Source organism: Pelecanus crispus, chromosome 5 (genome assembly GCF_030463565.1).
Source record: "Pelecanus crispus isolate bPelCri1 chromosome 5, bPelCri1.pri, whole genome shotgun sequence".
In the NCBI taxonomy this organism is placed as follows: domain Eukaryota; kingdom Metazoa; phylum Chordata; class Aves; order Pelecaniformes; family Pelecanidae; genus Pelecanus; species Pelecanus crispus.
The window spans coordinates 81,790,091-81,862,179 of NC_134647.1; the positions used below are offsets into that span (position 1 = coordinate 81,790,091).

The following is a 72,089-nucleotide window of genomic DNA, read 5'->3' on the forward strand; positions in this document are numbered from 1 at the left end:
ACCGCATGTTCTTTCTGCCAAACTTTGCAACAAGAGATACTGCTTTCCACTGTATTCCTTATCTTCTTCAGCTGAAGTGGTGTCTGAGCTGCCTGCACTGCAACATCCTACTGACGCCAGCACCTTGAGATTGCTATCCTGATTCTATTAGCCACTCGCGGATCAACAGGCTGCAGTGGAGTTACTAGGACGAGAGGAAGAGAGGCTTCCTGGCTCTGTCTGCTGCCACTCTCCTGAAAAGCTCAGTGCTAAAATACCGAAGGGGAAAGAGATAGAAGGACGGGATGGGATGGGATGGGACGGGACAGATGGGGCCACCAGCCATACCTTGGACAGCTCCTCAGCATCACTTCTGCCTGCAAAACTGCGACGGCGTCACGCTGGCAGCGATGACCTTGGTACGGGGAACATTCAGAGGGGCAAGGTAAGCCCAGGGCACAGAGCCGAGCAAAGAGAAGGGAGTCGTATTGCTCTTCAATTCAGGGCTTAGTCACCTGGTTTCTGCTTACTGTCTCAATCAACTCTTGCCCTAAGCAAGGCTGGTCGGCCGGCAGTACCCAGGAGACAGCGTGACAGGGAAAAGCAAAGAAGTGGAGCACTGTGGAGAAAAGGGCAGGGAGTTTGAAAATAGACATGGCGAAGGTAAAGAAAAGAGGGTGAGAAGATTAAAATGGAAGACTGGAAGAGCTGGATGAGAGAAAAGGATAAGGAAGGGAGGATGGGGGAGGAGGCAAGAAAAGTAAGAAACTATGTAGGAGGGAGCGAACGAGACATGAAGATAGCATAAAAGAAAGAAAAGGTGTGTAGAAAAAGGAGTGATAGAACTGGGACGGTGAAATGGCAAGGAGAATGGGAAATTATATGGAAGAGACATGAACAAGAGATGCACAAGCATCTGGAGAGCTTGAAATAAAAGGAGAACATGCAAAAATTTTAGCAAGAACATACAGAAATGTGTAGCCCATATTATGGCAAGTGATACCTGTTTCTGGAGCATCACGTCCTTCCTCAAATCTCCAAACCTTGCATCTATACCCCAAGACAAATCAATATTCACTGGCTGAGCCACCAATCCATTAACAGATTAATGGATACACTTTAACTCCTGGGAAGGTGTTAATACTTTCTATCCTCTTAAGAGTGGTCATAATCTTGACATCACAGTGATTAAAAATGTAGCATTTTAACCTATTTAATTAAGACGATAGGTGCAGTCATTGCTTTTAATTTTGCTTTTGCACCATAAATAAACTAGCTGATCACATCTAAGAGTCATAAACAATTTCCATCTGATATCCAAGATGGTGATATGGTTCATCTGCATATTCATCAAGTGGCATGCACGTAAATAAGAAAGTTTTGCTGATTATTTGCCCTACTTCTACTAGAGTGAAATTCATAACCATGAGGATCTTCTAACAGCAGGTCAGACTATCTGAACTTAATTCCAATGTGAATGAAAGGAAACATTCCCACACTCTTATTTAATTATTATCAATTAAGTGTAGAATTTTACATCAAAATGGTAAACTCTTCTGTTGCCAAAGTGGTGTATTAGATGCAGAAAAAATAGTAGAAATAAATTATTGCCATTAGAGAGATAGATGAGCCCATTCAAAGAACAGTAAAATTAAGTATTAGGCAGTAACAAAAATATCACCTCCTTCATATATTTTCCCTCTTTTTAGACATGTAATTTGTCATTGGTCACAGTTCCCTATTTATCATTAGAATTTGCATCCCGAAAGCATTCTGCCAGGGCAGGAAGGCAAATAATAGTAGTGAAAAACACATGAAAATTACATTCTAGCAAATAAGTGCTTATATTGATGCTCTGTTATCAAAGCCTCTTAAATCCCAAACAAATAAATCTCTCAATCAGCATAAATGGGCTCTTGGGAAAGACAAAGAAACCTATGCTGTTGTATGTTTGGATTAATTTGGAATTAAGAAAATATTTGTAAGGCTTTTGCTTCTTTCAAAATCCAACAGTTTGCTTTTTTAATTTGAGTAAGATTAAAGATATAAATAATTCTATTTCGGTGCAATTCAGGGGTACTGCTGAAAATTGGGCAGGATGACATCCATTCGTCTGCGGTGGGAAAAGAGATTTTAAACAATTTCTGGTACCTAATTAAGCTGCATATTAATTTGAGATTGTAGAATGTAAAACGCTGTGGGCTATTTAATATTTCAAAGAAGGAATGCCTTGCTTTTCATGGATTCAGGAGTGTTTGGATGAAAACTTCTTTAGCTCAGTACATTTTTACCGAAGCAAATCACTAAGAGCAACCTTAACCTGCAATGACCTGTTGCCTCCGGCAATGCACGGCTCCTTGCTCCACAGTTAACCGACAGCTGCCTTATCCAGTCGAAAGGTCTGTCTGTCCATGGAAGCCATTTTCTTATTTCCTTCCGCATTGCTCTAAAGGAGCGTCTCCCCTTTTGTAGATCTCACCACCGAATTCATGAAGCCGCTCCTCAGGTTGGAACTCCCTGGCCATGGCAGCTGAATTTTGCTGGGCTGCGCAGCACCTCCCCTCTCAAACCAATTCAGATGATCCTTGCTAAGCATCCGTCCTCCTTACACCGCTAATGCCACGCGTACGGTGAAGCGGGTGCATCCTGTACGTCTCTACGATAAAACCTCTTGAAATCAAGAGACATCGAGTCCAAATTCCAAAATTGCTTCTGGTATACAAGCCCTACTAAACAGAGTGAGAGTTCAGGTAGAAGGGAGAAGCCCACGTGGCGCAGGACGAAGCCTTCAGCAGGCCTGTCAGGGTAGAGGAGGCATTCATTCATTCATTCAAATTCATCAAAGGATTTGCCTCCGTTTTACTCCCACTGCTGGCAAGAAATGAAGTAATAGATGAATTTCCTGAAAATAAAGAGTTCTTATGGTTTTTAGGGGACATCACTTACTTGGCGGAATTGAGTCTCTTTTAGAAAATACCGCAGGACAAGATTCTAGTAACCGAAAGCATTCAGAAAAGCAACACCTCTCTTACACAACCGCTTCCTTCAGGTACCTGAAGGACCTTCAGCACTTTCCATCTGGTTGGGTTTAGTGACACACTGCAGAACGTTCCTGGATGTAGACACTGCTCTTGGTTGTCACTTGATTGTGTACATCTACGTTCATTTTAATTTCCATTCTAGACACAGAAGGAATAGAATTAAGGCTCCCTGCTTTCTTGTCTGTTCCCATTTGGACACAATTGTACCAAGGCTGACTGGAGAGCCTCTGCTGAGCCACCTTCATATGTCCAAGTCACAACAGATTTTTTTCTGAGATTTTGAGGTTGTAGAGACATTTTGAGCTATTCTACCAGTGAAGAAATCTTAAGTCAACGTGATTTAAGTTAGCATTAAGCTCTTCTCTAATCATTAGACCACAGACCTTGGAAAAGTTGATTTATTCAGAGTTGCTGGGGCATTAAAATAGCTAAGCCGCTAAACTTCAGCTTAATACCAAACAAACGAGGTGTAAGTTTCAATCCAATCTGAATGACTAAGTCATTGAAGAATCTATGGATAAAACATTAATTAAAAGGACTATAATACACAGAGATTGGGATCTTGGAAAAATGTGGAAAACTTCACAGTTTATGTCACTGAATTTTTAAAGCATGAATGGAATTTTTTACAGAATGATTAAAGTTATCAAAGTTGAATTATTTAAAACTATTGAGAGACTTGAGTTTGTCTGGAAAAAAACTATATAGATTTCTAAGTTCTGAGTAGGAATAATTTTCATCTTTGTACTCCGAGATCCTTGTTTCAATTAAACAAAATAAAAATCCTGCAAGCAAATCCATGCATCTAGTCAGGCTACAGGCAGAAGCCAACGTGCAGCGTTTGAGCTGCACAAACAATAAACATATGAATGTGGGTTTGTATTACATACTTGCACTTAGTTATTTAAAACTACACATGTACCACACTGCAATGAGGCAAGCAGGCCAGTAGATGCCTTATAATGCATTTAATTATGCACTGGGCAAATTTTATTCTCTTCCAGCTGAAATATGGGATGTGAAAGGCAACTGCTTTGGCCTGTGGTTTTCTTCATGCAAATATATAACATAGCAAATATTCCGGCAGTATGTATCTGTAACTATGTCTGCAATTATAAAGTATTGGCTTTCTATACAAATTAAATTGTTTATTGTCATTCCAGAAAGAATAAATCACAGAATCATAGAATCGTTTAGGTTGGAAAAGACCTTTAAGATCATCCAGTCCAACCATTAACCTAACACTACCAAGTCTACTCTAAGCCAATCAAGGGTAGACCAGACTGAACCATGTCCCCAAGTGCCACATCTACCCGTTTTTTGAACACTTCCAGGGATGGGGACTCCACCACCTCTCTGGGCAGCCTGTTCCAATGCTTGACCACCCTTTCCGTAAAGGAATTTTTCCTAATTTCCAACCTAAACCTCCCCTGAATCAAAACATCAACAGCATCTCAACTCTTCGACTTAGGCAAAGTTTCCAACTCCATGAAATGACGGCCTCATGCGATCAATGCAGCTGTTATATTCAGTATGCAGATCTACAAAATCAAAGACAAAGACTAACTCAAGTTATATGAGCGAAGCCTTTGTCCCTTATTTGGGGCTTTCTTACAGTTCTCTGATTATCCAGAAGCCATAAAGATGTCAGATCTCCCCCTGGAGACAGGTCAGTAGGCGAGGGATGCACTGCAGGGATGCAAGGCCAGCAGGAGAACTCTCCACCAGCTGGTCCACAAGGCAGAGGCCAGCAGAAGCTATGGTTACTAGAGCACTTCATGTATTTGCCGTTCCTGAATGCTTCCACAGGGCACTGTTGCAGGCAAAAAAGTTGAGGTACACTTGAGCTACTTCAGTTTATCTTAGGTAACACTCTGAGCCCTGCTTTCCCCAGATTTTATATGTAGCCATTTTCTTTCTACACCTCTGTCAAATTCAGGAACAAACCACCCAGGGAAATCATAGAATCATAGGATCATAGAATCGTTTAGGTTGGAAAAGACCTTTAAGATCATCCAGTCCAACCATTAACCTACACTACCAAGTCTACTCTAAGCCAATCAAGGGTAGACCAGACTAAACCGTGTCCCCAAGTGCCACCTCTGCCTGTTTTTTGAACGCTTCCAGGGATGGGGACTCCCCCACCTCTCTGGGCAGCCTGTTCCAATGCTTGACCACCCTTTCCGTAAAGAAATTTTTCCTAATTTCCAACCTAAACCTCCCCTGGCGCAGCTTAAGCCCATTTCCTCTTGTCCTATCACTAACTATGTGGGAGAAGAGCCCAACCCCCACCTCACTGCCCCCTCCTGTCAGGCAGCTGTAGAGAGCGATGAGGTCTCCCCTCATCCTCCTCTTCTCCAGGCTGAACACCCCCAGCTCCCTCAGCTGCTCCCCACCAGCCCTGTGCTCCAGACCCTTCCCCAGCTCCGTTGCCCTTCTCTGGACACGCTCCAGGTGCTAAATGGAAGAAAATGAAGCTAAAAGCATTCATTAAGTCATCAGATATGTCTAATTCCCTGCTCTTCCCTGTTTCTTTTTATCCAACCATTGGTGCTTACTGGAGCAGCTACACAGGACAAGAGCTTACTGCCACGCTACGCAGTGAGCTGCACGCAGCGCAAGCAGATACCCAGCCTCCGCTTCTGCCTGCCCTACCGCAAAATCATCTTATATTTTCCCCACGTTCTGCAAACATAACAAGCTGTTGCAGGACAATTATCTGGGGACTGAATCTGGGACCATCAGCAATAACTGCCTACTCCCAAATGCTATCTGAAAAATCTGCAGATTTTTGTGGGTATGTACCAGAAGACAGACTGAATTTAGATGCAGAGTTGACAACTTGGAAACTATATATCCTAATATGCATATGCTCCCAAGCATGTGTAGAAATATCTATTTATTAAAGCAGTCCATTTGCTTAAAGGAATTAACTATCAGTCATTGATATTTTTTATTTAACAAACCCAAGTTATTGAACGAGTACAATCATAGAAAATGCCACCCATTTACCTCTCAAGCACAGACTGTACAGGCATGCCTGCAAGCAGAATACGGCCCACATCACGCAAGTTACAAACAAGCACCTCCATCTTTTCTGCAGGTCACACCTAATAGTTACAATCCTTAAAACTCAGTGAAAAGTCATAAGGGCTTGAATGTGTTTAAGATGTTTCAATCAGGGGAAACGAAGAATTGCACCAAGACAAATCACCCCCTTACATGATGGATATCTTCTCATTATTACTGTCGCCATTACTCATGATAATTTCCCTTCAGTTATTAAGCTAATTCATTCCATCTGTGTTTCATTATTCTTGCCCTTAGTTTTTGGCACAGGAAGAAATGGACGCTTGGTCCAGTGGTTTAAGGCAAGACTCAGAAGATACCGGTTCAGCTCCCAGCTTCCCTTCAGGCAAATTGCCATGGCACAGCTTACAAAATTCGGTTGTGTAACTATGTTGAGGAAAGTGTGACTTTTTTAATGCAGGAGCTTTAAAGATAGTTGTATTTTATCCTGTGACAAAGTAAGCCCCTTATCTAGGATAATATATTCCTATTCTCCAAGTGGAAAGCCATAAAGAGAATTTTTCTGTCAATATCACTGAATCGATATTGAGCTCTTACTAGTCTAACTATGCCAGGTACGTCTAATCAAAGGCTACTCCAGCAAAGCTAAGGTCTTGTTAAGGTCTTAGTCTTTCACATTTCATTTCCTCGGTTATGAAATAGGGATACCTTAAGGATAAACATCTTAAATTATGAGGTGCTCATTTACTGTAATAAGCTAAATCAGTATTTTAGATGAATAATCATAATACTGAACATGAAATACCAGAGTTCTCTGCTTACCCAGATGGAACGCAAGCCCAGAGTCCTTGTCACTAAAGTCTTCCACTTCCAGTTGACTTCAGGAGGCTGAGAGTAATCACTGTGTTGCAGAGAATTTCAACCCTGCATTATTGTCAACTATTCAATATTTCCACTGAAGCCACACCTGAGGCAAGAATAAACAAACCGCATGTGTGTTATGAGCTCATGTGCTTCTCTGCAGGAGCATAATTCTACAAGGGCAAATTTATACGTAGGAGTAGAGAGCAAAGCTCGATATTGGCCTGCCCACCCTGGGAATGTTCGGATCAACAAAAGGACATTTTGACTCACTTTAAGGAAATCCCAAAGCCAAACTCATGGAGCCAAACTACTTCCTCTAGAACCTGTTTGACCATAACAATGCCACACAGCTGTTGTAGAGAAGAACTGGTTCAGAACCACTGCGTTTGAATTTGGATAATTTTGAATGCCTATCAACCCCTCCACTTTGTGTGTGGTTGCATAAGCAAAGTACTAGCTTTTTATTCAAACACTAATGGAAACTCATTCCTAACTGCCCAGTGATATTTTGCTAACCATACGCAGCTCCCTTTTTATGTAAGGCCTCATTTGTTGCTTTTTCCTGAAATATTTGAAATAATGGAATAATAGATAATTTGAATAATAGATAAAAGGAGGGAAAAAAGGTCAATTGTTTCAGAAACCAAAATATCAGCGAGCAATGATAATACAGGCAATCATAACTACACCTTAACAACACATTCCTTCCAGTTGCAAAGGCAGGAGCAGCTGTGTTAGAAAAATCAAAGTGGCAGAAAATACAGGCTTACAGTGTTTGGAACAACAAGTGCATGGGTGTAACACCTCTGTTCAGGATTTGCGCTCTGAACTTCAGCAATACGCTTCTGTCAGGCAGAAGTCCAGGAGTTTCTGCAAACAACGAACTTGTCACCTAGAAACAAATTATTTGGTACAGAAGCAAGATAATCTGTAAGTGGCTGCACCGGCCTGTATTCATCAGGATTGTATGGAAGCCGGCGCGCATCCGATTAACTGCGTGTGCAGCTATGGTCCGTAAGACTGCACCTACTGTGGACGGGCAGGACTGCTGATCTCCGTGTGCGTGGTAAATCCACGCTCCTGGGAAGCACTGCGGCTACCGCCCACGTGCAGGCAGGCGGTAAGATAAATGTCCAGTAGGTCCCATCGTACAACAAGAGAAGGATTGCAACTTGCAACCCCCCATGTCATTGGAAGAATTATCGAGTGCTATCGCTTTAACTATTTGCAGAGCTAAACGTCCATTTCTGCCGCTGCCATTTCATGTTTTGTGCTAGAAATTATCCAGAGCATCAGGGTATGTCCCTTCCAACCCAAAGCATTCTATGATTCTATGATTCTATGTCTAAGAAGCACGCCTATTTGGCATACCTCTGCTACGCAGGCACTATTGCTAGACATCAGTTTTTAACATCAAGTGCTAAATCCTCAGTTATTTTCCCTAATGATAATGCAAACTGTAGAGCTTTTATCAAGAAATAATTACTTAGTTACTGTTCCCTTTCTATGGTGAACACCTGTTGGCTGTTTGCATCTACATCCCCACTGTTATCGACCCTTTCCACATTTAATGTAGCAAAGGCTGATTTTAACAGCTTTCTAAGCACGATCACAAAGGGGTTGAAAGCCACCTGAGGGCTCTTACAGAACCGAGATGCAAAATGATTGTATAGCCTCTTACATTTTTGCCCAAGTGTTAATTTTATAAAGAACGTTCTCTTCGTGAATATTCAGCTAGTTTTTACAATCAAGCTATTCCTACTCAACTTATTCACAGATCAGTTTTTTCACTTTTAGTCTAATAAGATGATAGACCAGTTCTTGTTCTGTGCTTTTTCTGCATAACATTTATTGATAATGAGTTTTTCTGCTGCCTGATGATGTAGAATTTTTTCAAGGAAAATGTTATACAAATAATAAAATATGCATTTCATGGTTTTCCCTTTCCTGCTAGTTCAGTGAGAGAGTCCTCTGATGCCATACAGTATAAATAGTTAATGCCAATATATGTTGAGTGCTATTGTGGAATTGCAGTCATTTTAGCTGACATGCTTTCATTCAATTGCCACATTGCATCTAAGCCTTAAGACCTCCTAAGTACACAAAAAACATATTTATGTGGATACGTACGCATAAGGTAGGTTCTTCTGCCTCAGTTCTAATAAGTAACAGTGAAAATGAGTATTTAATGGTGGGGGACAGGAGTTTTCTTCAGTCCTGTGGCCACCTAATTTGTGCCCTTGACAACCAACAGCACTACGATTACAGATTTCAAAAATAATTGATGTTCTCATAGGGAAGTTAACATTGGGCTTCAATATTGCAAAAATAAAATATTTTTGTCTCTTGTGAATTTGGAACATCTAAGAACACTCTGAAAAATACATATTTGAGTATGTTAGACATTTTTCCTGCCACCTCCTATGAGTAAGTCACCATCTTGTGTTTTTACCATCCACTTGCTAAATTTCCTTCCCAGAGCCATGCATGCAGTTTGCCTTGTTCACAGAATTTGAAGCATACATTTTTCATTAAAATGCATTGAATAATATTGCGTTTATGCATATTACTTCAAGAAAAAAAAAATTTGAGAAGGAGGTTATTTAAGTCGGAAAAACATGACAGCAGAGTCTTGGAAATGGCAAAACTAAGTTCAGATGCAAATACGTGCAGTGGTTAGAAAGGGATGGATTCATCTCAACAGGCTGTTGTCGCAGTACTCCTCAAAATGTCAGACAGGCAGAGCAGCCCTTTCCTGACATGGTATATCATACAGACTGCAGGGCAAACAGGATTCCTGCCGGGACTTCTGCATTTCCATTTAGACAACTGGGTACTACTGTTAATTGCATGATTGCAGTTTCTCACTCGACCTCTGCCTCAGCGCATGCACAAGCGGCTGATGTTTAGTTAGCTGGTGATAAGTAATTTGCCCAGATTCAAGCAAAATCTCTGTGACAGGTCACCGCATAAAAATCCAGATTTGTGCCTTATTGATATCTACGCAGAGTTGCTTTAAAGAGCCGTTGACATCCCAGAAACACTCTGGGATTTTCACATTCTGACGTTTTCGTGCCTGCATGCCTGTAACTAAGATCTTAAATCCAGGTGTGTGCAGGTAACCAAGAATATGCCGTTATCAGCATCAAAACCAAAAGCACATCGAGCATAATACATAACAAACATAAACTCCTTTTCCCATATGCCACATCAGCCAGCCAGAAGGCAGCTTCCCTAAAAGCCACATAACCACCCAGCCCGGTGCTAAATCTGGCTTAAGGGGAAGCAGTTCGTACAAACCAGGGTCCGGCATCACGCTTCCGCAGTCACGTAGCTTGCAACCCAAAACTCGCCCAAGGCCAGAAAGCACAGGCACGTATGCCTGCAAAACGCTACGCAGGTGTGTTCATAGGTAGCATTGAAAGCCGCAGATTCAGAAAAACGATCCTAGCATGAGTCACGCACAACACGCAAAATTTATTTTCTAGACCAAACACTGCAGCGTAAAAGGCAGCAGGAAAGCCAGGAATCATTCAGAGTCGTCTGCTACTCTAAAGCTGTGACCTATATCTAGTAGCCAAAGAAAAGACATTAGAAGACAGAGCTTTACAGCAACAGGGGGTTGGGCTCGATGATCTCTCAAGGTCCCTTCCAACCCAAAGCATTCTATGATTCTATGATTCTAATTCTCAGGAGATTATTAGGCATAGTGGAGAAACAATTGCTTGATGCAATTACAACTTTGAGGCAGAATTTAGCTCTCCCATCTGCGCTGTGGATCTCTTTTGTATGTTTTGAACTTGTTCCACGACGGACATCCCAGTGCTGCCACATGCCATCTACCCAAGAGTGCTATGTGCTGCTCACAAGGGAGCTGCAGATGGGTCAAAGAGGAAAATTTTGCCCTGACATGAAAAAGTAAGGCAAAAATAATCTCGTGCTTGTGAAAAGCTGATGCAAATGTTAATAATTAAGGGGATGCCCTTGATATCATCCAGCTATCCAATTTTGCTATATCCTATCATTTTTCCCTTTCATCACATTTACCAGGTTTATATGCAGGGTACCTTGTTAGGATGCTTGAAAAGATATTGTCTTGTTGTCTGACATGGACTTTGTCCCGGGAGCTGCCGTTTGCTTTTCTCCAAGTAACAGACTATATTAAAGTAGTTGCACCGAAGATTCGAAAGCCTGTTCATGAAATATTTGCAAAAATTTATGTCTTATGACCACAACAATATTTTAAATAGATGACTGTAAAAGAAGCAATGTCCTCTCACTTGCGCAGGGCAGATTTACTTACAGAATAATCTGTGAATTCAATACACACAGCAAATTCCCCCAACCAGACATTTTCCTGAGGGAGTGGGGGAAAAAAAGAAGAGTATATACATATAGAGACACACACACACACTGCTGCATTTCTGAATTGTGATATGGCAAGCAAAGCAGAACAAAAATCATCTGTCAGTTCACACAGCAGAGCCCAGTTCCCATATGCCGCTCTTCCTCCAGAAGAGGATTACAGTTCCAATACGGTTAGTTCACGTCATCTATTCCATGCTCAGCGGGCAAAACAAAACCAAAACATCCACCTATATAATGTGAGTTAACCCTGATCCGTACGCACAGTCCCAGAAATGGCCTTTCTGCGGGGAAATCGTGAGGTGACGGGGGGAGAGCAGGTTTTCTTAGGCTACTCGGCAACGGTAGCTGCAAGTGCAGCTGCTGCTGCAGCCTCTGGCCAAACCTCGGCTTGCTGCAAACCCCCGGCGCCCTTGCCTGCCCAGTGGGTCTGCACACCCCCAGACCCGCCGGCTCTCAGCCAGTTCTAATTATTTCCCAAATTAATTCATCCTACTTTTGCAAGGGGGTTTATTCAGTGATATACCACAGGTGCCTGCTTACTGTTCCCGTGGAAGCAGTGGAACCACAGCCATCACCTGTGTCCGGCACTCACCAAAGCCTGGGAATAAAGGCAGACTTTGCGGCAGAGGGAGGAGAGCACCTGGATAACGAGAAGATGACTTTGCGGCAGAGGGAGGAGAGCACCTGGATAACGAGAAGATGACTTTGCGGCAGAGGGAGGAGAGCACCTGGATAACGAGAAGATGACCTGCAGCCACGTTTTGTACAGTGCGGCTTTGCCAACACCCTAGACTGTGCTGGAAAATAATTTCAGATCATGTTTCTAATAACTGGGGCAGCTGCTGGCTGCCTGAGAGGTGCAAAGAAAGGTGCTTGCTTCACCTAAAGAAGCTCCACTGATAATACTTCTTTAGGGGGAGCAAGGTTTTGTGTCAAGCCAAGCTTTTAAAAATCAGCTTGGAATCACCAGGGGCACCCACTGACGGCCAAGTTTTCTTTTTGTGAAAGGGAGAATAAATCTCTCTTCTTAAAATCTTCCTCCAGATGAGTCAGAAGAGGCCTACACTCCAGATCTATGAATTTGATCTTTTAGTTCCCCAAGTTCGTTAAATGTTCCCATTAACTCGATTGGTTTTGCTGAAGCGAAGCATAAAAAAAAGTTTTACGCTTTATGTTAACGTGTTTCCATGACACTTACTGGCTACAGAGATTTGTAGAATAGGACTCGTTACTACCCTGTGTTTTATTGTACCTATCACAGCTGCACTCTTAATTGACCTTTAGGCAGTACAATAATAAAATATATTTAATAGTAGGGGTTTTCCCAGTTTCTGAAGTTACATCACGATGTGAGTTTCTCGGTTCATTTTACCGGCAAAGCACCCTAACCCCACTGCTCTTCCAGAATGGAGCGATCGTGTGTGAAACAGGGGCAGACAAAGCACGCTCGAGGAACTTTTAATGGTGTGCGCTAAGGATTTTCAAGTCAGATTCATGAATCCAGAACAAGCGAGGCCGGTACAGTAAATGCAACTCTACGTGGCCATCCCTCATTAACCACTCTCCCCAATAACACTTATATATTTGGCAGTAGCAAATCTTGCTACAGCTCCTCAACTCTTGCTGTTTTCCTTGGAATAACCCAGCCGCAAGGCTAACAAAAAGGGACTTTTTTTTACTCAAAGGCTAGACCACTGATGGGTACGAGCCACACTACCATACACCCCCACACCACCTAAAATAATTTCCTGGAATTTGGTGCTGATAGTCAGGCACAAACCTCCTCTGCTCACAGCTCCTCTATCCCAGAAATCCTCCTGGCCACCTCCGTTGCCTGCAGCACCCCGACCTCGCATTCACAGGGGTACCAATGAGTCCCCCGTACCCCTGAGTCAGCAGAAAGCCTGGAAATCTTTCCTAACAGGGTTAGGACAAGACTGTGTATTGGTATGGCAACACTCGCAACACGTTGCAGCTCTGAAAAGTCTTTTTCAAGGATTTGGAGTGAGAGTACAGATTTGCCATCCACACCTGCCTACAGGCACGGAGTACATTTTCGCTTTTACCCTCTTATGAAACTTCTTTGCTTGTCTGCGCGGCGCAGAGCGCGGATTGGCACATCAGGGGAAGAGCTAGCAAAGAAAAGGGGCTGGTGAGAATCTTCACCTCCATTGCCACAGCACGCTGGCTGCAAGCAGCCTAAACCCGAGCGACCATCTGAACAAGAACAGCGGGTGATTTCCCATGTTCCTCCAAAAAAAGGAGGGACAGGAAATAAGCAGTGGCTGCTTGAGCGACGCTCCTCTCCTTGAACAGTAAAGCTAAACACCACAATGCAAGAATAAGCTTGCAGGCATGAGACAACCGTTGCAGGCATTACTGATGTGCTACAAAAGATTGAAAACGCTACCCCGTACAGAGAGAGAACTGCTGCAGGCCTTATCCGGGGTACCGCTCACTGACACCAACGGGAGCTTGCCTGAGAAAAGGCTGCAAGCTTTGGTCCGTAAATAGGATCTCAAAATAACGCATTTCGCCATGGAAACGATTGTTCAGGTTAATCCTGTTCTCTCCAAGGTTGTAGCAGGAACCGCACCAGACATTTCACGGATGTGAGAAATCCCATGCCTCGGTATTGCAGCGGGGGCCGAGGGGCCCGGTTTCGCTCAGCCCCCGTCACGCCGTGCCCCCGGCCTGGCGCTGGGGCCGGGGCAAGCTGTCCTCGGCAATTCCGTCTGGAAAAGAGCACACGAGCACAGCTGCAAGAGAATGCTGGCCACCTAGGAATGCTCCTCCCAGGGCCACTCTGTTTCGGAGAAAGATTTCCCAGGAACAAGGTTACAGCCCCAGACCCCCCCATGGAGCATCCTGTACGCCCCCACGCCCGCAGGGGTGCTGCTGGGGTGTCTGGGGCCACCCTAATGCCCGCAGGGGTGCTGCCAGGTTGTCTGGGACCACCCTAATGCCCGCAGGGGTACTGCCGGGGTGTCTGGGGCCACCCTAATGCCTGCAGGGGTGCTGCTGGGGTGTCCCGGAGCCACCCCCACGCCCGCAGGGGTGCTGCTGGGGTGCCTGGAGCCACCCCCATGCCTGCAGGGGTGCTGCTGGGGTGTCTGGGGCCACCCTAATGCCCACAGGGGTGCTGCCGGGGTGTCCCGAGCTGCCCCCACACCCGCAGCGGTGCTGCCGGGGTGTCTGGGGCCACCCTAATGCCTGCAGCAGTGCTGCTGGGGTGCCTGGAGCCACCCCCACGCCCGCAGGGGTGCTGCTGGGGTGTCTGGGGCCACCGTATTGCCTGCAGGGGTGCTGCTGGGGTGTCTGGGGCCACCCTAATGCCCACAGGGGTGCTGCCGGGGTGTCCCGAGCTGCCCCCACACCCGCAGCGGTGCTGCCGGGGTGTCTGGGACCACCCTAATGCCTGCAGCGGTGCTGCTGGGGTGCCTGGAGCCACCCTAATACCCGCCGGGGTGCTGCTGGGGTGTCTGGGACCACCCCCACGCCCGCAGGGGTGCTGCCGGGGTGTCTGAGGCCACCCTAATGCCTGCAGGGGTGCTGCCGGGGTGTCTGGGACCACCCCCACGCCCGCAGGGGTGCTGCCGGGGTGCCTGGAGCCACCCCCACGCCCGCCGGGGTGCTGCTGGGGTGTCCCGGAGCCGCCCCCACGCTCTCAGCGGTGCTGCTGGGGTGTCTGGGGCCACCCTAATGCCCGCAGGGGTGCTGCTGGGGTGCCCGGAGCCGCCCCCTGCCCGCAGCGGTGCTGTCAGGGTGCCTGGAGCCACCCTCACGCCCGCAGGGGTGCTGCCGGGGTGCCCCGTAGCCACCCCCACGCCCTCAGCGGTGCTGCGGGGGTGTCTGGGGCTACCCTAATGCCCGCAGGGGTGCTGCTGGGGTGTCCCGAGCTGCCCCCACACCCGCAGGGGTGCTGCCGGGGTGTCTGGGGCCACCCTAGTGCCCGCAGGGGTGCTGCCGGGGTGTCTGGGACCACCCTAATGCCCGCAGGGGTGCTGCCGGGGTGTCTGGGACCACCCTAATGCCCGCAGGGGTGCTGCCGGGGTGTCTGGGGCCACCCTAATGCCCGCAGGGGTGCTGCCGGGGTGTCTGGGACCACCCTAATGCCCGCAGGGGTGCTGCCGGGGTGTCTGGGGCCACCCTAGTGCCCGCAGGGGTGCTGCCGGGGTGTCTGGGACCACCCTAAAGCCCGCAGCGGTGCCGCCCGGGTGCCCGGGCCGTGTGCGCGCACGCCCCGCTTGCCGCGGCCAACCCCCCCCCCCCCCCCCATCCCCAGCTCCGCCGCGGGCCGGCCCCGGGCGCGAAGGGGTTAATCAAGGCTGCCGGGCCCCCGCCGCCCCCTGACGTCAGCCCCGCGCTGCGCAGCGGCCGCGGGCGGTGCGGGGCTCGGTGCGGGGCTCGGTGCGGGGCTCGGCTCTGCGCGGCGGCGGGGGAGCGGGAGCGGGGTCCGCAGCCCCCGGCAGCATGTCCGCCGCGGAGCGGCAGCAGGGCAAGGTGACCAAGGACAGCGTCACCCTCCTGCCCTGCTTCTACTTCGTGGAGGTGAGTGGCCGCGCCCGGCTGCGGCTGCCGCGGGGTCGGTGGGCGCGGAGCCGGGAGCCCCCCCGGGCATCTCTTCCCCCGCCGCCGGCCGGTGCAAAAAGCCCCGCGGGCCGCGCTGCCCGGCCGCAGCCGGCGCCTGGAACCCCCCCAGAAGGAGGGGGTGCAAAGGAAGGAGGGGGTGCAAAGGAAGGAGGGGGTGCAAAGGAAGGAGGGGGTGCAAAGGAGCCCCCCCGCCTCGCAGCCCCTTTGGGGTGCGCAGCGTTTCTAGGGACCGCTCGGCGAAGGGAGGGGTCGCTGAGTGAATCCTGCGGTGCGCGGGGGGCAAGGTGCGTTTCAAGAAGGGCTGGCTTCTGGGCAAACGCCGCTCGCGATGCGGCGCTGGAATAAAGATCGCGTTTGCAAGGGGAGGCTTAGGAAAAGAGAAGCGTTCTCAAAACGGTAATCAGCGGCGTGTTTGTAGCAAGCCCTTGGATGATGCGCTTCCTCGAGCGGCGCTGGGAACGTCTGGTTTGGAAATGGAACGGGGTTCTCGGCGCGGCTTGGCGAGCAAATCCCGCTCTGGGCGCTGGGCTGGCGCAGGTGGGCTGGCGCAGGTGGGCCGGCGGAGGCACGGGCTGCCCGCTGCGTCGCTCGGAGGCGCCGAGCCCCCTGGAAAGGACCGGCACCTACGGGCTTCCGTAAGATCATGAGTAGACGCGGTTTGAGCTGAAGGAAGTTGGTGGGATGTGAATTTGTTTGATGGCACAGCTGTGAGAGGGAGGTGAAAGCGTTTTATGGATGGAGCAGGGTGTTGCGGGTGACCCCGCTCACAGGGAAGCGACCGAGGCGCTTTGAGGCACGGTGTAACCTCCCTCAGAGAGAGACTGTGAACGTAATGCGAAGAACTGAATGGTGACGTACGGTGTGAGTTAACTGTAACTGGTACGCTAAAGAAAAGTATAAAAATATATACGGCACTTCATGTATAATATACCAAAATATAACTACTGGGCGAAATAGAAAACAAAAATTCTTTTCTCTCGGGTGCACTTGAAGGGCTTTGGAGGTTCCCTAGGAGGTAGAAGGGGTCAGGTTGAGAAGGGACTTTAGGTAACAGCGGAGCGGCTCCGTCCCCGCGCTCCCGAAGCACCCGGCCATGGTTGGGAGCTGGCCCAAACGGGGAAGCTTTGCCGAGGCTGGTTGTACGGAGGCATCAGACACATCCTAGCAATGTTGCTAGGCCTGCTCGAGAAGAGTCTGTTGATGGAAGGTGCTTGCTGTGCCGTGTAATTTACGTTCGCTTTGCACAGGAGGGAGAGGTCAAGCTTGGAGGAGCCCCTAAAAAAAGGCAGGGGCTTCCTCATCTGTTCTGGCTTTGTTGTTTTGGGCGTAACTCTCATGCAGGGGACAACGTAGAGATCCTGCAAGACCCAACAGAACCGTGCTGTTTGGTGGGCTGCGCTTTGACCCGCGGCGAGATGGGATGAAATACGGAGCAGCAGCACGAAACGCCTGCCTGCTGCTCGAAAGAGTTGCCGTGTATAGTATTAATCGCATACTTGTAGTTCCCCTAGAAGCTCCCTGTAGCCCTTAGGAGGAATAAGGCAAAGGATTCTGCGAGCAGCCAAGAGCTTAGACTGAGCTCTGGGTACGGTTCCCACGTGAAGCAGGCGAGTTCTCCGCTCTGGTGTGGGCTCTAAAGACCTTCAGCAAGTCATGTACAGCTAGATCTAAAAAGAGGTGGAGATCTCCTCAACACCCAGCTGCTCGGAGAGGGAGTCAGAGTCCTCGCGTAACAGAATGGTTTCCTACTGAACTTCTAGGACTTGTATGTTGTTCGGTCATCGGAGCAGAGTCTAGAGCCCTTCTCCCCCAGGAGCGAGTTCTAATTACTGAGCCGCACGCTAATGGCCCCTCTTGAACTGATGAACGTGTAGGTATTTGGTACCAGTAAAAGCAACATCAAGAGAGAAAACTGACTGCAGTACACCTGAGCCTAAACATGGACTGGGAAGCCCTTTGGTGAGTTAGCAGCCCTCTCCCATTACACAGCAGGAGGATGTGAAACTATTTCCCACATTTTAGTTGAGTACTCAAATCACTTGAGCGCAAGGGTGACAACAACTCGTGTGATATTTAGAAAGAAACACTTAGCTTGTGTTACTTGCGTACACCCACCCTGTGCTTACCCACACGCGCGCTAATTCTGGGCAGGCTAGGAGAACGCCTTTCTAGCGCTTTGTAGCGCAGGCAGATGCCCGCACTTCAACAGCATCAGGAAAAGGACACGATGGCTTAGCTCCTTCCCTTGTGATTGGCTCAAGGAGAACCAAAGACTGAGTTGTACCTCGTAAAGAGGGATTTAATCAAAGACAGTTTAACTGCAACGAGAAGTTTGCAAGTGTGAGGGATAGAGGAGTCACCCGGTGTGGCTGACTGGCATTACTATGTAATATGGATTTCCTTTGTAGGCAGGAGGTAGTTCCTAATGCGACCCAACAACAGCCAACTCCTTAAAACCAAAACTTACCCACTTTAATTAAGGCTGTCTGAATTTTAAAGCTTTTACTTTCATGACTGGTGGTTGAATGGATGAAGGGAAACAGGCTTTCAACCTCTCTCCTCTGAATGCTGTCAATTCTTTTACCTTTTTTTATTTCTGCCACTCATTCCCTTTAATTTTCCGTGTCCCATTCATAGCAGACAGTCCCTCCCCACCCTGAATTGCAACAAAAAAAACATAGCACATTAAGTTTGCACCTTCAAACGAGAAAATTAGGGTTTGCTGTCATCCACTTTGCATCAAGACCTAGGAGGTCTAGGCCAAAGGAAAAGCAGATTGTTTAGAAAACACATTACAAAAAACTTCTGGTTTTTTTCCTCAAACACTAGACAAAAGGGAAGATGTGGGAGAAAGGGTGTTGGGTCAAGGAGGAAGTCAAAATTCCAAAGCGGTAGGGAAGAGATGTGTTCGTGTTATACAAATGAAATATATGATACGGTTCAAGAGTGAAAAAATGTCTGTAATAACTAATACAGTCCAGGCATGCAGATCAAGTAAAGACAGATTCTCTGCTTCAGAAGGACCTTGTCTTTAGAAACAGCAGCAAACAAATACAGTTCTGACACTGAGAAGATTAAGACCCTCAAGAACGTGTTACGAATAAGGCTAACTCCTGTAAACTAACGTGTTTGGTGGCAGCATCTTCCAGGATTGGCTAACATATGATTACGTAGAATGCGTGCAGGCCAGCTGATGGTTAACTTCAAAAGAAATACTCTGGGCCCGATTTTGGTTTCAGTCTAATTTAAGAATAATTCAGAATTTTACCAACAACAGCGTTAAAACATAAAGCCAATATGCCCCTCTTAGGATCAGTGTTACACTAGAGCTATTCGTCATCTACACAGGAAAAGCAAAAGGAGAATCAGGCTGGAGCTTTGGAACACATAGAAATGAAAAGGAAATAAAAAGACGGAGCTTCTGAAAAATGTGGATGGGTCATTCTCTAAAAACACGAGAGGCAAGCAAATGAGCATTATGAAATAAATCTTAACACATTTTCAATTATGTATTTTTCAAGTTTCATGATTCATAAAATAAAATAACTTGATGATTTTTCCTATGCATCATAAGAATGGTTTAGAGGTTATTTTAAAACACTGGCAATAATTCTGCTTAGCAGAGCCTCTGATGAGCACACGCTCCCGAGAGCTGCGTAGTTTTAGATTGCCTTGTGCATCACGCTTACCTGAAGCACGTGGTAATCAGCACTGCCAGGCGGTTTTGCCGGTTGTATTCCTAATTATGCTCGTGGCATTTTAGGATTCTGTAGACTGTATGGGTTACCCGAGCTTCATTTGCACAGCTGAGAAAGACAAAACTTGCCATGAAAATTCATAGTCCCTCTGGCCTAGTGGGAATTCATTTTCACGGTAAAAAGTCTACATGCCTCTGGGAGATATTGAAAATGAGTAATCCTGGAATAAGTTTTGCTTTTTGTTAACTGACTTTCTTTTCAGCGTATTCAGAGTATATCATAAGTATATTCACTTACAGAAGAAATACGGATGTCTTGCATTTTAATATGAATCTGGAAAACTTCCAGGGTTATGTAGTTTCTTCTTCCTGGCAGAACGGTCACACTTCAGAGGCAGGACAGACAGATGCATTTCTTCTTGGTGAAAGAAAATGACTGTCTTCACCCATGCTATCCCACTTCAAAAACTCCTGGTTTAAATCCTGGTTTCACAGAAGTCGTTTTGTATTTTGCCTTTGACTTCAGTGGCACTGTTGCTTCATCCGGTGCCCCGGATGTGGGAACGCAAAAGCCAAGGTGTTGTCAATCTGAGTGACATGATGCGCTTATTCTGCAGCTAAAATGTGTTATTGTGGCACAGCCTTCATCTCTTGGTTGCTTAACTTCCAGGGACTAAAATCAGAGAGAGACCTTTCACAATGTCCCTTGTACACTTCAATTTTTTTTCCTTACTTTGTCTTCTAGACTCTTGTGTATGATGCATGCATACAGATACAGGTGGCTTCTTTTTCTACATTTTCCAGAGCACAGCCAGGAGTTAATCATGCCAGGATTGTTTGGAAACACTTCTTTCAGTACTGGAAGACCGCTTATTTTTCTTGTTCCCCAAAGGAGCTGGAATTCTCACCAGCAGAAAGCACAAAGATCTGTTGTCATTGTAGGACTCCAGGCCGCAAAACGCAGGAGGTCATGGCCATCAGCTTCCGTTGAAATAAATGCATGCAGAGAATGTTCACTGTGTCTCAGCACCAGATGCTTTATTTCCTTTTGTTTCTAACATACACTGGCAGAGCTAGGTTTGAAACACCAAATGTTTGTACACATCACTTGGTAGCTTAGTGCCACTTCTCAGTCACATCTGGAATTTTTTCCAGCTATTCAGCCACGCATGACCCACCACATTTAAATTACGTACTTTTTCACCTGCAAGTCATGTATAGGTGAGACTGCAAGAGACACAAAAAGCCAAGGGAGTGCAGTGATTACAATAAGAGTAGAGGGAGAATAGGCTATAGGGCTAAACCTTTCCTCCTAAGTACAGGATGTTTGGGTCTAGTGTAAGAGTTAAACCATACCACTGTGTCTTGGAGGCACAGTGTAGTCGCATTTCTCTCTAGATGGGTTTTCTGTTATGCTTATATTAGCCTTAGGGGAAAAAAAAAAACAACAAAAAACCCCAACTGTAGAAGATGAAATTATCCCCATCCGGTGGAAGTAGCGTAATACTTTCCAAATACATTGCTTTTCCTCTCAAAAGAGTCAATGATGTGTGAGGGGAGGGGAAGAAGGAGAAATACACTTAACAGTCTGCTCATTGAGCTGTCCTTGTCATGTGGCTGACTCACAGAGGACAGATGTCAGGTTTGTTTACAGCAGTGCATTAGAGACCAGCATCCCCAAAATATTAAGGGGCTCTCTGAGGCCTGAGGAGGCTGCTACGCATTCAAAGCAGCTCTATAATTCATTGGCCAAGTCATCAACGTTACATCCTCAACATCGCTTCCATGCTTATGGAAGAGCCGTACAGCCTGCATACTGCCAGCTTTTAGCAGAAGATGAGCAGGGGAACAAAAAGGGAGGTGTCAGGCCTGTGCCAAGGCTGTCCAGGGAGAAGACATGCAAATGCCACATGTTGGATCTCCCTCTGTGTTTGGCTACTTGCTTGGCAAGTGTAGAGTTTGAGTAGTTGAGTTGAGGTTGAGTAGTGAAAGAAGGCCCTGCTCCCTTTTCAGTCCTGCACCATCCTGACCTAATGCCCCAGTAGTAAAAGGAGGCCTGAATACGTTAGAAATTAAAGGAGATTCATTTTTCCAAATGATTACCTCTTCCAAAAATTTATACCCCTCTCTGTGATTTTTCTTCTATGATTGTTAAAAATCTGTTACTCTGCAGCCAAAATTAATAAACAGCCTGTTGTGGAACCTGACGTACACAGGAGCTGAACCGTTAAAGTGTTGTATCTTGACTGATGATCTTGTCACTTCAAAGTTCAGGTTGTAGGAAGGGAGTTCAGAAGTGGCAAAATAGCATGGGAGTAAGCCACTGGAGAAGGGTTGGCACCCACAGAATGATTTTCTTTATGTATGGGAACCAGTGTGTTTTAGAGAGCAGAATAAATTGTTGTATTATGTAGGGATTGGCAGCTTTGTCCCCTAGAGATGGGGTTTTTGAGGAAACTTCTAGCTGAAGTTTGGTAACACTCTGACCCGAAAACAATCGCCTCTTTTTGAAGTGGTGTTGTTCTTGATTTGCCATAACCTTGCAGCAGGAGCATAAAAGAAGTTTCATAATCGGTACATGCAATATCCTAAATCTCATTGTTTGTAGTTATTCACTGATTATAACTAATCATTGATTTAATTAATAATCATAATTAACTGTAATTATAATAAATATAATGAATCATCAATTACATTTGAAGTCACACTGAAAAGAAATGCATTAATGGTATTTTTTGTGTTGTAAAATTTCTGCCTAAGGATTTGCTTTCTATGTCAGCACATACACTTAATCAAATAGAAATATTTAAAAAGTATTTTTAGATTATCCCTGCCTGAGAATATTTTTGTTAAACAATTTTTATTTTGTTGGTTTCTCCCTGTGTAATTGCTGCTTCACATACATTTATCAAAAAACCCCCGAATACGCACTTTTAGGATTACCATGCATTCAGCATGACTTTGAGATTTATGAAGTAAATAGGAGTTTTATCACTGATGTATCAGCTCTGGTTTTGGTCTTACACATACTGAGAGGTTCTCTATTAAGATTTGGCAAGAGATCAAGAGGTTTAAGGGGTTGCACAAAGATATTTGTTGTATTTCTGAAGCTAGACTCTAATTGGCAGTCACCAAACAATTAAATTAAACTCCAAAACCAATGCTGGAAATAAGGATAACTTAGTTTCCCAAAATGGTAATGATAATAGATTTCAATGACACCTGGGATTTGAAATTAAACTGTGAGTTGACATTAAATCCAATGGTGTTAAATCTAGGAGAAGAAAGTCCATCGTATCATGTCTCTGCAATTAGCTTCCACAAAACTTTGACAACGGTGAGGTAAAAATCCCTTAGAGCAAAGACCAGTTCCTTATGGCTTTGGGCCAGATGAAACCTGCATCCAAAAAAGGGGCAAGAAGCAGCAGATACTCGAGTTCAGAGAGAAAAGCAAAAAGCTTTTATACAGATGCAAACCTTAGACTTCTGAAAAGCCTGAATGCCTTCTCTTATAAGCCTGAGGTGTTTAAGAATTAAATTTAGAACATAAAAAAAACCCCCTACAAACCTGACTTTTAGGTCAAGCAAGTCCCCTGCTCTACAGCCATCCTGCGCTTAGTACTGTCTCTCAAAAGTCCTCATGCCAGCCCAGTTTGCGATGCATTTGAGCTTGTCCTTGGTCTTAATCCCAGCCCTGCACAGCAGTCGCACTGAGGGTGAAGGTGCAGCGCTGGTGTGCCTCAGCGGGAGCCATGGGGTCTCCAAACCAAGAGAACATGGCAGAATTTGGGCTGCTACCATTTCTTCTTCCTGACCTATTTCTGGAAGGCATTCAGTCATAGTCATGACCTCAGCGTTCATTCCTGTCAGGATAAGAGACCTGTCCTCCTTCCATTCGCTCCTGTCTTTTGTGAATCTCACAGCAAAGTACAACAGGACAACAGCCAGGGCGGCTGAAAGCTGCAGTCGCTGTTAGTATTTGGCTAAGAACAGGAATACCTTGTCTCCTCCAACCCACCACAGCCCTCTTTTTTGTCTCATCCATCTGTTGTGCCTTGTCATTTAGACCATGAATTCTTTGGCACAAGGACTGACATTTATGGTACATTTTAATAGAATCTTCCACAATGCCACAGCCTTGCAGCGCAAACACAACGTAGGTATTAAATAGCCTATCCTTCTCCCAAGTACTTGGCTGGTATTTTTTCCATGGGGAGAAACCGATGGCATTCATTTGCTATCTCTTTGAGGCAATCCTGTTTATTTACTTGACTGCTTACAAAGATTCCCCGATTCCCAGAAAACAAGAAAAACACCAGGAGGCAGCTCCTGTGCTCAAGAACTCCTTGCTTGCTGTGGAGGGGTTGCAGAACGACCTAAGGATCTAAGAATTTCCTGGCCATCCAAGCCTAAAAATTATTTACAATATATAAAAAGATCCAAATAGCGTATCAGGCATCCCTTAACCCTTTTGGCAGGTGGGCTAGTCACACTGTCTTTATTCTGCATCTGGCTAATCATGGCTTGACTGAAAGCTACATATGTACAGCTTCTCTCTTTTCTGCCTGTCTTTTATACAGGCGGGTAAAACTAACCAATTCCACAGCCTTTGTATTTGCATCCAGTCTCAAGGAAAACCACTCAAGTCACTCTGGCCAGCACACTGAGCAGTGACTTCAATATTCAACTATAATTACAAGAGAGGCATTTCATTTTTTCCCCCCTACTTAGCCTGACTGAAATACAGCCCAGGCTAATCACTTTTGTAACCCACATTTACAGAGCGTCTGCTGGTAGCAGCCAACACAGGATCTGGATACGAGTTCGCGATAAGAGGTAACGCCTGTAGCGCTTCTTAGCAAAGCACAGAGAGGTCACACAACTGCAGCCTACAAAACAGGTTCAGACATTCGAGTACATGGCACTCCGTGACTGCACTCTCACAAAGCCCAGGGTTTTGAAGATGTTATTCTCCTGAAGATAAATATGGACTCTTTGCTTAGTTAAGTGCTGGCAAATATAAGAGTTAGATATCGAACTGCCAGTGTGCAGTGTTAGAGAAAGCAAATTTACGGAAGCTTTGAATGATGTCTGTATCCAGTTGCATATTCTTTCAAGGTAAGAGAGAAACAGGGGCGGGGTGGGGGGGTGTGTGTGCTTATTTCTTGCCTTTCTTTTGGTTTGAGCCTCACTGTCTCCATGGTGTCATTTAAGAAACCATCAATATCTGATTGCTACTGCCTTGCCTGTAACGCTTGCAGAGGGAGTGTGGCTTTAGTGAAGCTTTGATTATTTGGAAATTCTCCAAGGGGAGGGAGCACCTTGAATTAGAAATGTAGGGCTCTGCAGAGAGACCCTGTGGAATAGTAAAGTTAAAGGTCCTACATTTTAACTCAAGAGCAAGCAGTTCAGTATTTCCTTCAGAACATCAGGTTGTGTGCCTGGTGAAAGGCTGGAGACAAAAGTCAGTGCCCCAGATGCTGAGCTGTCCAAAGGGCAACCTTGTGCTATTTAGGGTTCCATCCACTCCAGTAAGATTTTCCTACTAAGGCTTGGCCTTCCACTGCCCCATTTGCAACCTCTGCTGTCATGCCAGACCTGTATCCCTGTGTTACAGAGGGTGCACTGTGGAGTTACAGGTGTAGGATAAGAGATGGGGCATATGCTGGTACTGGAGACCTCAAGGCTATAAACAACTCACCCAATGGTCAGATAAAGAAATGCAGGACTGCAGCTGGCAAAACTGATTTTAGGGGTAACAAAGAGTACAAAGAACAAGCATGCAACATATGTAAACCATGCCACATATAGTAAATTGGGATGTAATGTGAAAAGACAGACCAAAAGAGAAAGAGCAAGGTGTAAAAGTGCATTAGCAAACATTAAAATGGACCCAAGTCATTCATAGAGTGAGGAAGAATCACCATCAACATCATACTGCTCCTGACAAAGGATTTGGGATGCGCTACACTACACAAATGACCATAAGTAGCTCATTTTATACGGAATAACTACTTGTTACTACTAGATATAGATACAAAAATCATGCAGAGTTGTACCATACAAAGATATGTGAAAGTAAAACAAATTAGGCATAGCCTAATTTCTATGGTCATTAGAAAAACTGCTGTTACGATTAAACCAAAAAAACCCCAAAGCTGTAGGCAGGTCAGGACAAGATGAAGCATGTTTGACAAGCCCCAGTCCTGAGTCAAACTCAGTACAAAATCTGTGGCTGCTAAGTAGCAATGACAATACTGTACTTAGTGGGCTACAGGTTCCTCTTTTCATGCATTTGAAGCCATGGAAAACTAATCATAGGGAAGTTTAACAGAAGTGTTTCCATCTACCTGGGGGTGCCCCAGCAGGTTACGGGGTAGCCAGCTTGCGGGTTTGGGGCAGGACCAGCGTGGCTTCCATGTGTGGGCTATATCATATGACCAATAAGAAATTGTGCTGGCACTGTGGGTTCTGGATAATCTTAATAATCTTCTCCCAAGTAGTTAGCAATAGGACAAGAGGAAATGGGCTCAAGCTGCGCCAGGGGAGGTTTAGATTGGATATTAGGAAAAATTTCTTCATGGAAAGGGTAGTCAAGCATTGGAACAGGCTGCCCAGAGAGGTGGGGGAGTCCCCATCCTTGGAAGCGTTCAAAAAACGGGCAGAGGTGGCACTTTAGGATGTGGTTTAGTCTAGTCTACCCTTGATTGGTTTAGTGTGGACTTGGTAGTGTAGGTTAATGGTTGGACTGGATGATCTTAAAGGGCTTTTCCAGCCTAAACGATTCTCTGCTTCTGTGATTTAATCCTCAGAAGTAAACCAGGAGCACCCCAAAATGGCCCCAGCAGCAATCACAGCGTGTTCCACAGAAGAGTGATGGGCAACCTATAGAACCGTTGTCTCCCACCTCTGACCTCCTCTCACAGCCATCTCTTCTTTTAGTTCTCTGCCATATGTGGTACATGGCTTGTGGCTCTTGGCCAGGAGGAAGATTTGTTACATATCCCATCAGTTCAGGGAAGTTATTGTGCTACTGAATGCTCTTTTGGTTTGTCCTGCACTGTGTAACATACAGGAGGTTTTCACCTCTTATTTTTCTCCTTACAAGATCTCGAGGTATTTACATCCTTGTTGAGCTCTTGGGAATAGAGATCATCTTTTCTCATGCTTGGACAATTCCTAGCTCAATACAGCAAAATCTTTTTAAATATTAATAACATTAATTATTATTAATAGCAAAGTCCTATAGCTTAATAAAGGCTCTTAACTTACAGTTTAAGAAAATAACAGGAGGAAAAAGAAAAAAATCTTTTTTTAAAAGACTAAATAAGCCCCAAATCAAACCTTTACAGCAGCTGTGTTGATTACGGTCCTGACTTTAAGACTCTAGGCCAAACAGACAAGTGGTCACACTTGGGTCAAACTCTACATTTACAGGTCTAAATTACAAGCTAAACAGGGATCTTTCTCCATTAGCCAACCAAGGAAGCAAGAGTATAAAGACTTATTAGTCAAGATACGTGAACTGAGGTTGGGGGTTTTATTATTCTAATTAGGAACAGGAAAATTCCTATTCCATTTTGTAATTAAAACAATACACATTCTACCATCTAATTATATTTGACATTTTCAAGGTGTTGGGAGCTGAAGTCTATAATTACAGAACTACTGCTGCCTTAAGCAGAACACTCCATAAATATTCATCTATTAAATAGCCAGTTATACTGTTTAGAAGACTTTAGAAACGTTAGACTTTTAGAAGACACATTTTATATTTGTATATTAGAAAAAGATAGGAAGAAAAATGTCCTGTGGGATCTGACATGCTGTATATAGCAAATTGACTATAAACCTATTAATTAGTATTGTAAGCAGTTACGTTGGAGATTCATAGCCCTTTAGAATTATTTCTTTTCTTTTAGCAGAATGGATAATTACAGTCAGAAATAATATGGGAGTCCTGTAGTGAAGTCATAAGACAGTAAAATGCAATTCTTACGATTCCTTGATTTTGTAATTAACAATAAAATTATAGCTTACATACAGTAGTTTTAAAAAAAAAAGGTATCTACATCTTTTTAGTGTCTCACAATAAGGTATCACTTCATGTATCACCTATTTCTGATAGTTCAATATTGCCATTTAAAACAGTTCCCTGCCTAAGAATACCATAATCAAAGTAGAGGTGGACTTGTGGGTAATGCAGAGCCTGTTGTTCAAGGAGAAGCTTTCCTTTTCTTGGCATTAGAGAAACGGAAAAACACACAATGACGATGAGACTCGGAGTGCAAGGTGCGCTATGAGTCTGCCTGCTCTGCATTTCCATTCTAGGAAATGAACCTTTGGGGACGTCTAGATAAAAGGTCCCAATTTCTGAAAAGAAGGGCAAGAGGCACGTTGCCTGTTTTGTCCGTTTAGCTCAGTGGAATGGGTTTGTGTCCTGTTACAAGATGCTCTGCCCCATGGGACCCGGACCCTGGCGAAGTCATGAGGTATGACTTTCAAATAGTTAATAATAAAAGACATTGCAGACGTTTCAAGAGTTAAATGCTGTGCAGAAGTGGAGTTGCAATACGCGTGAGCTCAAATGCTGTGCAGAATTTCAGCGTCCCAGCAAGAGCAGCAGACAGTCGGTGCAAGCTCCCCGCAGAGCAGGGCGGCGTGCGCCGTGCCAGCCTTCTGGTCAGGAGGCCCCTTGTCCCAAACAGCTCCACAGGCTGCGCAGGCGGGTGTGGAGAGGAGGGCACCCAGTTCCACAACAATCTTACTTATTCCCGGAGTACCAAGACTTTATGGAAGTCCTCTTTCATCCCTGCACATCTGTATAATGACTAGAAACACTCTAGCCCACGATGACCGATGCATTATAGTCAATCAGGGACTGCATCCAGCAGGAAGTGAAAAGGAGTAGGATATGATGCATCCAGGTAAAGAACTGGACTTCCTCCTGCGATGGGCAGGAAGCAGGACTCAATTTAGTTACGTTGTATACAATTATCCCATACATATTATATGTCATACATATCATAGTTATATTATACATTACGTATTCATGTAGGATGTATTATAGAATCATAGAATCGTTTAGGTTGGAAAAGACCTTTAAGACCATCCAGTCCAACCATTAACCTACACTACCAAGTCCACACTAAACCAATCAAGGGTAGACCAGACTGAACCATGTCCCCAAGTGCCACCTCTGCCCGTTCCTTGAACACTTCCAGGGATGGGGACTCCACCACCTCTCTGGGCAGCCTGTTCCAATGCTTGACCACCCTTTCTGTAAAGAAATTTTTCCTAATATCCAACCTAAACCTCCCCTGGCGCAGCTTAAGCCCATTTCCTCTCGTCCTATCGCTAACTCCTTGGGAGCAGAGCCCAACACCCCCCTCCCTGCCCCCTCCTGCCAGGCAGCTGCAGAGAGCGATCAGGTCTCCCCTCAGCCTCCTCTTCTCCAGGCTGAACACCCCCAGCTCCCTCAGCCGCTCCCCACCAGCCCTGTGCTCCAGACCCTTCCCCAGCTCCGTTGCCCTTCTCTGGACACGCTCCAGCACCACAATTTTACATATTGTGTATGTTATATGCTATACCTAATATGTATATGCAATACAGTGAGTGCAAATATACATCCATGTTTGGGGTTTTTTTTTATATACACATACACATATATACACACATACTACTTACTGAAGCAAACTTGCTAGATGCCTGCTGTTATTTCTGTAATGCTCATAGCACTTAGCGATTCCAATACACATTCCCTCCCTTCCTACATAATCACAGCCTCTCTGCTCTGCGGCGTTACAATGCAAGCAGCTTGAACACAGATAACCAGAGAGGCAAAATTCTTCCATTCTCCGCCTTCTACAGATTTCGCTTAGAACCCTTTGAAGATACAACTCACCCTCTTCAAATCTGTCTTTCAGCACATCAAAGCTAAGCCGTTCTTTTCAAGCAAAAACTAAGTCGTATTAAAAAATCTTTCAGTGAAATTTAGCTAGAACCCTCCTTCTCTGACTACCCAGAATTACATTTTATGCACAAAAAGTCTGCATTTTAAAAGCCTGTTTAAAAATCTGAAAATGGCCAGTTAATGCAAGAAACCATTGTCCCTCTGCCATATATAGCAGGTTTTATACATCATTCTTCCAATATACATATTTATCCACTTTTACCTCTGCTTTTTTATTCCATTGTAGAATGGGATGAATGACATTGATTTTATCAATCAGTTATTTTTGTAAACGTGTACTGAGCATTGCAAGAATAATATAATCTAAGTATGCCCGAAATTATGTTAGGACCACCCCTGTTTCTCTTGATGTGAGGTGCTTGATGTAAAAGAGGAGGGTTTTTTTTCTCAAGAGGTGTGACACAGCCTTATCAGATTTTTATGATTCTATCTAAGTGAATCTATTTAGTGGTTGCAAGCTTTTACTTTTCAGCTGCAGCTAACAGTGAGGAAAAGTCAATGTGATTGCCATCTTAAGAAGAAGAATAAGAAAAGGAAGCAGATAGGCAGTTCACATCATATTATCCATAGGTACCTCCATTGCAGGGGAGACCCAGGGAAGGAGTCATTGCGTCTCGGCGGAGGAGCAGGCAGTTGTTCTAATGTTGCCTTGTTCAGCGAGGACTCTGGGAAATAACAAAAAAACATTTCTGAGCATTTACTAAGAGGATACAGAGAGCAATCACATGCTGCTGGTCACCTCGGAATGCCCCGATGCCTTTTTGCTATTTCTTCTCTTGAACGGCGTCCTTCCACAGAGGCTTACTGGTTGAATCTGTGCTTTCAGGAGCTGGTGGCAAGCTGGGGTGAATTTATCCCCCGAGGGGCCAACTTCGCTCTTAAGAAATTATTATGAGTAATTGCGAAGGGTAAAATCACTAAATAGCTAGAGGATGAAAGAATTGTGAACCATAGTCACCGTGGTTCTAAACAGACTGGGTCTTGCCAAAGTTAATTGCTTTTTTTGATAGAATTACAAAATGAATGTGCGAAGGCAGAGCAGTGTATTAGCACATATTTCGAGTCTAGGGAAGCGCTGGATACTGTTTTTCATTAACTGTTACTTTGAAACTTAATGCAAACTGGCTTTGATTAAACACTGTCATAGACATGACAAGAGAGCTGCCAAAGGACCAAACAGGGTGGTGATGAACAACAGAACACTGAGGCCTCACATGGGACTGCAGTCCTGGTACTTCCTTTTCAGAAAAAAAAAAATCAAAGTTTGTCTATTACTGTTTCATAGATGAAAAGGCTAAATTATGTGAGCTGAAGATGGGATTGGGTGTTTTGACTAGCTTGGTAGACAACAGGGTTATTTGATATCAACTGAATAGTATCATCTCTCCAGAGAATTAATTATTTAAAGACGGTAAAATGGATATGACAAGGAGCAGTGAGATGTAAATAGCACACATCACAAAGATTTATTAACAGACTACGTTGTCTTTGCAAAAGCATTGCTATTCCATTTCCAAACAGTAATTTGCTGCTTTCTTCTCTTCTAGTTGCCCATATTGGCATCTTCTGTTGTTAGCCTCTATTTTCTTGAACTTACTGATGTCTTCAAGCCAGTTCACTCTGGATTTAATTGCTATGACAAGAGTCTGAGTATGCCATACATTGAACCTGCGCAAGAGTCTGTTCCCTTCTTGATGTTGCTTAGTCTGGTTTTTGCTGGACCATCAATTACGGTAAGTTTGAGGTGCCACTGGCACTTGTTAAAGATTTTGAACAGCGCTTCAGTTGGCATAAAGAAAATAGCTCCTCTGGTTTCAGTTAGGCTGCAGGGTGTCATCCAGGCTAATTACCTTAGGATTTTAAATTCATCTTTTATTCTTCTGTAACAGAAGGAGACACACTCCTTAAAACATTCCCTGTAGCGCTTCATCTACTCGCACTGTCCTGGTTGCGGGCATTAACGTTAAGAAACAGCACCTACTGTGTGTGAGAATAGCTTGAATCATTTTGTTATGCTGTGCGAATTTTTGAACTTTTACAGACAGGACATCTGAGATACACCAAAAATTCAAGATTTTGTTGGAAAAGGAAGCCTTTCATTTACAGCCCTGAACATGCCACTTTTGTTAGAATGGGCTTTATTCAGCCAGCAGGTATATCAGCTGTGTCAGTGAAATCAATTACACACTTTCCTAAATAGCACTGGGACTCCTAAATTGCGAGGTAGTCATTAAGAGCAGGCAAAAGGAGGCTGGTTTAATCATTTACCCAAAGGGAGGCGGTGATTTCAGCAGAACACAAATGTCCTGTCAGAATATGAGCAGTTTGGTCACTATTTTACGGAAAAAAAAATATCAATTGTGTGATACCGGTGAGTACCGTCCCTGCTGGAATTGCTGTGTCAAATTAAAATGAAATCTAAAGACTACCTTTCTGTATATACTAGAGGAAAGTCATTGTGTCTGATTTTAGGCAGCTCAGATAGGAGCCTTATTCTCACACCACTCCTTTTTGGCAAATGGAGAGAGAAATTCACCTTGAGTGGGTGATTCCTGAAAAGCTGAATCAACCTTCTGCAAGGGTCCCTTCTCTCCCTGGACAGCAATGACGGCGCATCTCAGGCACTTCTCTAAGGCCAGCTGCAAATGTATCTCTGCTGACAGCTCCTCTGAATTCCCTTAAATTCAGCCAGATCGTTACTTTTGTAATACTAGCCAATTTGCAATTACAAAATCTATAAAATGGGGTGCCCATATAAAAATCATCAAGGGCTGTTCTCTCTGCTTTCCAGGATGTTTTTTTGTTTATTTCTCTTTTTTAAAATGGAACTCTTCTTACCGTGTTTGATTTTGGTTGCTTTAGAAGCCATTTGAAGGGTTTGCACAACCATCAGGCTGAAAATTGTACTCATTTAGGAACTGGGAGCTAGGACTCTCAGTGTTCCTGGTGCAGACGCTTCCAGCAAACACCAAATACTGCGATAAAAACAAACCTTGTTGGCATTGCAGTTTGGCTGGGTTTCTTAAGTTTAGACAGTGTTTCTGATAATAACGAAGTGGACTTTCCTGAAACAACCATAGAAGGAATCTATATAGGCTCACTTGGGCCACAGTAGAGGCGTAAGAGCTGCTGTTTGCTTCAGAGGGTTTATGTCAAGCCTGGGTAATACCAAACACCTTCAACTGAGATGAAAGGTGCCCATTTCATTACAGAGTGTTTGGTAAGGGCTTTCATTACAGCTGAATTATTTCAGCGTTGCATGAAATTTTGCAATAGAAAATGTTATTCTTGCTTGAATCACTCTCCTACCAGTAGTACAGACAACTAAGCAAAACCATGCCATGTGAGGAACTCAAACCCACACGTGAGCATGCCTATCAAACATAAGATCAGTAAAGAAGGTAAATCCTGTAGCTTCAAAGTACAGCTGCTTAAAAGCTGCAAGCCCTAGGAAGGTGTAGTTCATTTTTAATTGAGCATGAACGTGATGCTTGTATTAGTTGGAGAATGGGCTCTGATAATGTGAAATACACAACCTCCTTCAATAAAAGGCACTGAAGATGGTGTAGAGCATCAGCTCTTTATTATTCAATACCACTTCTGAAGTAAAAAAACAGGGTTTTTTTGGTCCAATTCTCCCCTTTTTCTTTGGAAAAACAGGCCAATGAAGCTCAATGCAAAAAGATTACAATTGTGCAAATGTCATCTTGTAGAGTTTAGCGTTTTATAATTTAGTTTTCATTAACATTTCAAAGAATTACACACTGTATAAAACCTGTAAGATATAGAAAAGAAAGCGTGAGCTGTGTGAGGAATTGAGGCTCTCCAGTAACGCAGCATATGCTAGCCTCTGTCTGCAGTTCAGGTACTTACTGCAGCATGAGCTAGAAGGTCATCAAGAGTCAATAAAATACAGCTGTGATTAAGCCACAGTTTAAATATTACCAAAGAGTGTAAATAAAAAATTAAAAAAACCCATGGGGGTGGGGGAGAAGACAAGCAAACTCCAGTCTCAATCCCTCCTTAAAGCCTTATATAAATATTAGAATAGGACTTACTTTTTTTCTACATTGTTTTTCTTGATATACTCCGTTTTTCCCCAAGACTGGGGAACATATTCAATCTATTCACTTTATAGTAAATTTTTTTACAACAAATCTAGCATTTTGTAATTTATTTTCCAAAGCCATTGTTACAGAAGGATCTGTGTGGATATGAAGCTTTATGGGTTTTTTTTGTATCCTTTGGGTTTTTTTGCTTGTTGTTAGTGAGCAGCAACTGCTTTTAACCAGGTCTGTTCTGTAGCCCTGAAGTGCTACAGAAAATCACTACCTGCATTATTGATGTATGTCTTACAGCTTGTGGCATATATGAAATTTTCTATATGTATTTGTAAACCACAGGAGACTTCAGTGTGGAACAACTGGGCTTGTATGAAATCACTAACATGGATATTTTGTGTCTGGAATATAGATAGACCTGAATTGCAACATGACTTCCATTTGCTTTAAAGAACTCAATCTGATCTTCTGGCATATTTTCACTCTAGTTATTCATTCAAAAATGTTAGGACCAGTTATTTAATCATATCAGTGTAGGTTCAAACCCTTTATCAGTGACTGACTAAAAACCTACTTAAAGGTAACAATGTGCTTTCTAACAGAGATTGCCAGGAAATTAGATCACATTGATTTGGGAAATCAATTAGCAAGGAGAGAAATTCCTGCTGGCAGTTTCAGTCCTGCTGCCTCTTCTACTGTAGGAGTTTGTTTCCTTGGAAATACCAGCCTCTGAATTTTCCTTGACATAGGCCTTGCTGTTTCCCAATTTTCTCCTCTACACACAAGCTAATCCATCTCTCTGCTGTTTTTCCCTATGCCAGACATTCCCTAGAGCTTGGCTAAAAACTATCAGAGTTTCTCTGTTTTTTAAGTTCAAAATACTTTCTCCGGGAAGTTTGAGTTGTAAGTGGACCAAATGGAGACAGATAATAGCGACCATAGTTCTCATATAAGTAAAATTCCTTAAATAACCCTTGCCACTGACTTTTCCATGTAATGAGACAACCTTCACTACCTCAATTTTTCTGGCAAAGAAAGGAAATTTCAATTTATTAACCCTTTAGCTAAAGAAGAGTTAGACTAAGCTCGTCTGTTGTATCTCCCTTCTCCTAGGGTGAGGGGTCTTAGCATGGACAAACGTCACTGGTAATTACAGCAGGTTCAGCATAGTTCAGATGCTTTAGCATCTCACTGCATTGTAAGCTTTGTGCATTGCAGATATTAGTTTTCAATGGATAGATAAGGTGAACCTCCTCTTAGTGGTGGGAACTGCCTCATTCATTTCAATATTTCAGCCCAACCCTTATGCTGAACTCTGTACAAGCCCTGTACAGATTTCCAAGTTGTTGCGCTATTTAACAAGGAAACCAATCAAACATGAGACTGCAAATGTATAAATGGATCTGGATTTTCCAGCAAGTAACACCATTTTTCATTTATAGTCTTCTCCTTATTTCTATTATAAACTCTCGTCTAGGGCTTCAGTCATCATCTGTTTTGCTTGGTGTGTTCAGAGGGACCATAAGGACAGAACTTTTTCTACTGCTGTGGATCTGGTTAAAACCCAAGCCAAATTAAACAAATACAGAAGAGCAGGCTGCCGCGTAATTAGAAGCTGCTTGGGATTGCTAGGCTTGAGGCCAAGACTGAGTGCTAAAACCACCTCAGGAGCACTAAGATATTGCAGTGGATCTGGATTATTTTAGGGGCGAGATTTTCTAATTATTACGTTTTCATTGTAGCAGCATCAGATTTCAGCTGTGGATGAAGACCCCGGTCCCACTGAGCACTGTATGCTGCATGCCACTTGCATTTCGTTTCAGCGCCGCCTTCTTGCCTGCCCTCGCTCAGGCTAAGTTGCATTACTGAATGTTTACATATTGATACAAATCTTTTAGAGGCGAGTACGCGTCAGTGGATGACATTGGTTGTGCTGTAGTTATGTTTCAGCCCTTTAAATTCAATCAGCGTCTTCTGAGTAACTGCTACATTTAATTTAACGGCTCCTTTGTCATTGCAGATAATGATAGGAGAAGGAATTCTCTACTGTTGCCTGTCCAAAAGAAGAAATGGGATTGGAACAGAGGCCAATATTAATGCAGGAGGATGCAACTTCAATTCTTTTCTTAGAAGAGCTGTCAGATTCGTTGGTGGGTTTCAAATGTTAGTCACAAAGAGCTTTCCATGTACATTCAGTTTTCACCATGCAGGTTTCCTTCTCTGAAACAGCCTTTCAGAACAGTGCAGGGCTGTCACTGGCATAGACCTTCTTGTGCCAGAAAATGCAAGAAGAAACTGTCAAATGGAGCTACAGAGCAGCCCCATATTCAGCAATGCAGCATCTACATTCTCTGTTTTCCCTTTCCTCTCCTTTGCTATTGTCAGTGTTTCTAAAAGAATAATTTGGTTTTTCTTCTCTGCCTGCCTTGAGCTGGCTCCCTTTTAATGGTTTCACCGTATAGCTTCCCCTCCTGTCTTCAGTGCATCAGAAGGATTCAACCCACCTGACACAGCGTTCAGCATGACAGTAAAAATTTGTCAGAAACTGTCAGTAGATTTGACATTGTTTTTCTGGGATGTGTTTATCTGCCTCTTGAAAAAAGGGCTAGAATCTAGCAACCTAATGACAGAGAGGAACATGTTGAATTGTTTTATTTTACTTTGGTTTAATTGTCATTTATGAAAACTGAACCTGAAGAGGCAACTGGACTTTGTTCCCCTTCTTACAGTTCATTTCCCCTGCCAATGAGTGGCTAAAGGAAAGGTTTTCTCTGTTCCAGAAATCTTGCATGAGGGAGGGCAGCCTAGGCACAGATGACCTGCAGGACAGCAGACTGAAAACGTGGTAGGAGGACTGTACGCGAGGTTTCTGTAGCCTGGCTAGCAGGGAGGCAATGACAGGAGAGGTTGTACGCTCTGTGACCAGCAGAGCATCCTCTTAAGAGCCGCAGTGAGGAAGTGAGCAGAGGGGATGGGAGGTTACGACGTCGGCAAGGAGGACTGTAAAGATACGCCATGCGCTCCACTTCTCCTCTACGGCATCCCATTCCGTCACCAGAAAAGACAAGTCCAAAGATGCATGAATTTAATTCTTGATTCCTGCTCTGAATTCGCAGTTTCTTTCATATTTTAGTGACTTTAGCATTCTTTCAATTTTAAGATGAAAAATAAATTTATTTATATGAATAGAAGTAGGGGATAAGAGGTAAGTCTTTAGGGGAAAAGCAGTTGAAAATGCTCAGCAAAACAACTGCATTTACTTCAGCTGCCTTATGAATTTGGCATTATTAACCAGACAGAAACATTGATCAATTACCAAAACGACTTAAATATTTGGACTCGTGGCAAAGACTTGGTACTCAAGAACTATCAGAGGTGTGAAGGTAGCCAAAGTTATTGCCAGCTGATGAGTCCCTGCTAGTAAAAAGAGAACAGATCCTCAGAGCAGTGATCTAATGTTATTAAAAGCCTGTATCCCCGTGGGCAAGTCCAAGGAGTGGATGAGCACATATGCTCTCCTCAAATAGTTGGCTGTCCTTTCGTCAGTTCAGAAAACTGCTTTCCAAACTGAAGCAGCTCCAGTGTAGTTCACTTTTATGAAAAGATGTCGCAGGACATCAAGCCATCAAAATGAAATGTTAAGTATCAACAGGAAGAAACCAAGCATAAATAATCTTAATTTTTTACATTAAAGAACTCAGCTTTGCAATAAGCTTTCATAAAAAAAATACATCTTATTCTTCAGTTAAATTCTCTCAAGTCCAGTGACACAAGCCACCAGAATTCTGTTGAATGTGTTTTGTCACAATGAATTCATCTAATTTATGCATATAATAAAGTTAACAAGCTCTATCGGTTTCTTTCCTAGGTGTTCATGTGTTTGGTCTTTGTTCTACTGCTCTTGTTACTGATATTATACAGCTATCAACAGGATATCAGGCACCATATTTCCTCACTGTTTGCAAGCCTAACTATACATCCTTAAATGTATCCTGCTCAGAGAATTCATATGTTGTGGAAGATATTTGCTCAGGAGCTGATCTCAATATTATCAATGCTGGAAGGTTGGTTCTATCCTTCATTGTGTACATTTTTAAGTATTCATTTTTTTATTTTCTGTTTCAGTTTCAAGATTTTTTTTCTAGTTAAAGTCTGAATGAGTTTTGTCAGTTTTCATAACAAAGGCGAGAGCGTGAGTGTCTTTTTAGTGATGTTCAGTTTTCCGTGTAAAGATATTAGCCCAACAGTGGGCTTTGGAAGACTTTGTCAGATTCCGAAGCACAGGCGTTAGTAGCTAGTTATTTTCCCTCCTTCAAAGGAGACAATTTCCTCTACAATTATTAATACATATAGCTTCTACTGCTTTTCCCAGTGGAATCTGGGTAAGTTGCCCATAACAGGCAGGGGCAGAAGACTCCCAAGTACTTTATCCAAGACCTCTGTATAACATACATTGCTGTTCTGGCATTTTGGTCTTAGTTCTGGTTAGGCTTGGTTTGGGGATTTGTCAGAGGAGTTTATTTGTTTTCTGTTTCTCTAGTTGATTAAGTTTTTTACATTGACAGCATTGAAAACATCCCTTTATTAGAGGAAAGACCACAACAGGCAAATCTGTGTGTTCCCAAACACATGCCTTTTCTTTCACGGTATTTCTAACTGGTGGTTTATCCTCCTTGATCATTTAGTCTGTAGCCTCCCTACTTAGATAGCCAGGAAGGAAATTAATATTGTTTATAATAGCAGGTTTTGGACATGAGTATCAGTCAAGTTGAGATATAAACCAGACTATATATCTTATTTTAAACAAGCACCATGTGATAAAATAGCGATAATTCAATTACTGACGACAGGTCATAGATTTAAACAAGGAATCTGAAGGTGTAAGTCAGTAAGTTGTACTGTTCCAACACATCTGCTCCTCATTAGTTCAAGGACTTCATTAGTATGAAGTGTCCTAAATATAAGCACTATGCAACTGAGAAATCATTAAGCCCTTCACTGAATACAACAGTAGTCTTCTGTATCTTTCCCACATCAGGTTAACCTTTATTGCCTGTTAGTCATTGCATGTTTGAATGTTTTGCAGTCCTTCCAAATTTTGGTACTTTTTAAAATCTCCTGCTTTCCAAAAAAGTTACAGCAAAATTATAGAATGCTTGCAATGACTACAGTTTCGGTCTGTGAGTCAGCTGCATAATTTCTCTTGTGTATCTGATTAGTAGACATGAAGCTGTGTTACTTCTGTCACATCCACTTCCCTAGGACTTTGCACTCCTTTCTTGTTCTGTATGCAGCCCCAGGTGCTAGCTTCTGTTTTAACTTTATGCCTCACGGCATTACATTTTTGTCACATGAGTATTATTAAAATGTTCTGTCTCTATATTAAGGCACCTCTTCCCCAGTTTGTTTGCTTTTCCATTTATTTCAATGGTTGACACACTTGGGAATCATGAAGTCATTCACTTTGTAAGTATCTTCCAGCAAATCTCGTAATCTGTCTCCTTTCACTGGGACAAAACAATTTCACTGACGTTTAAAGACCCTCAATTATTTGATGTATTTGGTCTTAAATATGTCTAGTGGGCTAAGACTCATAATTAACATTGATTAATTTGCCATATCTTTTCAATTTACATATGTGGGCATGATCCGGAGCTGGAATGAAGGATTGTAGCTCTGTTTGGCCCAAATAATTTGGTGACAATAATTTTGGTGAAAGGCATAATGGGAATTATATCAGCCTTCACCTCACTGTCTCTTTTCCCAGAACCATTTGCTGTTACTGGGATACTGCTGTTGAGGCCTGATGCTTGCAAGCAGTGTCTTGCACCTACGTGGTGTCCCAGGGAAATCGGTGTGGCTTCACACGTGAGCAGGCAGAAAAACTTTCATGATTACATCTCATTTGTTCCACCATCATCTCAAATATGGTGCCTCCTGCTCTGAATTGACTGCCTGTAGCCATTCCAAAAATGCTGATCACTCCTAAGTTTAAATATCATCATTTCTAAAAAATAGCAAAATTAGTTGTAACATATTAAGACTAAGCAATCAGGTTTTGTGTGTTTCTGTTTCTTTAGGAAGATGACCATATATTGATATCTCAAATTTATTCCCATCGTAGAGGATACATTTGGTGATCTATAATATTCTGGCAGCACCCTCAGTTTCTCCTTAATTCAATTTTATTGCATTTTTCCTTTATTAAATTATTGCTTCCTTATGCCTGTCTGAACTTTACCAAAGCGATCAGCACTTGCTACTGGTTCAATACTTCCTTCAGTCATCTACTGTAAGAGTTACGGTATAACTTCTCCAGCCCTAGGAGGTTAATTTGACTTCAGTAATTTCAGCTTGTAAGGGACTTGTTCTGAGATTGCTAATGACCTTCATTTTTTATTTGTACTTCCCAGAAACTTTGGCTCCAGAAATTTGCCTCTATGAAAAGTATAGAGAAGAACACATAATTATCCAGCTGATTATATGAAATCATTTTCTGCAACATCCCCAAATATCCAGTGGTTTCCTTTGTCCATCTTTTCCTCTATTTATGTTCAAAGAGCCTTTTCAGTCATTTCTATTCAGATCTCCAGTGAGTTCTCTATCCTCCGTCATTTCTGATGTTCTGACTCAGTATGACTCCCTCTCTCTCAATATGATTCTTTCTCATCGTTGTTCCCCCTCTACACATCCTCATGCGTGAGCATTTAGTGATACAGTGTCATCTGAGTTCGGGACACATTTTCTTTGAGACTTTTGTTCACCTTTTCAATACAGAGCCATACAAAAAGGCTACATCTTTTTAGCCTGAATTATTTTCATTTTAGATTAAAAGATAACAAATAGAGGAGCAAAAGCAGGATCACCATTCGAGAGTACACAGAGTGCATTTAGTCTGTAACAAGCTGTGCTTGCCCTGAAAGCGTATGAATAGAAAATAGAATAAAGAGAAAATTGACTGTAGCATAGTGATACACCTTATATACTATAAAAATGCCATCAAATTAAGGTTAAGTTTTGAGTGGTACTAAAGTTCATAGAATCAAATCTACACATTAGCTCCACAGAGACTGTAAGTAGATTTATGCTTCCACTAAAACCTGCACAGGGTAAAGGAGTTGATTAGCCACTATAAACATCTACATTTTTTCATGTCTTTATCCGCCTGTCCTCAACCCTGAACTTGTTCCCTAGGGATACTATTTGTGAAAGGTTTGGCAGGGGGAGGAAAAAAAAAGAAGAGGAAGAATTTAGGTCTGTCTTTAGAAATGAAAGAGGAATCATGCCGATATCATCCTGGCCAGAGTCATGAACCTCCTGGAGCCATGGGCTCAAATTCAGGTCAGCGGTGTGGCATTCACACTGAACTACTTGCACACCTTTAATTGCCAATGAATTATTTAGAATAGGCAAGGCAAAATGCATAGGAAAGAAATGTAGGAAGTAGGCTGCTGCTTTGCAGAAAAATATCTTTGTCCTGTAAGGACAGTTTCAGTCTTTGCTATTTTAAACTAGCTACTGGAGGTGCTGCTAGGAAAATGGCTATACGTGGAGCCCAGCTGGCGTGGCAAGCCCCAGCTGCGAAGCTGAGTGATTGTTCATATCCCAAGCTGAGCTTTCTCAGGTGGAAGTGGCTGCGGTGACTGCAAGACAGACCAAGACAGCCAGCACATTACATTACACATCCATGCCGTTTTAAGGAGATAAATGTACAGATAGAAACTGCTATACATCTTCACTGCATCTTACTGGCTTCTAGAGCTCAGAGGTCGTAGAATTTTTTTAGGGCTTCTACAAGCTATGAACCAGATGTCTGCCATAGAACAGGTGTTACTGAATCCACCCCCAGCTAGGCTTTTCCCCTCTACTGTGTAAAAATCTCTCTTTCATGTTCCTATCACTTTTCTTTGGTTGTTTTTAGAGGATTGAAATGGGTCTGTAAGAATAATAATGCCAGAGGGCCTCATGTGATGGTTCTGCGTAGCTGCTACTTACATAAAACCTCCTTTTCTTGGTCAGAGAAGTAGACGCTAAGCTGTCACTTTTAGTTTTCATATCTAGTGTTTCTGACTCAAGACCCAGTCCACATCATTCAAGTCCCCAGGTTTTCAGTGGGAGTAGGGGGCCTTCAGCAATTTCAAGAGTAGACCTGATATTGCCTACTGTCTCACACAGTTTGTACATATTTTCATTTACCCTCTTGTTCTGGGCTTCAGGAAGGGGCCCTCTCCATGTTCTTGTGCTCCATTCACTCCTATCATGTTACAAAGTGTTGAAAGGAAATGTTGAGAGGAAATGGGCTTAAGCTGCACCAGGGGAGGTTTAGGTTGGAAATTAGGAAAAAATTCTTTACGGAAAGGGTGGTCAAGAATTGGAACAGGCTGCCCAGAGAGGTGGGGGAGTCCCCATCCCTGGAAGTGTTCAAGGAACGGGCAGAGGTGGCACTTGGGGACATGGTTCAGTCTGGTCTACCCTTGATTGGTTTAGTGTGGGCTTGGTAGTGTAGGTTAATGGTTGGGCTGGATGATCTTAAAGGTCTTTTCCAACCTAAATGATTCTATGAAATTTAAAAAATAAACCTGAAGACACAGCAAATAAAGATGTAGTTTGCCCCTCTCTGAGAAGAATGCCACCCTGTCATCCCCTCATTATTAGAGCAACAAAGCAGGGGCACGACGATGATGAATTCAGCTGCTGAAGTTAGGGCCCGATTATCAAAGTGTCTGAGTCCTTACTTTGGAAAGAGTCCAAGTGAAGTCAGTGAGAATAATCATAAGATCAAGGTTCATGCATTAAGTTGTATAATTAAGTACTTACTGAAAAGTTATTACGGAAATTTATTTGTAGAAATAAATGTATAGATAATTCTCTCAATCAGGCATTCAGTCTTTAGCTCGTTCCCACTGTTGTCTTAGTATACACGCTTTTCCAGGTACACAAAAAGAATTTCATGCTAAATATTTACTTAAAAACAAAGGCGTTTCATTAACATTGGTCCTTTCTCCAGATTATAGAAAAGAAATTTAGAAATTAAATGTTACTGATCGATGATATATTGCTTAGGAAGCGTAAGCTGAAAATGACTGTACCACCCAGTGTTTTTTTCAAGTGAACACTAGCACAGTGTTTTTGAACTGAGAAGCATAATTTGAGTGTCCTTCCTTGGCAGAAAGTCATTCCCTTCTCAACATGCCACCCTGGCAGCCTTTGCAGCAGTGTACATTTCGGTGAGTAACCAACTCTGTTCGCTTTCATTTATACAAGACAAAAGTCAGAAAGTCATTTGCTGTATATTGTAAAGTGATGTGTTGCCTGGGTATCCTGGATGGACGTAAGTTTTTATCCTCCCAGTTTGAAAGCAAAATGAAATGACTGACAGCTAAAATAAACGCAGCTCTGTTAAGAGTACAGAAGAGATTCAACTGCTTCACATGCTTTGTGAAGAAGCAACAAAAAGCGTAATGTTAAAGTCTATTTGATGCCTCATATTATTCACAGAAAAAACGCAGTGCTTATCTGTCTTACAGGGTGATATTTTAACTTACCGTTCAAATTAACCTTTACGTGTTCTGCCTTTTCTTTATTGCTGTCTTCACTTGACTCGCTGCTTTTAAACTTGAGGCATTAAGGAGCAAACATTTATGTGATGTAGTTTCATTTGACCTCCGTAGAATTGCAGCATGGATGAAGTGGCACCATCGCTCCCAGAGGCCTCCGAGGTGCTACTGCAGAGCACGTGAACAAAACCCATCAGTAACTAGCAGGGAACTGTAGGACATGCTGCAGCGATCACAGCTGATTTTCCACATCTGACCAATGACATTTCTTCAGTATGGGCTACAATTTTTGTATGAGTGACCACTCACTTCAAGTTTAAACAAACAAACAAAAGAGTAATTCCGCCACTCATGCTGTAAAAATTAGGACATGCTGCAGCGATCACAGCTGATTTTCCACATCTGACCAATGACATTTCTTCAGTATGGGCTACAATTTTTGTATGAGTGACCACTCACTTCAAGTTTAAACAAACAAACAAACAAAAGAGTAATTCCGTCACTCATGCTGTAAAAATTAGGACATGCTGCAGCGATCACAGCTGATTTTCCACATCTGACCTATAACATTTCTTCAGTATGGGCTACAATTTTTGTATGAGTGACCACTCACTTCAAGTTTAAACAAACAAACAAAAGAGTAATTCCGTCACTCATGCTGTAAAAATTAGAGGATAACCGGTTGTTACTGTTGTTTATCAAACTAGATAATGGAATTGCGCATGTACTGGGAGCTTGCCAGTATTTATTCTGCCCAGGGAAAGGCCAAAATTTGGAATAATACCGATGAACCACCTCCACTTAATTTTTGTGACCTCCCTGGCATCATGGCCCCCAGTTGAGAAATTACTCTCTAAAGCACCCGGTGGTAGCTTCTGTTAGAACAGGTTATTGCTTTCATCTGGCATGACATCTGGCTTCTGTGTTGCAGAAGCGGTGGCTCCTTAGTCACATTTAGGCTCTGACTGTGAACAGTATTTAGGCATAAAATCCTTATCCTAATTGATGTCAATAAGCAACACTGCCTATGTTTCTGGAAATCCATTCCTTGTGATTTCAGATCTTCCTACTCTAAGTGAGCAAATTTAACAGGGCTGTAAAATTAAATTAAACTGATTATTTGCAATAGTACTGTGTAGTAGTGATCTATGCATGAAAGAAACATTGAATGTGAGAAATTAATATCCTCTTAGGTAAATTTAAGTTTCTTCAACTGCTTCTTCATTTCTTTCTTTTTTCAAGATGTACTTCAATTCTACGTTAACAGACTCCTCAAAACTTCTGAAACCGCTCTTGGTCTTTGCTTTTATCATCTGTGGAATTATATGTGGTCTGACTCGTATCACCCAGTATAAGAATCATCCAGTTGATGTTTACTGTGGCTTTCTGATAGGAGGAGGAATTGCTCTCTATTTGGTAAATATGAATATTCATGTAGTTAAGTTTTAGCAAATAAAACTGCTAAGGCTGTAATAAGAGTACTGGTATTTTGTATTTGGTATTTTGACCTTTCATCATGGTCACATGCCATAATTAAAATATAGTCAAAATGTGTTGAAGATGATGACGCTAGGGGTAATTGCTTTAAAAATAAACAGGAAAAAGCAAATATGTATTTAAATTTAAAGTGCCATAACAGTGCACAGTGGTATATAATCATCTGGCATTGTATACGGCAACGGCTCTAACGTTATGTGCTTCATTAAATACTTAAAGATACTCATCTTTTCTCCTCCACGCTTACAAGCATAACGCAAGAAAAATATTGGATTAATTGGTATTTGTTGCCAGCCTGAGTTTATATTGCCAATGTTAGCTTTATGATCTCAAAAAAATGGTTGAATTAATATGCAGCAACTCAGCTGAGTAAATCACTGAACCTGCAAGAAATCAAAGGCAATATAACACCCTTGGAATTCTTTGGAGCTCTTGGGGAAATGATGCAGGGGAAATAGGATGCCCAAGCCAGGCTATTCCTATGCTTTTCCCCTGTACTGGGTTGAAAGAGATGGAGCACCTTGGAAGGGTCCTGTAAGGAGTGCGTAGGACAGACCTGGTTGTATCTGTCAGTAGGAAGCTCACCAAGCATTTGCTTTTGCTTGCTGCTCTCAGCGCGTCTCCAGCGTGACTGTTGCTGCCCGAGCTGTTCAGCACAGTGTCAGCCCAGGTGCCTGTGAGCAGTCAGGAACTTCTACTGACCACATTTTTGCTCCAGTATGGGCAGGTGAACAGAAGAGTCTTAACAGCCAGTGGGATGCTTCTGACCCCCAAGAAGTCAATGATGACTTTTAGTATAATACTAAAATGAGTTTTGTATCCTATCCCTATTTTTTCTGTGATAAAATCATCTAAGGTACATGCAGATGGTCTACAAAGGTGACCAGGGGAAAATTGGCTTTCGGAGTGGCAGAAGAAACAGCAACCAGGGTAGATAATAGAAGCCCCATGAGCTACTAAAGTCAGTTGCTATGATTGCACTGCGAGCAGAAAAGCACTCTGTTGAGAATATTATTTCAAATGATTAAGCTGTTATAGACTCTCATAAATGGAGCTGTTGTTCCCATGTTTGAAATCCGCAAACAAGTATGCTCTTTGTTAGGTCTTCTCCATATACCGTTGCACGACAGCATACATCAGAGAGCACATTGTCCTGGATACCCAGTAGTCAGTAAATCTGCCCTGAAAATGACACGCCAATAAGAGAAAGGGGAGGGGAAATAATGTAAAACTACAAATAACTCTGAAAGGAGTGTAAAGAACAAGTAACCTGTAAGTGATTGAGTCAGGCATTTGACCCTTTCCTGGAATATTCTCTCTCAGTGGAGTCTTCTTAAAATGACAGCATTTTACAGCGAGTCTGCTGAATAAGAAAATGTTGTGTAACTAAATCTTGTTACAGTTCTGCGCAGCTTGGAAAGCAATTGATTTAAAGTTGATAAATTGTTCTATCATGTAGATATTGTATTACATGGTTATTATGCAGTAGAAAGGGCAGAATCACAGAGCACAGAACAACTCAAGCTGTAACAAGATTCAGTAAATCAGAGCAGACAGTAGCGTAGCTGTAAAAGAGCTTTGCCTAGAAGACTGCAAACATTTATTTTGTTATTTTCGTAACAAAACATTCTTTCTTCAGCTGTATCTGTTGCTTTATAAAATGAAGAAAATGGAAGGAGGCTAAATCTTTTCCTCAACTGTTTATTGCCATGAACTATGTGCACTGGTTATCCTACTGAGACTACTTCATACTTATCTAGATGTACCAGACTGAGGACAGAATTTGGAATAAGGATATACTGGTGAGGAAAGGAAAGTGAGCATACCCTGTCAGTTAAGCTGGACTAATTCTATCACTCAATATTTATTCAAAGGCAGAAGAAAATAATTAAAATACCATAAAATGTCTCTTTTTTCCCCTAACATTGTTGATGCTTCTGTTCAAATATCAGGGCCTGTATGCTGTGGGGAACTTCTTACCAAGTGACGAGAATGTGTTTCACCCAAATTTTCACAGAGAACCTCTAAGGTCTTTGACAGACCTCAGTCAAGATGCCAACAGAATCCTGCCAGGTAAAAATGGTAGCAGCAGCGATGGCATTGTCTCTCACCGTACAGAAAGTATCCTGAATAGAAACCACAGAGATTCAGGGTCTCTGACCAATATCAAGAGAGCAAATGCTGATGTAGAAATAATAACACCACGAAGCCCAATGGGAAAGGAAAATATGGTTACTTTCAGCAACACTTTGCCAAGAGTCAACACACCATCCTTGGAAGATCCAGCAAGACGAAATGCAACAATACATGCATCAATGGATTCTGCCCGATCCAAACAGCTGCTTTCCCAGTGGAAGAACAAGAATGAAAGTCGAAAGCTGTCACTGCAAGTAATAGAGACTGAATCTGGCCAGTCACCACCGCGGGCTATCGAAATGAGGTCGAGCTCAGAACCCTCCAGAGTGGGTGTAAATGGCGATCATCACGGCCCAACTAGCCAATACCTGAAAATTCAACCTGGCAGTGTACCAGTTTGTAACAACTCGGGTCTTTCTGGCGGGCCAAGGGTCTCTATTCAGTCACGTCCCGGCTCATCCCAGCTAGTGCATATTCCTGAAGAGACTCAGGAGAACGTGAACACATCGCCCAAAAGTAGTTCAGCTAGAGCTAAATGGCTGAAAGCTGCTGAGAAGAGCGTTGCATGTAGAAGCAATAGCCAGCCAAGAATCATGCAAGTAATAGCCATGTCTAAGCAGCAAGGAGTGCTTCAGGGCAGCCCAAAGAGTTCAGAGGGAAGCACGGTCACCTGTACAGGAGCCATCAGATATAAAACCTTGACAGACCATGAGCCAAGTAGCATTGTCAGAGTTGAGGCCCATCCAGAGAATAACAGACCTGTAATTCAGATGCCATCAGAAGGTGAAGGAAGTGGGTCATGGAAATGGAAAGGTCCGGAAAAAGTCACCCTTCGTCAGACATATGAGCTAAATGATCTTAACAGAGACTCTGAGAGCTGTGACTCCTTAAAAGACAGTTATGGGTCGGGTGACAGGAAAAGGAGCAACATAGATAACAGTGAGCATCACCATCATGGAATCACTACGATAAGAGTCACGCCAGTGGAGGGAAGTGAGATTGGCTCAGAGACTCTGTCCATTTCTTCCAGCCGGGACTCAACACTTCGAAGAAAAGGTAACATCATTTTAATCCCCGAGAGAGGGAGCAGCCCCGAGAACACCAGAAACATCTTCTATAAAGGCACATCCCCCACACGAGCATACAAGGAATGAGAGGAGACATACCAGCTGGTCCGTACCACCACAGAGTAAACGCAGCTTGACACAGGTTCTGCTCTCTTTCTTTTGAGCTGATATTTGCCTTTGGTGTGCCAAATTATTGACCAGCAGCCCAACTGTTGTTGAACGCTGCTGATGTGCAATGTGCATGAGCCTGTGGAAAGCATGTGGTGGGGGGGAAAAGCACAATGCCAGAACCTAACTAATGTGAAACGTTTTCATGCAACTTGTTTCTTCGGACTCAAAATGTTTATCTGAGGGTGATGATGTCAATCAAAACAATGGTCTCGAACACAGACACTTTATTTCCTGAATGTGCCAACTTTTTATTTTATTTATATTTGTGTCCAAAATCGACTGAATTGTTCACAGCAAAGGCTGTATCAGTGGTATATATTCACCTTTGCAGAATTTGCACCGAATCTTTAATACGGGATGGTGCTGATGATAACTTTACATGTTTTGAAAAATTGCATACTTATTAGACTCTGCAAACACATGACATTGATGTGCAGTTACTTTAAAAGTAATAGTGCTAATAATACTATGATGATGCTGGCTGCATTCATTTAGCGTAGGAAATATTTACAGCTTTGTTATAGTGGATCTGTCACATTCAAAGATTGCAAAGGTTTTGTGTAGTTCTTTAAGATGTCTACTGCAACAAAAAATGTGTGGGTGACATTCCATTAGAATGGAATAACTATCTATTTTGAATAGTTTTGCTGCTACTGCTCAACTTTTGTTTAAGAACAGGTGCTACTAATGAAGAGGCTGCTTCTTAGTGGGCTAACTTGTAGAATTGTTTTAAATTATGTTTTTTAAGGGGTCTTTTAAAGTACTACAAGTAATTCAGATTTTACATTTTTAAACCTCTTACTCTGTCCTTCGGCAACCCTTCCATTTTTCTATCAGTTGTTAACCATATAATGCAGGACACCAGTAACTGCAAGATGTGCAAATGCGAAAGGTGAGCCATGAGTAAATAAAAATAAATGACCACTTTCCTGACCAGCTTCCAAGGAGACAGCAATTAATATCATAGCTCACACTTAGAAGCAGTCATTCATCTCACTTGTTTAGCATGCCACAAGAACAGTCACAAGTTTCACCCCAGGCACCGTCATCTAGGGGATTTATGCTTCACTTTAAAAATGGAATGCCTTGGTATAGCAGAATCACTGAATGAGTGTTGCGTTGTGCCACTACTACTGTTCACCTCCCTTGAGACGCCCTCCACAGCCTTCTGAAGCATTATATTTTTTCCCACCACTGCCACTTAAGAATACGGAGGGGCTCTGCACCTGAGAGAACACAGATTATTTTAGTAAATTGAGCTTCAACTATAATGAAAGAACTTACCTGCTAAAAATCTCCATTGCCAAAAACTGTTGAAAGGATACGCTCTGAAAGGAATAAGCATAGCATGTCCTGGGCATGCTAGAAGAAATGCCTCATTACATTTGGCTCTGACTTAAATAACTTAAACCATGAAGGAAGCCAGGGGCAGTGCTCGCCCCGTGCAGCTCCTCATTCTCTCCTGGATTGTTTCCACCTGAAAGAGAACGACAATCAGACACCTCCCAGCTCCCCTGCTAGGAGGGGGAGGGAATGGCTTAGCAGTGCCCTCACTGAATTAGTAGCAGCAGCAGATCAGGTCTGTTCTCTGGCTTCTTGAGAGGAGTGTCTTGCCCTGTGTCCTCTTCTGATTTAGGGTATCAGAGAACCAGATACGTACTACATAGTCAGAGCCTGTCTACAGACCCTAGCCCACAGAACTCTGAGGAAAAGCCCACCCTACCCCAGCCAAGTAGGAGGTAGAAGGAAGAATCATCCCGTCCCAAGAAGATAAATAGCACAACGTACAGACAGACCAAAAAAAACCCCAACAAAGACCACAAAAAAACCTCAAAACCAAAAGAAAATCCCAAACCCAACCCCAATCCTAAGTAACTTCAGAAGCATGAGGATGGCGTTTGCTGATCTGTACAGAAGAAGGGATTCAGAGTCAATGGAAAGCTTTATATACCTTCCCAGTTACACAGGTGCTCCAGGCCTAGCTGAGTGCTGTCAGCCAACCCTGTCAAGCAATGCTTCCCTCACCTGCCCATCACCCAGTGCTGTGGAAGAGTGTCGGTCCTCAAGGAAATGACCTCACTTTTCCTGCTAGGAATAGGAGATGACCCCATCAGACATTTGATGATTGGGAGGAAATATTCTGCAGGTTCCACGTAAGAAGCTAACCAGTAGGGTTGCAGCATATTGTGTACGTTAAAGGCACAGTATGTTGAAGACACACTTTAAGGCGCACTAGCTGGGAAAAATAATCATAGATGCCAGGGAAAAAAAAAAAGAGAGTAATTTTTTAGAAATATGTTTTCAGACTCTAGTATTTACAAGTCAGGATTTGTTTTTTTCTTTTTAAAAGGGTGAATCTTTAGTCCTTGGTATTTAATATCAAATTTTGTACAAGGTTCCTAGGAATTACAAACACTTGGATTGTCATGAACAAAACCCTTTGGATTTAGTTTAGTCTAGGTACATGATAAAGCAGGTAGGATTAGCTTTAAAGAAATGGGTAAGACACAATCACTGTTGGCCTAGCAATGCAGGGAAAGAAGATGCAATCATTTGTTAGTTTGTAAGTGCAGGGGAAAAGAACATAAGTAGATGAACCTGGAAATAATGGAAAATTGAAATGGAGAATAATGGCAATAAAGCAAAGATTAGAAAATGTTCCCGCTGGCAATTTAGCTGTTTTGGAAACAGCAGGATTCCTGGTGGGAGTGTTTGTTCTTTATTCCTTGGTTTTAGTCAGATATATATTGGCATATGTGTTGCTTTTATTACTCTAAAACTTGCTGCACTATTTCAAGTGCAGTGTGATATTTTTCCTAAAGTTTCCTATTTCTTAACAAAAGATTTTAAAGCTCTTGTGTAATCATTGAAATTGTGTTCTTTACATAAATATTGATATATTCTTTTTTACTCAAAGTGCCAAAGGCTACTGTTTTTAATAATGGCTTATCAAATTATATTACATTAGAGAGCAGAAATGTAATAATATATACATTGGAACTCAGACCTCTGCATGTATATTTGATAAGGAGCCTTTTGTAAAATTACTCTTTGTTTACATTCCACTGATACCTTAATTTAAAATTAATCAAATAAATTGACAGGTGACATCTTCTTAGTGTTCTGATTTTCTTACTTGCTAACAGGCACGAATTTCTTTGTTAGGCTGTGCTTTACTGAGAAAAGAAAATATTCAAAAATAAAATATGTTTTTAAATGAGAATTCTCTATATAAAGTATTGTGTTTAATAAAATGTTATGCAATGTTTTCAAATGGAAGAGAATTTGTAAATTGCTATAAATGTATTTTGTTAAATAAGTACAGATCAATGCTACTGTGTGAGTTTATTGTGCTAACATCATGAAAATAAAGATAAAAACCCTCATTGATGTTCAGTGATCTCTGTGGTGAAGCGAAGTCTCATTACGCCCCCAAATTATTTTTCAGTATTAGGTATCTCATGACATGTGAAAGTGGTCATCAGTGGGAAACCTCAAAACTAGTCTAGTCTGGTCTACCCTTGATTGGCTTAGAGTAGACTTGGTAGTGTGGGTTAATGGTTGGACTGGATGATCTTAAAGGGCTTTTCCAACCTAAACGATTCTAGGATTCTATGATTCTATAAAACCTTGTGTAGTTGCGAGAAGTTATGAGGAACAGTGTCCAAACAAGCTCGTCTCTATCTAAAGAACATTTTGCAAAAAAAAAAGAAAGCAAGTGAAATGGGAACTTTAGGCCACGTGAGGACAGGCCTGCTAGATCATTCTGCAGGACCAGCTGCATCGCTAAGCCCCTCATGCCTCCCCACCACCTTGCTAGTGCTGGGTAGAGCTGCCGGGCACGGCGAGGCCAACTTTGGGTTTGTGGAAGAGAACAGGGCAGACGTCAGGAGCAAACCCGAGGGGAAGGGCTCTCCCCAGGGGAAGAAGTTAGGATGCAGGAGTCATCAGGTGACGTACAGCCTTTGCTGGCAACAGTGGAAAATGTTACGCTGCCAAAACCACAGTCCCCAAGCCCGTCTCGGCACACTCTGAAACGGCGCTAAGCGCCCGCGATGGAAGACACTGCCGTAGCTGAGGCGCACGCAGACATTGCCAACGGCGTGATAAGCACCACAAGGACTAGCAGGGCCCCTGCAATACACGGCAGCAAAGCAGACTGCCTCCGGGAAGCTTTCCCACGTGTGCCTGGGCCTTTGTGCAGGCTGCCGCTCTGTAGCCGTGTGTCCTAGCGGGTGACCTGCCTCCGGTGGGCCGGTGGAGGCACCGGGCAGCTGATGGCACTGCTGGCTCCAGCCAGGCACCGCGCTGCCGAGTGACGCAACGTCAGACGTCTGCTGTGCTCCCAGCGAAGGCACCTTGGGTTGACTGCTGCCACCCCAAGCTGTGGTGCAGATCTGGGTCACTTGGCGATCCCTCTCCCAGGACTTCCATGACAATTTAAGACGGGAGCCCTTGGGCAAAAGAGACTCGGAAAACGGCGTGTTGTCTGCCAGAGAATGGGAAGCGTACGCACAGCTGTGACACCGCTCCCTCTGTGGTGACCGAAGGAGCTCTCTGCTTGGGGCTGGGCCTGGAGAATGTCCCGAGAGGCCTCTCCCTTGGCCAGCAGCAGACGCTGGTGTGGCAGGAGGTTATCTGCCACAGCGGACGACTGCCTCGAACGAGGCTGTGTGAAGCATGAGGGCTGGGGGCCAAGGTTATGGTGTCCCACCCTCTAGGACACGCATTGGTAGCCTGGGAAAGCTACAGGCAGCGATGGCCCGCGTATGGCTCAGAGACACCCTGGCAAGGAGTGCAAGAGAGTAAACCAGGTCCTGCTAGGGTATGACTGCTGAAAGCTGACGTCTAATACGAATCCGATGAGTTCTCCCCTGGGAATGGCCCCTTCCATGGACTCCAAAGGGGCCTAGACAATCAGTTCTAATATTTTAAAAGGCACATTTTAAACATCTAAAGTTAGGCTAAGAATGAAGTCCCCCTCTGAAGGGTACCTTTGGTGCAGAGGTTATATTATAAAACTTGCTCTAAGATGAGAAATTACCTCTCCTGACAAACCTTGTCTTATTCTCTTAGACCATTCTGGCTACAGCAAGACTGTCACTAAACTAAGAGAGCTCGCTGGGATCCAGATTGATGACTGTATCTAATCATGCGAAGTGTGAGTGACTAAACTGAAACTTAAATCTATTTTGTGCTCGATTTTAAAAGAGCTTCAGAGGTCTCGATATAAGAAGCCACGTAAGACAAGATTGTACCATAATCAGTTTGGTATAGATTTATGAAGACCTTTTATATGACAGATCAGTGCACAGCTGATTTGGCAGGAACATTTTAAAGGTATTACAAGCCTGGTTCATAACATTGTGAATAAAATCTCTTCACAAACCTTATAGCACAGAATGTATCAAGCATTGGACAAAACTAACAAGTGTCTCCATGCTGCACATTCAAAATGAAAGTAATGGAACTCCAGCTGCATGCATGTGCGTATGCATGCACACAACACAAAGTTAAAACGTTCAAGCCAGGCTTTAGAAAGAGAAAGTTAAGCAGATAATTTAAATTGAGGAACAAATTGTGGCAAGGCTGCAAATACTCCCTCTTAAGATTTTTCCACTTTGCCTGCAGTAATCTCTTCAGGCATTCCAAATATGCATAAAGACATCATTTGGTTATACCTCCTGTAGAAGAAATCTGTTCCTCGAGTGGTTTGCCATAAAGGATGATAGGAAACTTGCACATTCCATGGCTTTAGCAGCATAGCCCTGCTAAAAAAAAGAGCTAAGATGAGAAGTCATCCAGAACTCAAGAAAATCTGCTCAGACCTAGAAAGCATCTTTTATGTTTGAGAAAAAAAAGAAAAGAAAAAAACCAACTTTTTTTTTTCTTTATTTGTTGGTAATGCAAAAATGCTGTGAGCTCTGTATGCTAACAGATTGCAGACTTGTCTAAACTGCTAAGCAAGGGCAGACCATTGGAAGAGGTTTCTTAAAATGCTTTAATTTTTAATGAGATTTATGAAAGAGTCCTCCTCTCACTAACCTTTTTTATGATGCAAATAGAAGACTTCAGATGCAAGTTAGCAAAAAAAAACCAAACCAAAAAAACCCCCAACAACTTATAACTTACCCAAGAAAATGAGTCAGGAGAAAGTTCTAACAATGAGTCAGGAGAAAATTTAAGGTGCTTTCCAAAATGGAAGATTAAGCAGCACTTACCAAAGCACAAAATCATCATTTCTAAATCTGTACGTGATGTTTATCAAGCGGAGTAGGCAGATAATTAGCACAATCAGTGCTTTCTTAATCCCTCTTCAATTATTCATCAAATAATTGAAGACTGGGTCACTGTAAAACAATTAATTTCCTCCATAGTTCAGATACAAAATGTGCCTAGTTTACAAAGCCCCCCGAGCTCTTGTCATTGGTAGGGGGTGGGGGAGGAACCAAAGGAACTGACGAGAGCGTATTTTAATCTGTGAAGTAATACAAAAGCTAGATGAATACTTTATGAGATTCAAGATTAAAAATTTGGAAAATTCACGACAACGAAGAAGAGTAGCTAATTCTACACTGGACGTGGAACGTAACCAAAACACTTCGGAACTCGTGAGAGGTGCATATCGCCAGGTCAAGGTCACAGAGTGGATTTGTAGCAAGGATGGTGAGTTGGGCAGTAGCAGGTGTGTGTCACTAAGCAGCGTTAGACTGTATAAACGGTCTGTTGTTATAAAGAAAAACCTGGAGAGAGACGTGGCAAGAGATCTGCTGCCATAGAAACAAGTGTAGCTGCTAGATATACTGCGTCATTACTACACTAAGGACAAGCCACGCATCAGCAGTATACCACAAGCCGTATCTAACTTACTTTGTTCAATAAGAATTTAAAATCTGAAACAGACTCATGATGATCAATTATTATATATAATACAACATAGCTGCACAGACTTGGCATACTTTCTAACAGGACGTAATAACTAGTGGAAAACTGGAGATGAAAAACTCTAAAAAATTAAGGATTAAATATCAGTCAGAAGCTTTAATCTGATGTCCAGAGTGTTTTGCATCCTCAGAACATTGAAAAAATGCCATAGTGCCTGATCCTTCATTTCTTATCCAGGCAAGACCCCTATAGCAGTTACGGGGTGCTTTACTTGTACAGTTTTTGTACCTATTTGCCGCAGAATGAACTTCAAATTCCATATTTCTAATGCAAGACCATCTCTCCTATTCCAGTCGATGGCACTTTCTTGGACATAAGGAATCCAGAACCACACAACAACACTGCACATCTCATCTTCTATTATAGCCAATCTTGTAAAGACTTACCAGCCTGTTTCACCTAAAGTGCAACTGCTGTGTGTGGAATCAATTAACTCTTTTAACAAACAAAAATAAGTCACTGCTAAATCACGGCAGAAACTGAGCTTTAAAGTTTACTTTTAGAAAAAATTGTAACGACAACAGTTCAAGGCTGGAGTGTGATTTCTGTGTAGTCAGTATCTCATTATTCGTAATTCTATAGTGAAGTGCAAATGTATTTCTGCTTTAAACTTTTGGCACCATGCAGCATTAGATTATCCAGAGAGAGTTTAGCGCTGATATGTAGCTGATACATTGAATTCTGAGCCCATCTGATTCTCACCTCCTTAAAAGGATTTGACTACATGAAACAAAGTAGTAGCATAACTTACAGGGAGAGATGTAATATCTGTTATGTGTGTTATATTTAGGGCACAAAGATGACATTTGGTAGATGCTATAATCTCCCGCAACTGTATTAATCTTTACTGAGTGCTGCCAGTTCCTGGTAGAATTCTGATGGTATCACTTAAATGGAAAAAAAATGATATGTTTGAAAATTATTCAGTTTTGCTCTCTTCTGTGAGACCAAAATAAGGTGTTCCATTTAAATGCACTCCTACATGTATTTCGCTGCATAATGGTACTCAGTGGCAGCAGCTTACACAGTAATGCTGCTTTGTATTAAAAAAGCATGAATTAACCTTATGTAAACTGCAGCAGTTGTTCCCTGCATTAATGAAAAGATCTTTCATCCAGAACAGGAAATTCAACTGAATTAAGAAGCCATTAATCCAGAAGTTCAGCTATTTGCAATGTTTACACACCTCTGGTACCAATACCATAGAACAACCTATGCAAGCAGAAGCCTCTGGATATGAATATCACAGATCTATCATGTTAAGCATAAAAGTGTTGAAAGTACTTTCAATCTATGTCTTTTTAAGATGACATATATTTTCCAAATATGGAAGCAATACACATTTTTAGACGTTTTGATGAGCGTCCAGTTGATTCTGGTGACTCTTCACCTTGCTGAGAGAAGGACTGCCTTTTGCTCAGCAGTGTTGATCTCTGGAAACGTATTAAGCCACATCTCTGTTGACTATATTGTCTCTCCACTGAACACAAAGTTCAAATCCATAAGTCTTCTGCTCCTAACTGCCTGAAAAGAGTCTCAAGAAAGAAAACTCTTCCATTTGGGTTGGCCTTGGTTTCACTCCTTGAGAGTGCTTGGTATATACCAGAGTGATGAGTGCTAATTAAGGTGAGACAAACAGACAGAAGGTTTGTATATTGTATGCTGTTTCTTTTCAAACTGTCATCTACATCACCTTAAAAAAAAAAGGATGTAGTGGCTCTTGGAACAGTGAAGGCACAGTTATAATGAACAAGATCCTTTAACTATCCTAGTGGATGTTAAAAATGTCTGCAATTCTGTATATTAGCTGACATAATAACTTGGAATCTTCAGGATCTGAATTCCACTGAATTGACTGGAACCAGATAAAACTGGGGAAAACGTATACTGCCAGTTCAACCCAAGATTAAATAACCTCATGTGTTGAAATCTAACAGGGAATCTTCTAGCTGCTGCTACCACTTACAGCTCTGCCCAGGGAGGCAATCCTGACATGACTTAATGTCAAAATATGGCACACACGGACACATGTATGACTGATGGGTGGGTAAATTAATTTCTAAAAGATTAAAAAATAAAAAGAAACATTCCCTTGAAATGACCAGAATTATTTGGTAACTGCCAGTAAGAAACCAGTTGCGCTATCCTTAGTACGACTATGTAGAGCGCGTGGATTCACACAGGCTCAGTGCAACCCTGGCTCTCCTTGTTCCAGCGTAAGTAGTCTGTGTGAGGCTTTGGGCTTGGAAAATTGTTAGCAACAAGGGCCTGGGAAATGAAGAACCTGGGATAGCAGTAGCAGGGGTCAGTGATTAACCAGCATGGAAATTGCTGACAAGCACCAGGACAAGGACAAGAGGGGAAGCAACAAGGTCTGAAAACCTTTGCTGTCTCCAGTTTCTTCCATTCTCCTTTAGTGTTCTGAGGAAATTTTCAGGTATTTTTTAAATTTTATACTATCTAGCACTCCTCACCATAGCACTGATGCCATATCCTAGTACCCTCCCTTTTTTTCTCATAAAAAGTACCCTCCCTTTTTTTCTCATAAATTCTCATAAAAAGTACAACTCCATGAAATAGGTTGTGTTTACCCATTTCTTTCTTTTACCGTATCATTACTTTTCTTTTTCTTAGATTGCACACGCTCTGGGAAGCACCATCTCTCCCTGTGTTTGCCATTACACAGTGAGAAGGATAGTGATTGTAACCTATGGCCATAATATATACGTCAAAAAGTCACCCTAGAGGCTAATCTCTGCCAAGCATTTATGTGCTGGCAGTCAGGACACCGGGGAAGGTACTGCATAACCCAACAGACATTGCTATGCCACAGCCACTCTACTGGCAGTATGAACCACTGGCAGCGTTACGCCCCTTTGTCTACAGAAACAAAAGCTGACTGACAAACGCTTCGGGCAGGCTGATACTGCTTTGAGGTATCTATTTTTACTGCTCTGCATTCCTTCCCTCCCTGCTAAGAAAGGACAAAAAGATTCTACAGAAGGGAAGTGCAAATAATGTGCCGTACCAGCACATGTAGCTTTCAAAACAGGAGCGTCTTCCAAAGGAGATCAAATAATCAGCACTAACAAAACCATCAATGCAAGCAGAGGCTAATTATTAACCCACACTAACAGATGAAAGCAGCAGCATTTCAGCTCTCCCCTTAGTGTTAAAATCCAAAACCTCCAAATGAGAAGCATTCTAGCTGGAACCTCGCAAATGTCCTAACCCTCTCCCTCACCAATCTGTCTTTCCTGCCCGTCAAATCCGATTGACTGACAGGCAATTTGTATGAGCCTTTGTACGATGTGAGCTCCAGTCATTCCTTCTTTTAGAAAGCCTTTCATTTCTGCTCACTGTAAGAAGCGAAAAAATGTGTCTGTGTGAAGAGGACAAGTAAATTTGGCAGAAAGCAACCCATCAACTCCCGTTAGCACTACTCTTGGCTATGGCAGCTAGGATGGGCCAAGGGCCGTAACTAGCCACTTTCCCATCATTTTGCCCAACCTCTCAAGAGGTAGTGATGAGATCTTATCGGCCCAATTAGCATCTAAGTCTTGCCAGACTATCTCATCTCAGATTTAGTTGAGATTGTTTGGACAGATGAAGATACACAGCTAAAAAATACTGAGAATGACACATTTTATGACATGAATTGGTCATTTCTTCAAGGAAGAAGAAGGATTATTTCTCTCTTACCACTTCCCTAGCAACAGAGAAAATGAGGGGTTCTTTTTCATTTATAGAAGAGCCTTGATTTCTGGATTGCCGGAAAATAGAAGCATCTGCTTGTAACCAAGGCATCTTCTGAATAGCTCAGGACTTTCAGTTAAAACCCTAAGAGCTTTTTAGACCTTATGTCTTATTACGGCAATTATTTCAGATAAAAGGAAATTACAAAGCCTGAGGTATAGGGAAGGCTTTCATCACACCATGCAGTGCTCATATTATAATGCCTCTCTAGGAGAGAATTTGCTTGACAAATACTATAAATAGAGGCCTACATAAGAGGATAAATAATTATTCATCTGCTGATAAATTCTGACAGATCATCCTTCCTATGCAACTTGAGTGAAAGACATCATCAGAAAGTCCTTGATCTGTTAATGGGCAAATAGCACTCTAAATCCAAACTACCTTGAAAAATACTGAAAGCTTTAAAATGTTAATTTACATTTTACTCTTTGCCAGTGAGGTGGTGTCACTGAACTCAAAGCATCATATTGACATAGGACTGTGAGGGTATTTGGGGTTTTGTATGTTTTTTTGCTTTTTCACCCTATTAGTATTTAGTAGAGTTATTTTCATTCCTACTAAATTCAGCCTAAGTTCTCAAGCATTGCTTTTTCTCAAGGAGGCTGGCCACTCCCTCACAGTTGAGAAAAAGGATTGAAATGAATCATCATTAATTCATTAAATCAATATAGGAAAACCAAAATTTCTTACCAACTGCTACACTTGTTCTTTAGTCAGAGTCATTGTGTCGATTTCAAATGGACAAGCAGGTAATATTGGAGAAAAAAGCAAAAGAATTCTGCAACCTCCAACTATAATCCCATTATGTAATGGTTGCTGGAGTCTCCAAGCCAAGAGTTTCAGCTAGTCTCATTCCTTATGGACACTGAAGGAATTTTTGGGCAAGGCACTCAGATGACTATACAAGTATATGTCATTAAATAGAACCTAGAAATGGAAACAGATACAATCTCCACGGCTTCTTTACTTCTCTCCTGCCAATTTGCAGGGAGAGAAGGTGACTAGTGCTGAAGATGAATGAGAGGAGTATTTCTCCTTTTCCGCCAGACCAATTATTTTTAGAATCACCGTGCTGCTGGCAGTTTGGGGCCTGCTATGATAACAGATCTGAAAAATCAGAATAACATACCTCTAGTGTACAAAAGGATAATGATTTTTAAGAGATTTGAAAATACCTGAATGCATAACAACCTGTCTTCCAAAAATCTTCCACTGAAGACAAGGGGGGAAAAAAAAGTAATAAAGGTTTTAGCCATGTGATATGGCCACATTTTTCAGATATTTATAGATATTTTGTGGAACAGCTTAGGAGTTTTTTCTTCCCGTTTTTGCCCATGAAATGAAACATTTAAAATAAAATTATAATAGTTCATATTGAAAATGAACCCTCCATGCCAGATCTCTGAAGAATAATGATGCTAAAAATAAAGCGTTACCAGGGAAACTGAATGGAACAGAAATTAGCAATAGGGCCTGATCTAAAGCCCCTGAAATAAATGGGAACAGGATCAAACTACACTGAAGAAAATAAAACTGTGTTCCAGAATTTCCTCCTTTCACATTTTAGTGGCTTCTGTTCCACATTTTGAAGAAATCGGTTTGAGCTGAAATAACACATAACCTCTCAATAGAATACAGGTTCCTAAGATTCACTGTGCTGGGTACTGTGAATTCAGCAGCATGAGCTTTTGCATGGGCATTTTTAAGAGGACGCTGGCCCATTTTTGCTCCCTTGTCCTTTAAGGCTACAGACTAGAAACAGGAAACAGACTTCAACTGAGGAAATACTAGGAACAGCTGAATGCATGGGAAAGCTGCAAGGCACATCTTAGCCTGGACTTTACCTTGTGAAGGAAGAAAGGTGACGGCAGGTGGCAGGCACAGGGAACGCGGCATCCCAGGATGATGAAGGAGAATACACGGCTGGCTGATGGAGGAAAGGGGCCAACTGGTTGGATAACCGGCTCAGCAGGAATGCAGAGAAAGAAGTTGCGTCATGGGAAGGAGGAATGAGAGCAAAGTCCAAGTTCCAGTGCTCAGGATGAGGCAGATGCTGCAAAGGGAATTCTGTTGTAAAATGGTCTGTGTTTCCACATAAATACAAAGAAAGCAACAAGGATAAAAAACCAATCTGGCTCAATTTGCTCTCGGAACTAAAAGGTATTGTCCTTGAGAACATTATTTACCAACTTTATTTTTGTGTCATTGACAGTTGCTGTTATTAATTACTTGGCTAACACTTCCTGGTCCTGGAGCCAAGGGCCATAACTTTGCTTTTTTTGGAGAGGGAGAACATGAAAAGTGGGGGAAATCCCACTGAATAAAATCCACCTCACTTCGTTCCATCAGTAACAGAAAGGCACAGCTGAATGTTAGCGCTCTCAGGACCCCCAAAGGTGTTTGTTACAGCACTAGGCCAAACATACAGATCTCATGCAAAAGAAGTGACTTTTGTTAAAATCCCCATCATTGTCTTCTGACAAAGCCAAAAGCCCAGATGCAATCTTTGTACAGGAACCACTCTACTAGCAGCCCAACAGACCAAATATTTGTACATGCAAGTAACATTATTGCAACCCACGGGAATTCTGATATAATTGTGCCCACACAAATGTGATCAAGATTCTGTAATTTTACTCCTGACAGAGACCTGTTCTTGGATGCCATATTACTGCCTACAAATGGTTAGTTCTGTCTTTTGATTCGGGACTACTTTCCGTAGTGGTGTTTTGTCTTCCAGTGCAAAGGGTTTCTTACAGAGTCTGGTTTATCGATTCTTCCTTCCAGCAATATAGGAAATCTCAGAGTACCTTATTTCACTACAGCTGATGAGGCTACTCTTTACATTCTTTCATGCAAATTTCTTAATTTACTAGCAGACAGTGGGGAAGGAGAGACAGGAAAAAAAAGCCTGTTAAGCAATTCAGCATTTCTTATTAAATCAAGAATGAAGTAGATTCTGCTCTTGTCTACATTGACACAATCACACTGATGTGTAGAGGACTTTGTACAGGCAAAGGCAGAGGAATACTTCAGCCATAAGTATATTACTCTTAAAGTGACAAGCATGATTTTGCCAAAGTAGTCTGCCTGAGGACTTGTAGAGGAGTTAAATCACCTCTCTCTTCAGTGAAGAGAGCAGCAGCTACCCAATTATTTCTTAAATACAGTTTCAAACACAAACCAGGACTTATTTCATGTAGATCTGCAGTAAGGTTTATTTTAAAGCAAGGGAGAATGTTGACACCTACAAAGCTGAAATAGATTTCCCATCCGTTTCTTCATAAGCAGCTCAAAGGCTGGTTTATATCTGTGTTCCAAATTCCCCATTCCAAAGGCAATCTCCCATTTAGGAGTCAGTCCTGGACTTCCATATAACATTATTGCTATTACTGCAATTACAGTCCTTCAGCAGCAAAAGCTTTACTCTGTTAGTGTCTCTGGTTATAAACCAAAACCAAAATACAGTTCCTGGGCTGGTTTTTTTCAACTGTATGCATGGCCTCATACAGGGGGGTGAACAAGACTCTCGATGTCTACTTAGAGCCAACTGGCTACAAGAGGTCCCCAAGCCTGGCCTGTGCTGCACTGCTTGCCTCCTTACCGTAAGAGCTAATAACTTCAGTCAGTTTTACATAATCAAAATGTCATCTGTCCTCTCACTTACATTAGCAACTCTTCAATCTGATGTTTCTAAACTCCTTCTGAGAAAGTCAAAAGGCGGAAAATTATTCAGGATACATTTCATTAAGACTCTAGATATTCTAATTTCAGCATCCAGATGCCCACATTCATAAGCAGTATAGAGTCTCCTACAACAAAGTAAAAAAACCCCAAACTTCTCTATTTCTGAATAGGTTAGTCTGCTGCTATAAAATAGCCAATTAACTATTTTCAGACAGAAGACATTGCTTCAGGATTAAATTATTTACAGAGAAGTACAGCGACTCCAGACTTGACATCTCCATCCCACATTTGCCAATTTTAGCACCGATCTCAAGTTTATTTCCTCACTTCACCCACAACTTCACTGTGGTTTTGGTTTCAGAGATCTCTGCCACAATATCCATTCCTACTCAGCAATGGCAGAAAGACTCCCCTATCTGCGCTATTGCTCCCCAGCTGAAGAAATCTTCATGTCTACATCCTCCTTCAAAAGAGAGCTTAATACTTACCAAAGTAACTACCTAAATACCCGTCTGCCCTTGAGGATCACGGTGTAAAACTCCTCTGCATCCCTAGACTTGTTCTAGATAAACCTTAGAAACAAAAACCCTGAAGAAAATCCGTACCGTCCATGACACTGACAGCTTCACACAAATCAAGGCAGTCCGAACTCACAGCGGGCACGCTGCCCGACAGGAGCACACTGCCACATGTGAAAGCAGACAAATTCCACACAGCAATGTCTATAGCACATCGCGTCTTCAAAGCACTGGTGTAGCACAATTATTTGATCCTTGCAGCACAGTGGTGAGCTCAAAAACGATCCTTATACCACTATATACATAATAAATACATAATAAACAAGAAGAGCGAGCTATGAGGCTTGCTATGTTTACAGGGTCTTCTCAGACCTCTGACCATTTAGTTTCTCTTCCGCAGTTCAGAGGCTTACCTCTCACACAGGTATAATGTAGGCTGTACTTGGTATAAAAGTTTAAAAAAAAAATCCTGTAGTACTGGCCACACAGTGTCTTCCTGCTACTGAACCCCACACTCCAAGTTATCTTTTTTCCTCACCATTTAGGAACTCAGTGCCATGCTTTTTCAAGCCGTTACTCATCAACTTAATGGTGGTTTTCACTCTGCCCATTAAAAAAAAAGAAAAAAAAGAGATGCAGAACTAACCACAACATACCAGCTAACACTGAAAAGCCTTAGGGAGTTTACCCAATTCAGAGTTCTGAATTCTGTTGAAGAAGTCACTATAACCTGCTACACAGAGAAGAAAAGAACAGCAGCTTTAACTGGCAGCGCAGAAAAATATTGGCACATGACAAAAGTAGCAAAAACTCGGCGCAACCTTTTCCGCAAAGAAATTTTCCTTTTTGATGAAAATTCTACAATTAATAGCTCCTTTCACTTTAAAAAAAATCATTAAAATATAAGGAGGTTAAAACCAAGTGAACTGGGCAGAAACTTCTGGACTTAGCCTCATCCCCTTTTCACTACCCACTCCTCCTGTGACACTTGCAAGAAATCCACCAGCTTAAAACCCTAGATTGGGATGGAGGAGGAAAAAGAAAAAAAACACACCAAGAAAAAACCCTGTAGGAGCATAGGTTTGAGAGAAAGCTGTAGGTCTTCAAGTCTAGGTTGCCTACAAGAGCAAACACCTATGAAATAAATGGCTAATTCTGGCATTTATGGTATAGGAAAATTAAATGAAATACATTCAACATTATGCAGTGAGACGCAATACATATGAGAGAACGAGCACTGAAGTATAGTAATACAAGCAGCAGCAGCATCTGAAGCATCGGGCGGACAGAGATTAATTCCCCATTCATGTAAGTAATATATAGATGCATCACAGGGCCAGCATTTTGGCGTTGCTCATTGGCATTGCTGAACTCTCCAGAGTTACCTGCACTTCATTTGCCTGCAGCAAGCCTTACATTTGCACTTGGATTTGCTTGTGAGCCATGAAACTCTGCCCCTGCAGCTGGATTTCCACCAGAGGAACTCTATGCATCAGCAGGGACTCTGCAAAGGCACAGAAACTTTGGGGTACAGATCGCTTTGCAGTTAAGTCCTTAGACTCTGAGCAGTCTGTCTCATATTTGTACAATGAGTCCATGAGCCTTATCAAGACTTCTAGGGGTTACTGAAGCAGAGATATCAACTAAGCAGTAATTATTATGCCATTATGTTTTCATTCTATTTCTCTTGGGTTATGCTTGTGGAAGTCAGCTGCACTATTTCTATTTTCAACTTTCTTGAAGCTTTTAAAGATGTCACTACATTGTAAAGAAAGGAATCTTAATTCTCTTTCACGCATAAAACACTCGGGTTTTTAAATGAGAAACGATGAAGGAATTATCTGCTGGAAAACAAAACTATCTGTCATTTCTATTAGATGGAATTTAGCAATTACTAAAGGCAATATACAAGAAGGAAACAGCTAACGTTAAAATCCAAAAGTACAAAATGTTTCTTCCCCTTGCCTGAGTCTCTTTACATTGGTCAAGTAGGAGGGTAGGAATTAGCTCTTTTAAAAACATGATCCCACTCTTACGCATCCGGGTTTGGCTCACGATTCATGATAATTTGGCTGTGCTAAATCAGCACCAACTATTCCAGCCATAAGAATGAAACCATGAAGAGTACTGACAGATCATGTGGAAATCCTCAAATCTCAAAATATAAGTAGGTAAATCAGTATCAAAGAAGGTCCAATGAAGAAAAAGGAAACAGCTTTTGAAAGGAATTTTGGATAAAGCTGTGTGAACTCAAGAAACCGGTTAGCTCAGTGATATTTTTGTCATCATGAATTGTTTGAATAGGAACCCAAATTAATTCTATACAATTATTCAGTGTCTGCATTTGCATTGTCGCAAACCTACACCTCTCATCGTGGCTTTGAGTTCTCAAGCTATGCTTGTCACTCAGTCACAAAAGTCGGAGAGTCCCCATCAGAACCCGGACACTGTTATGAATTAGTCATAGCGAAACGTCTATCATCCAGTATTACAAATCCCATTGCATTCTAAAGACCAGCTTGCATTAAAGCACCTACACCATAGTCAGAGGGTGGGTGCAGCCAAGCAGAGACAAGGCTGAGAGCGTGATGACTGCTATAAAAATGAAAACTCCATCTCATAGCTTGTTTCCATAGTCATCACTGAGGAATATTATTCAGGGATTAGAGTCCTCCGTTGTTCTTCCTCCCATTCTTCTCCATGTCTCTTTTTAGAAGATGTTGGGGAAAGCAGAAATGTACATTTCAGTGCAAATATTTGCTCAAGGGCATTGACCGCAACAGATTTGTTCAACACATGATGAAGTCTGCACACAGGTGTGGGGGCCAGAGCTAGGTTAATGCTGGCTCAGATACGTGCATCCATACTACTGTTAGACTTTCCAGTTATAGTGTGGACATACTGATAGGTTTCTTAAAAAAAATCCTCACCCTTAGCCTGGAAATCACTACTTGTTCAAAATAAAGGTATTCAAGGAGCAGTCTGTCTGGCACCAATAAATACAGTGTAAGTCCAAACCAAAGAACTGTCCCGCCTCTTGCATTTATAACCCTACTTGCATTTATAACCTCCTCCTCCCCCCCACATACCTTGCTTTTTTCCTTCCTTACTGCAACCAGAAGCAATGCTAAACTCTCTAAATCCATGGATTAAACCAGGGAACATTTGCCATGAAGAACTTTGGCAAAAATCCTTAGCGTATTGACTTACGTATTCATGACACCACACTGCAATGTTGGGGCTTTTTGGTAGTAAAAATTGTCACCGCTCTCCAGAAGTAAGAAGTAAAACTAGAGCAGGTCAGAATAGGTGAAGGATACAATAGAAATCCTGGTTCAAATGTGTGCCTCACCAGATGTAACTGCTTTGTCTAAGCCTAGAAAATACAAGTCTTCCATCTTGCAAACAGTGTAAAATATTTGATCTTTTAAGAATCAGATCAGATAACAATGGCCAAATTAAGAATTCTTTTATCCCAGCATAATCTGAAATAACTTCAGTGCAGTCAGTGGAGCCCTACAAATGAGAGCGGCTGTTTTTCCAGATTCATGCTCAATGATTCTTCAATCACTTTTGTTTAGTCACCTAACAAGTAAAATGATGCTGGCAGATCTCTGAGCATTATTTTCTCTCAAATGTTATTGATTTTTGTTTTCTGGAATCCGACAGAAAGGTTCACAATATAGGTGTTAATCAGTGATTTTTAATGGCTATTCATTTTACACACAATTTTGGTTCTTGGGCCAGATTTCTATAACCAACCCAAACACAGCTCAGTATTATTGTTATTATTAATCATTTGTTCAGAGTTGTCAATGTGGGGTAAAACCTTTTCAAATTGATGCCCCAGGGTTCATGCACAAATTTGCAAACTCAAGGGTGGATTTTCATAATGCGTTATCGACAGCATTTGCATCTTCCATGTAATTACTCTAGCTCAAATAAAATCTAGGCATAAGGACCCCAGAGTACAATATTTTCCTTCCTTACCTTTTAGAATCTTTGTATTGACTTTCAGCATAGTAGATACTTTTAAGCATTTTAAATGTAATTATTTTTGCAGAAACCCTATTTTAGATTTACAGACATGACCATTTACTTTGGCTTGCATGCCAACTCCTCTGCTTGGGAAGAGAAACAATAATATGTGATTTATATCTCCCTCCTTCCACCTTTCTCTCCTGCATGTCCCACACACATCTCTGAATGCCAGGAATCAAAGACTGCATGATATCGATTCAACACGTTAAGTTAAATTAACAACAAAACAAAAATCCCAACTCAGAATTGGTCACTTCCGAGTCATGTACACATCAAAATGTTCAGTAGCCATGTTAATATAACTTATTTCCTAAGCATTATATATATTGTATTATTGCTACCAAAAAAACATTATTCTCTACAAATGCCTCTCTGTCTTTACAGTATAGGCATTGGAGCCTGTTCAGAATTTTAAGACTACCTGGATAGATCTTGGGGAGGGAAAGGAATCTGAAGAACTTGGTCTCAGTTGCTGTGGTCCCACTTGTAAGAGACTGAAATGATATGTTTGGGATGATTTACATATGTGCCTCTTTCAGAAGAAGACAAACATTGAATACCAACAAGTCATATCTCCTCCAAGGTTTCTTATATAGCACAGCCGGTTGCAGTGATGTCAGGAAGCTAAACATCAGATGACTACCTTCAAATGCAGGTCCTTGTCTGCTCTTGAAAATTAATTAAGGCTGAAGTTACAATTTTGAGGCAGGTCACCTGCTACTGTGCCTGATTCTACAGAAATGAACTCAGTGAGCCAGGTGGCACTGCTCGCGTTCCCCAAAAAAGTCATGACACATTTTCCCTCTCCCTGCTGGGAGTCCAGTCTGATGTGCCCTACTTCTCTGACCTGCTCTTAAAGAGGAAACTAAGGCTAGATCTAGGCCAGGTCCTCAAACTTTTCAATCAGTCAATAGTATTATTTACTGAAAAGTCAGTTTTCTGTAACATCAAGTAAAAATAAAAGCTCATATTGCAATTAAAAACAATAAGCTAATGAGGAGGTAGGCTTACAGTATTCTTAAAAGATTTTGAGGGACTGTATGCTTTACACTCTTAAATAAACATGCATTGTTGTGGGCAAGACCTTGAAATTAATAAAAGCAACCAAGACCCTGTATATTTTATGTGGCTTGTATGTGTTGGTAACGTGGTACACAGATGGAAGTTACCATTCAAAGGAAATGCCCTGCAATCATCTGCAATAAGCTGAAAGCGCAGAAAGGAAAACCGGCTGATGAAATTTTATAACTTCATTTCATTTGATATGGATAGACTATGAATACCTGTATAATAGCCATTTATACATGCCTTTGTTTCCCTGTCTAAATGTAAACTATGGGTCGTTATCACTTTTGGTAGTCAGGCTTCTGCCATCACTGGGTGTTAAGGGCATTCATTTCCGCTCCTACATCTTTTCCATACATCTTTCCATACACCATACCTACATCTTTTCTTTTTTTTTTTTTTTTTGCTTCATTGTCTGCAGTGTGGGTCTAATCCACCAGTTTCAGAGGGTACTGGATTGTACCTTAGACAAAGAATTTCAGCCTAGTGCAGTTTAAACATACAAAAATCTGAAAAATTTCCATGAAATGAAGGACCCACAATCCAAATGCACATCAGTACACTGAAGATGATGGCATTGTGTTGAACAAAACCCACATAAAATAAGAATTTAGAGCAAGATTCAAAAGGAAGATGGCGATGGACAAATGCAGATGTGCTGGCAAAAAAGGCTAAACAATCATGAAATGAAAACCAGCCAGTGTCACAGGTAAACTGTTGTGCAACTCCATAGCTTCAAATAAACTGAAGCCTATTACTCTACCTTCACCCTTCCATCCTCCATATATTTTTCATATCTGTCAAATAATGACCAAATAATTCCCTTTCACTGTCTATTAAGTAATTTTCTTCACTAACATCACCTCATCTCCTTGTGGCACCAATTCCTTTCTTTCATTTCACAGTTCATGGTCAATTACTGTTTGTTCCATTTCTCCTTCTAATTTACCGTCTCATCATAATCTTCTGTACCAGACGTACTAAAGAGTAAGTATTCATTACTTCTAAATGTTTGTAGCAGTGATTCTATGGAGCCTGCAGGTGTTAGTATAATGGCCTGTCAAAAATAAAGTGCATAAAAAAGAAGTATTTCTAAAAAGAGAAATACCTGTTCACCATTATAACCTATGTCCTCTTATTTGTATTTCAGGTGGTAAATATTAGCTGCAAACATCGCTTGTGCTTGAATTAGGAAACTTTTTTTCAGGGGCTTGTGTGAATGTGGGAAGGCTGCTCTAAATAAATAAATTGCAAGTTTGGGACTAGTGTTTTGATTAACTCGATCTCAAAGAAGAGAACTGGCATGGAGACAACTCATGCCATGAAAAAGTTGAATTTTGTTTTGCTTTTAAGTTTTGCCATTTAGAAGGATATGCACTTGGAAACATGGTTCTCAACAGAACTATGCATCTTAGACCGCAGCCAGCACTGAACAGTTGTGCACTAATTCTGGCTCATCAATGTCAACAGTAGGATCCAGGTAATATGGATAACTCCTAAATGGCAACTGAATAGCAAAATACTGTTGGCAGCTGCTCGTCTCCTTCTCCACGCTATGGATACAGCGGCACCACATGCTTCTGCTTGCATGTTCACACACACACCAAACGGAGACAACAAGTGCGTGCTGGGTACCTAAGCTCAGAGCAGCAGCCTAGTAATTCGCTGCATATCCTTTCCCATTGCACGTGGTATATGAAATGTTAGGCTGCTGTCCTGGTTTTGGCTGGGACAGAGTTAATTTTCTCCCTAGCAGCAGGCACAGTGCTGTGGTTTGGATTTAGGATGAGAAGAATGCTGATAACACGCTGATGGTTTAGTTGTTGCTCAGCGCTGCTTATGCCAGTCAAGGGCTTTTCAGCTTCCCATGCTCTGCCAGGGGCACAAGGAGCTGGGAGGGGGCACAGCCAGGAGAGTTGATCCCAACTGCCCCAAGGGCCATCCCATACCATCCGGCGTCATGGGCAGTATGGAAACTGGGGGGGTTGGCTGGGGAGCAGCGATCGCTGCTCGGGAACTGGCTGGGCATCGGTCGGCGGGTGGTGAGCAATTGCATTGGGCATCACTTGCTTTGTGTATTATTATTACTATTATTATTATATTGTTACTATTATCATTACTATTTTACTTTATTTCAACTATTAAACTGTTCTTATCTCGCCCCAGGAGTGTTTCTCACTCTCACTCCTCCGATTCTCTCCCCCACCCCATCGGGGCAGGGGCAGCGAGCGGCTGCGTGGTGCTGAGCTGCTGCCTGGGGCTGAACCCCGACAGCTGCAAATTCTTTATGAGCACTTCAGTCTCTCTGAAAAAACAAGCTGATCTTCTAGGTTGTGGGATGGAGAGCAGACATCTCTGAAGGGTGCAAGAAAGTGGCCATACTTCAAAAATTACATTGTACGGTAGATTGCAAAGACACTCTAGATAAAGCATGTCCGCTGATGCAATAAGTTAACAGAGTGTTGTGTTGGGGGTCTGTGTGTCCTGCATCATTGCCAAAAATCCACAGTATCAGTTTCAATGAAATTTCCATGTGTTCAGGGTCGTCAGCTGAAATGCAGTTAACAGATATTCTACCTCCCCGTATGGCTAACGTAATAATTAACTGGTATTATTGCATGACATCTTGTGTTTTATTACTCACTTAAGCATCTGAAACATCAAAAAAAAAAAAAACCTGCTAAAGCTGATCAAACCTGAACTCCCTCTAAGTGACGTTCAAGTGGCTTTCAGACTTTTACTACCCTAAATGCACGTGCAGCTGCTGAACATGTCAGCCTAGCCAAACAGCAGCAGCTGTCTAGATTCCACTCCTGGAAAAGCCTACTGGGAAGGTGGCTTATCAGGAAGAAAGAGAAAATCCCGTGATACCTAGCTGTTCTTCTCAGCTTTTTTTTTTTTTTTTTAACCACTGCAGTGCGGTGTAGTGGAAAAAGAAAGCTTACTGAACCTGATAAAAGCAGATTTCTGCTTGAGATCAAAGCAAAAGTACAGTCTGCGATGGAGTAGCTTTGCCCTTCCCAGCAAGCTCACTTGACGACAGGAAATATCTAGTGCATGTTCACAAAATGGTCTGAGGAAAAAGAACTGATTTCTGAAACAGAATGGACAGTTTGAAAGAGGAAAGGCATTGGTTGCTCATTGAAAAGTATCTTTTTCTAGGCAGCACCGTAGCAGCAGCCCGGCTGACGGCATTGACGGCAGAGCGGACAGATGGATGCACATCCACCTGGTGGCTGAAATAATTATATCACCAAGCATTTCTGAGTTACAAAGAACAGCACGATACAAAACCAGCAACTGAAATGTATCCACCTACAATCGTACCAACACATTTTCACAGGTGCTTTAGCTGAAATGTAAGCCTGGCATAACGCACATGCAGTTTGTGATTCCCAGCTGGCTATTACAAGAGACATACAAGAATCAACATATCTGTAAATCCAGCACTCATCTCCTCCTTTTACTCACCACCATTCCTCAGCGTTCTTCAAATCTGTAATTCGGTAAAACAAGCAAAGCCTATGGAATTCTACCTTTACTGTCAGCTACAGCTGATATACACAACACACGTCTAATGTACCATATTCTGTTTTCTCGACACTTATAAAGTTCTTTGAGACTAATAATCTTATGTGCTTGTGTGTCTTGTAATGGGGACTGACTGGAGATTCAAAGTGAAAACCTAAAGTGTTACAAGAATTAGTGCTAGGATGGCTTGATGGAGAAAAGTATCTGTCGGGGTTCAGCCCCAGGCAGCAGCTCAGCGCCACGCAGCCGCTCGCTCACTGCCCCTGCCCCGCTGGGATGGGGGAGAGAATCGGAGGAGTGAGAGTGAGAAACACTCCTGGGCTGAGATAAGAACAGTTTAATCATTGAAATAAAGTAAAATAGTAATGATAATAGTAACAATAAAATAATAATAACAACAACAACAACAACAACAATACACAAAGCCAGTGATGCACAATGCAATTGCTCACCACCCGCCGACCGATGCCCAGCCAGTTCCCAGCAGCGATCGCTGCTCCCCAGCCAAC

At 42.4% G+C, this 72,089-nt stretch overlaps 1 protein-coding gene across 2 annotated transcripts; it reads left to right on the forward strand.

Moving 5' to 3' along the window:
* Positions 1 to 15,755: 15,755 nt before the first annotated feature.
* PLPPR4 (phospholipid phosphatase related 4) lies at positions 15,756 to 47,950 on the forward strand. Of its 2 annotated transcripts, XM_075711135.1 has the most exons (7): positions 15,756 to 15,833; positions 31,093 to 31,278; positions 35,627 to 35,756; positions 37,475 to 37,670; positions 42,776 to 42,833; positions 44,406 to 44,579; positions 46,613 to 47,950. In XM_075711135.1, exons 1-7 carry the CDS (start codon positions 15,756 to 15,758, stop codon positions 47,948 to 47,950), a joined length of 2,160 nt encoding a protein of 719 aa, XP_075567250.1. The 2 variants fall into 2 exon arrangements, with proteins under 2 accessions (XP_075567250.1, XP_075567251.1); XM_075711136.1 differs by lacking the exon at positions 44,406 to 44,579.
* The last annotated feature ends 24,139 nt before the right edge of the window (positions 47,951 to 72,089 follow it).

What these genes read in the sequence shown, in the direction of transcription:
- PLPPR4 (XM_075711135.1), top strand. Translation starts at nt 15,756, where the DNA reads ATGTCCGCCGCGGAGCGGCAGCAGGGCAAGGTGACCAAGGACAGCGTC. An exon ending in CCTGCTTCTACTTCGTGGAG is followed by an intron (nt 15,834 to 31,092) that starts GTGAGTGGCCGC and finishes CTTCTCTTCTAG; the next exon opens with TTGCCCATATTGGCATCTTC. An exon ending in AATATTATCAATGCTGGAAG is followed by an intron (nt 37,671 to 42,775) that starts GTTGGTTCTATC and finishes CTTCCTTGGCAG; the next exon opens with AAAGTCATTCCCTTCTCAAC.